At 37.3% G+C, this 60948-nt stretch overlaps 1 protein-coding gene across 2 annotated transcripts; it reads right to left on the reverse strand.

Annotated features, from left to right (window-relative positions):
- Nucleotides 1–26975: 26975 nt before the first annotated feature.
- Nucleotides 26976–57555, reverse strand: LOC127868138 (calpain-9-like). 2 transcript variants are annotated; one of them, XM_052409759.1, is made up of 21 exons: nt 57392–57555; nt 51240–51520; nt 43850–43919; nt 43087–43191; nt 39969–40122; nt 39654–39831; nt 37938–38024; nt 37552–37637; nt 37089–37166; nt 36229–36322; nt 35465–35552; nt 34559–34710; nt 33381–33598; nt 32899–32926; nt 32444–32561; nt 31521–31582; nt 30948–31016; nt 29899–29977; nt 29570–29686; nt 28567–28634; nt 26976–27358 (listed from the first exon to the last, which is right to left on the reverse strand). In XM_052409759.1, exons 2-21 carry the CDS (start codon nt 51414–51416, stop codon nt 27335–27337), a joined length of 2052 nt encoding a protein of 683 aa, XP_052265719.1. In that variant the 5' UTR covers nt 51417–51520; nt 57392–57555; the 3' UTR covers nt 26976–27334. The 2 variants fall into 2 exon arrangements, with proteins under 2 accessions (XP_052265719.1, XP_052265718.1); XM_052409758.1 differs by lacking the exon at nt 57392–57555 and adding an exon at nt 54126–54699.
- Between the last annotated feature and the right edge of the window lie 3393 nt (nt 57556–60948).

Raw genomic sequence — 60948 nt, forward strand, 5'->3', positions numbered from 1 at the left:
TCCAAAACCAGAAGTATAGTGTCAGATGAGAACCAGTTGTGTCCATCATCTCGGAGCAATTGTATTTAAAATTAACCGGTGCATTTCCGTGACTGTTTTTGTATTCTGTATTGATAAAAATCAAAATCATAAGCAAAGCACACAATGAGCAATATAATGGCAAAATATCCGGGTACATTAAAATTAGACAAATACGTCTGCAAGAGTCTTTATAGCGTCCAATCGTCACGGATAAATGCTTTTATCGTCCCATTTCGTAGAATGTAGAATAAAAAATAGTACTCATAACTGCGATTTTCTAGATTGAAAAGTTTTGTTTCAGAAAAGTCGACATGTTACTGTTGCTTTAGAAAATTCTCCAAGTGTAAATTGAAAACGCTTACATGGCGATAACGTAACGTATAATTCAAAAAACGGAAAGCAAACAATAATGGGAATACTATTTTGTCTAGAATGCATAAATCTCCGATGTAGCTTGCAGAACTTGCTTTTAAGCTCTGATAATTTCAAATGGGTTGTCTTTAACCGCCCAATTTAATGTTATCAAAGCGTGAAGGCAGTTTCTTAAATCTAAATCAAAGCTAAATTCATTCTGGACAAAATAGCATTTCCATTATTGTTTGTTGCCCAGTGGGATCATTATTTTTACGACGAAGCCGTGTAAGCGTTTTGAATGAAGAAATGCGTTAGTGTATATCAAGATTCTCAAGCAAAGCCTATACTATATTGTGTAATTGTATATCATACATTTAAATGCAAATCTACCATGCATAATGAGGCTGACTTAATCTGGTTATTTGTCCCTGCCAGTGTGCGTCAAATGCTTGCAAGTGGATCTGTAGTCCATTATCGCTTGAAAATATATTTTTGTTATAATCAGTGAATTGTTTTTCGTATGGACAGGGCAGTGTGAACATAGTTAATACTGTCTTGAGTAGTTATTCAATAATTGGTTATTTAACAAACATTAAAATTATATTTGAGGGTTTTTATCGGTAAATATTTTAATATGTCACATCGATATTTCTTAAATTGAAGACATTAAATTTCTCGTTTAATTTTAATGACCAATATTTAAAAGACATGTTGATTCACTTCAGATTGAAAATAATCCTGCAACCTCGGGATATACCAACGGAGGGGTAATTTTGAATTGCGTAATGCCTTCCATGTCGTTTAGACATTAAAATATTGTAAAATGCAATATGTTGTGTGTGTCTTTCCATTAATGCAGGTTTCACCGATTTCGTCATAATAAAAATATGTTGAAATGTGATGAAAAATGGAAAACATAATATAATGAGCAATATGATGTCTTTTAGCAAAACTGTTCTTGATTTATGCACAAGTTCCTTATTTTGCATCTAATTATCATATTCATTGTGTGCTTTAACATAAAATAACGTATGAAAAACAAACAAACACACGCATACGTTAACATGATTTTTTTGTTACCCAAACTACAAGTCAACATTAAAATAGACATGCAGTTATGAAGGCTGGACTGTTTATTCAGTGCTTGTCGCGCATCATCCGACGATTTCTACGTCCCCGTGTCCCCTGAGAAATGAGAGTGAAAAAAATAGTTACGATGCACCTAAATCTATTCTGAAATAATATCATGTATATCATAAAACTTCTTCTAGGATCATCAGCAAAGATAGCAGATAAACGTAGACTTTCTTTTGTGTCTTTATCTATTAAATACGAACAATAAAGCCTTTTAAGCTAAACAAAACACATTTGTGACATTTTTTGTACACGATACAAAAGCGATGCACTGCTTAGGTGTAGTACCGGCTTTCATACGCCACAAAGTGGGGGGAAGAGCATTGGAGATCGACCCAACGATACTGAACACCATAACCAAACACAGCGCAGTCCTCAGCGTAGTGATTACCGGCATCTCCCGGCACGAAGTCTGTAAGAAGTTAACGAAATATTCTAAAAAGAATTTTATATTACAAAAGTAAAAACTCTCAAGTTCTCCACTCAATAAACGTGAAATTTATATAAAAACGTAAACTAACTTAAATACAATATGATTTAAATCCTCGATATCGGTCGTACACGCGACATGCCGTCTTAACGATGATGACTGATAAGGTGTAATTCAAACCAGCTTTAATTCGCCAATGACCTTTTTGCTATGGAGAATAATTATACCGACGATGCACAGACTGCTAACGATGAGCATTTGTTGTTAATTATTTCGAAATGACCAAGAAAACCTTACTATTTAAAACAGAAAGGACAGCCTTAAAATACAGATGATATAAAAAAATGTATTCCCCATGCTTCCACAACTTGATTACGTATGCATATAGGTATATAACCTGTGTACGTTGCTACATCGTCCGTGTCGAACCATTTCCAAACTCCTTCTACTTCTTCATCTGTAATTCCGACCCACCAAATAGAATCTGTGGTGAAAAAGTATAACCTTGTATATGATATTTTGAAAATAATTACCAAAATAATGATAAGTGGAACAGCAGATATATACTTAAGTAAATTTACATAAGGTAAATACAATTGCCCATAATTATGGAATTTCAACGATTGTTTAAAAACAAATTGATTTGAAACAATCTTAGAAAGGTATTATTAAAGCTATATAACAACTTCTGGTACATAAGTATACTTTGCCGAAAGTTAATATAATTGCATATCGAGTGCACAAAAAATGAATATTTAAACAGAAGAAAGTGTTACTCTTTGCCTTATTCGTTGACATTACACAGAGAACATAAACGCTGCTGGCAATCTTAATGAAATTTAATATCATTATTATTTTATGCTCATATCATCTGAATAAAAGACCTAAAACGTTATTTTATCAGGAATGCCTGTATTTGTTTTCAAAAGTTGTGTTACTTGGGTAAATCTTGTTAATTACATGAGACAGATTAAAAAAGGTAGGTTAACGTAATAGAGCCATCCAAGAAGGACCTGGTGGTCATTAGGTAGGGTTGAGTCGATCTTCATGATGCCTTTGAATTAAGTAAATCGAGATCAGATTGCATACCAAACACCTTTGCAGTATTCGTAATCTATTAAATTTTATTTTTAGAAACATTAAATATAGAACATGTAAAAATATCATGCTATGTTTTGCCAGATTCACCAAACATTAATAAAACTAACCAGCAGCAATTGATACGATCGCTTTATCTTTGTGACTAATGTTGACCAAGGTGCTCTACCGTACGTCTGTGGTGATCGCCTTATCAATAATGTGTAAGCTAAATGTATACTTTGCTCTTTGGAGTTTCCGCTCAATGCTTCCCACGATGCTCCGCAATGTGACAGGCTCGTATTCATCACCATCACTCTTGCGAATGGAGAGCAGATATATGGCAAGATATTCATCAAGATGGTCGACTGATAAATTGTGGATTGCCTTCGTTTCGCCTTTCTTCGCAAGATATTGTTGAAATCGTCTGACATCTGCCAGTGTTTTCCGGATAGTGTTTTTGTTATCTTCGGCTTCAATGAATTTTTTACATCTTCGGTTGTTATTTCTGTGGCGTCTGATATGTTTTCACTGTTCTCAGTTTTTGATATTGTTTTAGTAAGGGATTCTGAATGACTTTTAGTAAAATTTACATTTGCATTCGTGCTTTCATCGAATTGTTCATTAAACACACTCGGATTTATTCCAAACTGATTGGCAAAGTCTTCCTCTGACATAACAACTTCCTCCATTAAACCGTCCCAAACGATGTCAAACTTACCCCCATTCACAAAGTCTGACATGGTAATGTTTATTTATTGTATTAATATATGTTTTTATGTTTAAGTCCTTATTTTGAAAAGAAATTAGCTTTTAACTAGCCTAGATTTATCAAACACAATTCCTGTGGCAAACTGTAGCAGACGACAAATCATATTTGTAACCTTAATAATAATATATTATTTCAAAATTAATTCATTTTTAATGCATATTACAATTGGTTTTATTGTGAAGTGTGTTACTATTTTATTTTGAATATTTTTACTACTTTTTTATTGTTTGTTTTATTTTTTTGGTCTGTTTATATTAAGTGCTGAATTTTTGACATAACCTTTGACCTTTGATGTTTTCATATGAAGGCGTGTCAAAAAAAGTAGTCCGTTGGTTACATGACGTCATCAGCATGTACGTATTCATTCTTAATATTTTGAAAATACGTTTTTTTCTGTTTTTGTTGCTGTTTGTGGATTAAATGTAATACATCTTGGTATCAAATTGTTTGTTTTGATAGATCTGATTCAGTTTTACAATAAAACAAAACATTGTAATTAAGTCTTAGTAGCCTCCACACATGACTGATATATAAACTTCCTGTTGAAAGAGAGCTGAGGCATGAAAAGTACACCATAAAGGAGTCTAGGACGGAATGCCAGAAAGCAAACAGGGAGGTGAGGAAGAAGATGAAATAGGCCTCTAGGAGGAGTGGACTGATGAGCAATATATCACCATTGACAAAATATGACAACACGCAACAGTAAGAATGCCTACGGCATCCTCAACACCCTCACTACGACCAGCCAGCAAGTGTTATAACAGACGCTGACGGGAACCTTTTCAGCGAGAGTTTTGCATTTCCAAACAGTTGGAATGAAGACTGCAGAAACCTCTTCAACTAACCGCTTCAACCAGACCCTGCCTCTTTACAATGATCACAGACCTGAAGCCGACGACGAAAGTCCGCTAATACCAAAAGCAGAGGTGACGGAAGCAGTGCGCAGTCTGAGGGCAGGAAAATCGCCGGTAATGGACAAGGTCCCTTCTGAACTGATGATCAAACGTGGATGAAAGGCAACGACTGCAGCAATAACGGCATATGCCAGAAGATCTTGGAAGTGAAGAAGTTGCTTAAGGAATGAACCCAGTCTCTGGTCAACCCCTATCTAAAAAGGGCAACCTCAAGCTGTACGATAATTACTGCACAATTTGCTTACAGAAGAGAAGGCTGGATTCAGAGTTGTGAACACAGTGGAAAACAAGCTCTACGAAAGATCAAGAGCATACAAGATGGAGGTCAGCACGGTTAAGTCGAAGATCATGGTAAATATAACGAACAAAACCGGCGCAGAAATAACAATGATCGTCGAGATACTGGAAGAAGTGTCCACCTTCAGGTACTTAGGAGCAACCTTATCCAAGGATGGACACAGCACTGCTGAGGTCAAAATAAAAAATATCATGGCAACTGCAGAGATGGCTTGCTTTTAACAGTAACCATAGAGCATACGTTTTAGTACACAATTTTTAATGATTTCAGTTTAGTAGGGAACCAACATTTCAATAATTTATAAAATAATCTAATAAAAACACTTGAAGCAAATCATAAGTTAGGAAAATATTTTAATAATTTGGAAATTCTGGAATTGATCATTTGCTTTAAAGCTAACTTCTTGCGATTTTCATACCAGAAGGCTCGGTTACAAGTCCAGAAAAAACTGTAATAAATGACAGTTTATATCCTCCTCCTCCTCCTCCTCCTCCTCCTCCTCCTCCTCCTCCTCCTCCTCCTCCTCCTCATCATCAGCATCATCATCATCATCATCATCATCATCATCATCACTGCTATCACAACCATCCTCCTCCTCCTCCTCCTTCTCCTCCTCCTCATAATAATAATAATAACCATCATTATCATCATCATCATCATCATCATCATCATCATCATCATCATCATCATCATCATCATCACTGCTATCACAACCATCCTCCTCCTCCTCCTCCTTCTCCTCCTCCTCCTCCTTATCATCATTATCATAATAATAATAATGATGATGATGATGATGATAGTGTTTTATCCAGGCCGTTTTAGCGTGGCGCGGCGCCACGCCGCATTTTTGAAGCGCCTCGCTGCCCCTTTCAAAGGCCGCCGCCCTGTTTTCCGCCGTGCGCGACCTTATTGATAACATCTTAATTGCCTCTTAACCAAGCTTCTAAGCCAACTATTATCAGCGAAGATTCGCGCGGTTGTGAATACGTCATGCGTGAATAACCATGTGTCAATATCAATCGATAATTTCAGTGGCTTTGTAACACTAATCGGTCCGGATACAATCGTGCACAGTTACTTAGAACACTTGATGAAAACCTCGATGTTATTCACGTGGAAATTGTGCATTTCATGCATAATTCAGTTATATCAAAACATTTATTTTTACGCGTAATTAAATTTAAATTAAATTAAAAAAAAAACACCAGTTGTATCTGTAAAATATTGATTTGATTTCAATTTAATGCAAATAAAATAATATTAATTTACAGGGCTTGCACTAAGCGGCGTACGGCCGTATATTACGCCCGATAATTGTTTCCATACGCCGATTACAAAACCCCATGACATCCACTGTACTTCCTGAAAATTGGCCATACGCCGAAAATAGCAACCCGTGACATATTAAAGCTGTCGATTAAAATAACGCTCCGCCTCCTATCCAATACATTTGGCGCAGGCTCATATTAAAGCTGGTGATTAAAATAACGCTCCGCCTCCTATCCAATACAATTGGCGCAGGCTCACAGTAGATGTGTGTTGATGAATTATAGCAGACGACAATCTTAACACGTTTGCTGTTCACGGTTAGGCAGACCGCGCTTAATTGGAGCACGTGCTTGTTTATTGTCACGATGTTTTGATTACAATAACGTGTGAATGTCGGCAAAGAAGTTGATACCCCGTCTTGGACCCTGTTTGGCCAAAAGTTGTTAATTGTTGTAACAGTAGTAGGCCTGCACCATTGGTTCAATTAAGAACATTATGACCCGTTTGTAACTTGTCAAAATATGTTAATTGGCAAACACAGATATGAATTTTACAAAAATATTTAACTGGTACCACTTATCATTCGTGTTTAGAATGTCGCAACGTACGCTGTCCGATTTTGGCATTCCACTTTCGACGAAACGTAAATTGGAAATTGATGCAAATTGCTTTGTAAGCAAAACAAGTTTATATCGGAGACCAATTAACGTGTATTGAATTAATTGACAATGAACAAAAGACAGTACGGCGCCGTTCCTAGTTACACTTTGTGCGAAATAAAATGTACACAATACAACACGTGGTCATGAAAACAATGTCATTACGCAGAACTTTCTGACTATTCAACAAAGTGTTAGTGTTTGTGAATCTCCAGTTAAGATGCATATAAAGGACTTGTTTGTGCAATGTATGTAACGTTTTAAATATAAATAATTGTTTAAGAGGGTAACTCATTTAACAGTATTCTAAGACTTCTTTGAAAAGCTATAGTTTGTATAAGATATATATCCTATGGTGTTTAATCTTGTTTTTTGTTACTACATGAAAATATAAAAACACATAATAAAATATACATTCTGGATTTTGTTGGTTTAATTATTCAACAATAAATCTCAAAACTATACATACAATGTTTGTGTGTAACAAAGCTTGTTATTAAGTCACTATACAGATATATTTGTGCCCTTTTTATGGATGTCGCGCGCTAAAGTGCCCTTTTTTGAAATTTTGCACCACGCCCTTTTTCCTTCCTGTATAAAACACTAGATGATGATGATCATCATCATCATCATCATCATCATCATCATCATCATCACCATCATCATCATCATCATCATCATCACTGCTATCACAACCATCCTCTTCCTCCTCCTCCTCCTCCTCCTCCTCATCATCATCATCCACGGGAAGGAACGTGCACTCTTTCCCGTTTTGTACCCAGCGGCCACCTCTCTCAAGGGTTCCCTGGAGCACAGTTTTGCACAGTGAGTCGTGCCTGGTCCAAACCCAGCAAACTTTCGTCTGTTGACGGTCTCTAGAAGTTTTCTTGTAGGCCAACACGTGCTGCTGTCATGTTTCGGGCGTATTTGTGTTTATTGTGTTCAAGGTAGGAGATGTGGAACAATCTCCAGAGACTTTTGTGTTCAAAGGTGTACTGTGCTCTGTGTCCGCTTGAAGCCTCCAGGTCTCGCAGCCGAACCGTAGGATGGAGACTACGAGGGACTATAGAGCCAGAACCAGATGAATGGGAAGCTGATGGAGCTGCTTGTCCATAATCTGCTCCGTCAAGCCATCTCTGCACTTGCCATGACATTTTTTATTTTGACCTCAGCAGTGCTTTGTCCATCCTTGGATAAGGTTGCTCCTAAGTACCTGAAGGTGGACACTTCTTCCAGTATCTCGGCGATCATTGTTATGTCTGCGCCGGTTTTGTTCGTTATATTTACCATGATCTTCGACTTTGCCGTGCTGACCTCCATCCTGTATGCTCTTGATCTTTCGTAGAGCTTGTTTTCCACTGTGTTCACTGTGTTCACAACCCTAAATCCAGCTTTCTCTCCTGTAAGCAAATTGTGCAGTAGTTATCGTACAGCTTGAGGTTGCCCTTTTTAGATAGGGGTTGACCAGAGACTGGGTTCATTCCTTAAGCAACTTCTTCACTTCCAAGATCTTCTGGCATCGTTGCCTTTCATCCACGTTTAATCATCAGTTCAGAAGGGACCTTGTCCATTCCCGGCGATTTTCCTGCCCTCAGACTGCGCACTGCTTCCGTCACCTCTGCTTTTGGTATTAGCGGACTTTCGTCGTCGGCTTCAGGTCTGTGATCATTCTAAAGAAGACTGGGTCTGGTTGAAGCGGTTAGTTGAAGAGGTTTCTGCAGTCTTCATTCCACCTGTTTGGAAATGCAAAACTCTCGCTGAAAAGGTTCCCGTCAGCGTCTGTTATAACACTTGCTGGCTGGTCGTAGTGAGGGTGTTGAGGATGCTGTAGGCATTCTTACTGCTGCGTGTTGTCATATTTTGTCAATGGTGATATATTGCTCATCAGTCCATTCCTCCTAGAGGCCTATTTCATCTTCTTCCTCATCTCCCAGTTTGCTTTCGGGCATTCCGTCCGAGATTCCTTTATAGTGTACTTTTCATGCCTCAGCTCTCTTTTCTTGTCGCTGTGTTTTATGATCTCGGCGGTCACCCATGGCTTGTTCTTCCCCCTCTCTTTCTCAAGATTTTTTTTCGACCGATGACAGCAGGACTTCCTTGATGTTTTTGGTTATGGTGTCGATGTCATTATTTACGATGTTCAGGGCTGCAAACTTACCCACTATCTGTGCTTGTAATGTCAAGTCAAATTTAATGAGTGGGTTCTTGGTGATGCGCTTGTTCTTTTGCTACAGCTTGATGGCGGTGAAAACTAAATAATGATCATTCCCGATGTCTGCGCAAGGAAACGTTGTTGTGTTCGTCTTGTTTATGCTGGACTTGAATCGTTGTGGAGCCAGTATGAAATCGATCTGTTTTTGTTCATGCCCAGATGGAGCATGCAATGTCGCTGTTTTGGATGGTTTGTGTAGGTGCAGGGTGTTTGCCAGTTTGAGTTAGTGGCATCTGACCAACTGAACAAGTCTCAGCCCTCTGTATTGGTAGGCGTCTGGTCCAACCTTGGCGTTCCAGTTGCCTTGGACGTTGATGATGTCTTTCTTCACTGGCCATAATGCGCTCTAAACTCTTTTTCAAATGGTTCAGTCTCCTTGTCTGCATAGTTTGATGTAGGTTTAAAGACCTGAATACTGGTGATGTTGTGTGGTCTCGGTGAGATGCTTATAGAGATGAGCCTGCTTGAGACTGGAGTGCAACTGATGACGCCCTTGACTACCTCCTTCCTAACGATGAAAGCAACGCCGATGTTTCGAATTCTTCCCGCTGAACCATATCTTGTTTCCTTTGTCCGTTGATGTTTCTCCAAAGCCTAGAAACCTGACCTCGGCTAGTGCGATGATGTTCCAGCGGTTGCGTTGCTCGTGAGTAAGTTCGAGGATCTTGCCGCACGCATGGAGTGTTACGAGTATTACGTTCCATGTTCCTATTGATGTTCCCTTTGTCGCCAGCTGATCGATGGACTAGCTCTATTTTTATTTTGCATCCATCCTAGAGACTTGCAGTAAAGTGCGCGGTCATTTTATTTCGGGCCCCGACCGATCCAGCTCTGTATTCTGTTGTCATTTCCTCATTATTTTCTGTCAGTCGACTTCAGTAACTCTTGGCGGCGCCCGTCTCCTCTCCAAGAGCATGAAGTTAGTCGTTCGAAACGTGCCAGTCCCATCACTTCGTTTTGCCCGCCAGAAGAAGCGGTTACCAGCCAGGGTGTGGTTGGTTCAAGATTCCAAAACCAGAAGTATAGTGTCAGATGAGAACTAGTTGTGTCCATCATCTCGGAGAAATTGTATTTAAAATTAACCGGTGCATTTCCGTGACTGTTTTTGTATTCTGTATTGATAAAAATCAAAATCATAAGCAAAGCACACAATGAGCAATATAATGGCAAAATATCCGGGTACATTAAAATTAGACAAATACGTCTGCATGAGTCTTTATAGCGTCCAATCGTCACGGATAAATGCTTTTATCGTGACATTTCGTAGAATGTAGAATAAAAAATAGTACTCATAACTGAGATATTCTAGATTGAAAAGTTTTGTTTAAGAAAAGTCGACATGTTACTGTTGCTTTAGAAAATTCTCCAAGTGTAAATTGAAAACGCTTACATGGCGATAACGTAACGTATAATTCAAAAAACGGAAAGCAAACAATAATGGGAATACTATTTTGTCAAGAATGCATGAAACTTCGATGTAGCTTGCAGAACTTGCTTTTAAGCTCTGATAATTTCAAATGGGTTGTCTTTAACCGCCCAATTTAATGTTATCAAAGTGTGAAGGCAGTTTCTTTAATCTAAATCAAAGCTAAATTCATTCTGGACAAAATAGCATTTCCATTATTGTTTGTTGCCCAGTGGGATCATTATTTTTACGACGAAGCCGTGTAAGCGTTTTGAATGAAGAAATGCGTTAGTGTATATCAAGATTCTCAAGCAAAGCCTATACTATATTGTGTAATTGTATATCATACATTTAAATGCAAATCTACCATGCATAATGAGGCTGGCTTAATCTGGTTATTTGACCCTGCCAGTGTGCGTCAAATGCTTGCAAGTGGATCTGTAGTCCATTATCGCTTGAAAATATATTTTTGTTATAATCAGTGAATTGTTTTTCGTATGGACAGGGCAGTGTGAACATAGTTAATACTGTCTTGAGTAGTAATTCAATAATTGGTTATTTAACAAACATTAAAAGTATATTTGAGGGTTTTTATTGGTAAATATTTTAATATGTCACATCGATATCTTAAATTGAAGACATTAAATTTCTCGTTTAATTTTAATGATCAATATTTAAAAGACATGTTGATTCACTTCAGATTGAAAATAATCCTGCAACCTCGGGATATACCAACGGAGGGGTAATTTTGAATTGCGTAATGCCTTCCATGTCGTTTAGACATTAAAATATTGTAAAATGCAATATGCTGTGTGTGTCTTTCCATGAAGGCAGGTTTCACCGATTTCGTCATAATAAAAATATGTTGAAATGTGATGAAAAATGGAAAACATAATATAATGAGCAATATGATGTATTTTAGCAAAACTGTTCTTGATTTATGCACAAGTTCCTTATTTTGCATCTAATTATCATATTCATTGTGTGATTTAACATAAAATAATGTATGAAAAACAAACAAACACACGCATACGTTAACATGATTTTTTTGTTACCCAAACTACAAGTCAACATTAAAATAGCCATGCAGTTATGAAGGCTGGACTGTTTATTCAGTGCTTGTCGCGCATCATCCGACGATTTCTACGTCCCCGTGTCCCCTGAGAAATGAGAGTGAAAAAAATAGTTACGATGCACCTAAATCTATTCTGAAATAATATCATGTATATCATAAAACTTCTTCTAGGATCATCAGCAAAGATAGCAGATAAACGTGGACTTTCTTTTGTGTCTTTATCTATTAAATACGAACAATAAAGCCTATTAAGCTAAACAAAACACATTTGTGACATTTTTTGTACACGATACAAAAGCGATGCACTGCTTAGGTGTAGTACCTGCTTGCATACACCACAAAGTGGGGGGAAGAGCATTGGAGATCGACCCAACGATACTGAACACCATAACCAAACACAGCGCAGTCCTCAGCGTAGTGATTACCGGCATCTCCCGGCACGAAGTCTGTAAGAAGTTAAAGAAATATTCTAAAAAGAATTTTATATTACAAAAGTAAAAACTCTCAAGTTCTCCACTCAATAAACGTGAAATTTATATAAAAACGTGAACTAACTTAAATACAATATGATTTAAATCCTCGATATCGGTCGTACACGCGACATGCCGTCTTAACGATGATGACTGATAAGGTGTAATTCAAACCAGCTTTAATTCGCCAATGACCTTTTTGCTATGGAGAATAATTTTACCGACGATGCACAGACTGCTAACGATGAGCATTTGTTGTTAATTATTTTGAAATGACCAAGAAAACCTTACTATTTAAAACAGAAAGGACAGCCTTAATATACAGATGATATAAAAAATGTATTCCCCATGCTTCCACAACTTGATTACGTATGCATATATGTATATAACCTGTGTACGTTGCTACATCGTCCGTGTCGAACCATTTCCAAACTCCTTCTACTTCTTCATCTGTAATTCCGACCCACCAAATAGAATCTGTGGTGAAAAAGTATAACCTTGTATATGATATTTTGAAAATAATTACCAAAATAATGATAAGTGGAACAGCAGATATGTACTTAAGTAAATTTACATAAGGTAAATACAATTGCCCATAATTATGGAATTTCAACGATTGTTTAAAAACAAATTGATTTGAAACAATCTTAGAAAGGTATTATTAAAGCTATATAACAACTTCTGGTACATAAGTATACTTTGCCGAAAGTAAATATAATTGCATATCGAGTGCACAAAAAATGAATATTTAAACAGAAGAAAGTGTTACTCTTTGCCTTATTCGTTGACATTACACAGAGAACATAAACGCTGCTGGCAATCTTAATGAAATTTAATATCATTATTATTTTATGCTCATATCATCTGAATAAAAGACCTAAAACGTTATTTTATCAGGAATGCCTGTATTTGTTTTCAAAAGTTGTGTTACTTGGGTAAATCTTGTTAATTACATGAGACAGATTAAAAAAGGTAGGTTAACGTAATAGAGCCATCCAAGAAGGACCTGGTGGTCATTAGGTAGGGTTGAGTCGATCTTCATGATGCCTTTGAATTAAGTAAATCGAGATCAGATTGCATACCAAACACCTTTGCAGTATTCGTAATCTATTAAATTTTATTTTTAGAAACATTAAATATAGAACATGTAAAAATATCATGCTATGTTTTGCCAGATTCACCAAACATTAATAAAACTAACCAGCAGCAATTGATACGATCGCTTTATCTTTGTGACTAATGTTGACCAAGGTGCTCTACCGTACGTCTGTGGTGATCGCCTTATCAATAATGTGTAAGCTAAATGTATACTTTGCTCTTTGGAGTTTCCGCTCAATGCTTCCCACGATGCTCCGCAATGTGACAGGCTCGTATTCATCACCATCACTCTTGCGAATGGAGAGCAGATATATGGCAAGATATTCATCAAGATGGTCGACTGATAAATTGTGGATTGCCTTCGTTTCGCCTTTCTTCGCAAGATATTGTTGAAATCGTCTGACATCTGCCAGTGTTTTCCGGATAGTGTTTTTGTTATCTTCGGCTTCAATGAATTTTTTTACATCTTCGGTTGTTATTTCTGTGGCGTCTGATATGTTTTCACTGTTCTCAGTTTTTGATATTGTTTTAGTAAGGGATTCTGAATGACTTTTAGTAAAATTTACATTTGCATTCGTGCTTTCATCGAATTGTTCATTAAACACACTCGGATTTATTCCAAACTGATTGGCAAAGTCTTCCTCTGACATAACAACTTCCTCCATTAAACCGTCCCAAACGATGTCAAACTTACCCCCATTCACAAAGTCTGACATGGTAATGTTTATTTATTGTATTAATATATGTTTTTATGTTTAAGTCCTTATTTTGACAAGAAATTAGCTTTTAACTAGCCTAGATTTATCAAACACAATTCCTGTGGCAAACTGTAGCAGACGACAAATCATATTTGTAACCTTAATAATAATATATTATTTCAAAATTAATTCATTTTTAATGCATATTACAATTGGTTTTATAGTGAAGTGTGTTACTATTTTATTTTGAATATTTTTACTACTTTTTTATTGTTTGTTTTATTTTTTTGGTCTGTTTATATTAAGTGCTGAATTTTTGACATAACCTTTGACCTTTGATGTTTTCATATGAAGGCGTGTCAAAAAAAGTAGTCCGTTGGTTACATGACGTCATCAGCATGTACGTATTCATTCTTAATATTTTGAAAATACGTTTTTTCTGTTTTTGTTGCTGTTTGTGGATTAAATGTAATACATCTTGGTATCAAATTGTTTGTTTTGATAGATCTGATTCAGTTTTACAATAAAACAAAACATTGTAATTAAGTCTTAGTAGCCTCCACACATGACTGATATATAAACTTCCTGTTGAAAGAGAGCTGAGGCATGAAAAGTACACCATAAAGGAGTCTAGGACGGAATGCCAGAAAGCAAACAGGGAGGTGAGGAAGAAGATGAAATAGGCCTCTAGGAGGAGTGGACTGATGAGCAATATATCACCATTGACAAAATATGACAACACGCAACAGTAAGAATGCCTACGGCATCCTCAACACCCTCACTACGACCAGCCAGCAAGTGTTATAACAGACGCTGACGGGAACCTTTTCAGCGAGAGTTTTGCATTTCCAAACAGTTGGAATGAAGACTGCAGAAACCTCTTCAACTAACCGCTTCAACCAGACCCTGCCTCTTTACAATGATCACAGACCTGAAGCCGACGACGAAAGTCCGCTAATACCAAAAGCAGAGGTGACGGAAGCAGTGCGCAGTCTGAGGGCAGGAAAATCGCCGGTAATGGACAAGGTCCCTTCTGAACTGATGATCAAACGTGGATGAAAGGCAACGACTGCAGCAATAACGGCATATGCCAGAAGATCTTGGAAGTGAAGAAGTTGCTTAAGGAATGAACCCAGTCTCTGGTCAACCCCTATCTAAAAAGGGCAACCTCAAGCTGTACGATAATTACTGCACAATTTGCTTACAGAAGAGAAGGCTGGATTCAGAGTTGTGAACACAGTGGAAAACAAGCTCTACGAAAGATCAAGAGCATACAAGATGGAGGTCAGCACGGCAAAGTCGAAGATCATGGTAAATATAACGAACAAAACCGGCGCAGACATAACAATGATCGTCGAGATACTGGAAGAAGTGTCCACCTTCAGGTACTTAGGAGCAACCTTATCCAAGGATGGACACAGCACTGCTGAGGTCAAAATAAAAAATGTCATGGCAACTGCAGAGATGGCTTGCTTTTAACAGTAACCATAGAGCATACGTTTTAGTACACAATTTTTAATGATTTCAGTTTAGTAGGGAACCAACATTTCAATAATTTATAAAATAATCTAATAAAAACACTTGAAGCAAATCATAAGTTAGGAAAATATTTTAATAATTTGGAAATTCTGGAATTGATCATTTGCTTTAAAGCTAACTTCTTGCGATTTTCATACCAGAAGGCTCGGTTACAAGTCCAGAAAAAACTGTAATAAATGACAGTTTATATCCTCCTCCTCCTCCTCCTCCTCCTCCTCCTCCTCCTCCTCCTCCTCCTCCTCCTCCTCCTCCTCATCATCATCATCATCATCATCATCATCATCATCATCATCACTGCTATCACAACCATCCTCCTCCTCCTCCTCCTTCTCCTCCTCCTCATAATAATAATAATAATCATCATTATCATCATCATCATCATCATCATCATCATCATCATCATCATCATCATCATCATCATCACTGCTATCACAACCATCCTCCTTCTCCTCCTCCTCCTCCTTATCATCATTATCATAATAATAATAATAATGATGATGATGATGATGATGATGATCATCATCATCATCATCATCATCATCATCATCATCATCATCATCATCATCATCATCATCATCATCATCATCATCATCATCATCATCATCATCATCATCATCACTGCTATCACAACCATCCTCTTCCTCCTCCTCCTCCTCCTCCTCCTCCTCATCATCATCATCCACGGGAAGGAACGTGCACTCTTTCCCGTTTTGTACCCTGCGGCCACCTCTCTCAAGGGTTCCCTGGAGCACAGTTTTGCACAGTGAGTCGTGCCTGGTCCAAACCCAGCAAACTTTCGTCTGTTGACGGTCTCTAGAAGTTTTCTTGTAGGCCAACACGTGCTGCTGTCATGTTTCGGGCGTATTTGTGTTTATTGTGTTCAAGGTAGGAGATGTGGAGCAATCTCCAGAGACTTTTGTGTTCAAAGGTGTACTGTGCTCTGTGTCCGCTTGAAGCCTCCAGGTCTCGCAGCCGAACCGTAGGATGGAGACTACGAGGGACTATAGAGCCAGAACCAGATGAATGGGAAGCTGATGGAGCTACTTGTCCATAATCTGCTCCGTCAAGCCATCTCTGCAGTTGCCATGACATTTTTTATTTTGACCTCAGCAGTGCTTTGTCCATCCTTGGATAAGGTTGCTCCTAAGTACCTGAAGGTGGACACTTCTTCCAGTATCTCGGCGATCATTGTTATGTCTGCGCCGGTTTTGTTCGTTATATTTACCATGATCTTCGACTTTGCCGTGCTGACCTCCATCCTGCATGCTCTTGATCTTTCGTAGAGCTTGTTTTCCACTGTGTTCACTGTGTTCACAACCCTAAATCCAGCTTTCTCTCCTGTAAGCAAATTGTGCAGTAATTATCGTACAGCTTGAGGTTGCCCTTTTTAGATAGGGGTTGACCAGAGACTGGGTTCATTCCTTAAGCAACTTCTTCACTTCCAAGATCTTCTGGCATCGTTGCCTTTCATCCACGTTTAATCATCAGTTCAGAAGGGACCTTGTCCATTCCCGGCGATTTTCCTGCCCTCAGACTGCGCACTGCTTCCGTCACCTCTGCTTTTGGTATTAGCGGACTTTCGTCGTCGGCTTCAGGTCTGTGATCATTCTAAAGAAGACTGGGTCTGGTTGAAGCGGTTAGTTGAAGAGGTTTCTGCAGTCTTCATTCCACCTGTTTGGAAATGCAAAACTCTCGCTGAAAAGGTTCCCGTCAGCGTCTGTTATAACACTTGCTGGCTGGTCGTAGTGAGGGTGTTGAGGATGCTGTAGGCATTCTTACTGCTGCGTGTTGTCATATTTTGTCAATGGTGATATATTGCTCATCAGTCCATTCCTCCTAGAGGCCTATTTCATCTTCTTCCTCACCTCCCAGTTTGCTTTCGGGCATTCCGTCCGAGATTCCTTTATAGTGTACTTTTCATGCCTCAGCTCTCTTTTCTTGTCGCTGTGTTTTATGATCTCGGCGGTCACCCATGGCTTGTTCTTCCCCCTCTCTTTCTCAAGATTATTTTTCGACCGATGACAGCAGGACTTCCTTGATGTTTTTGGTTATGGTGTCGATGTCATTATTTACGATGTTCAGGGCTGCAAACTTACCCACTATCTGTGCTTGTAATGTCAAGTCAAATTTAATGAGTGGGTTCTTGGTGATGCGCTTGTTCTTTTGCTACAGCTTGATGGCGGTGAAAACTAAATAATGATCATTCCCGTTGTCTGCGCAAGGAAACGTTGTTGTGTTCGTCTTGTTTATGCTGGACTTGAATCGTTGTGGAGCCAGTATGAAATCGATCTGTTTTTGTTCATGCCCAGATGGAGCATGCAATGTCGCTGTTTTGGATGGTTTGTGTAGGTGCAGGGTGTTTGCCAGTTTGAGTTAGTGGCATCTGACCAACTGAACAAGTCTCAGCCCTCTGTATTGGTAGGCGTCTGGTCCAACCTTGGCGTTCCAGTTGCCTTGGACGTTGATGATGTCTTTCTTCACTGGCCATAATGCGCTCTAAACTCTTTTTCAAATGGTTCAGTCTCCTTGTCTGCATAGTTTGATGTAGGTTTAAAGACCTGAATACTGGTGATGTTGTGTGGTCTCGGTGAGATGCTTATAGAGATGAGCCTGCTTGAGACTGGAGTGCAACTGATGACGCCCTTGACTACCTCCTTCCTAACGATGAAAGCAACGCCGATGTTTCGAATTCTTTCCGCTGAACCATATCTTGTTTCCTTTGTCCGTTGATGTTTCTCCAAAGCCTAGAAACCTGACCTCGGCTAGTGCGATGATGTTCCAGCGGTTGCGTTGCTCGTGAGTAAGTTCGAGGATCTTGCCGCACGCATGGAGTGTTACGAGTATTACGTTCCATGTTCCTATTGATGTTCCCTTTGTCGCCAGCTGATCGATGGACTAGCTCTATTTTTATTTTGCATCCATCCTAGAGACTTGCAGTAAAGTGCGCGGTCATTTTATTTCGGGCCCCGACCGATCCAGCTCTGTATTCTGTTGTCATTTCCTCATTATTTTCTGTCAGTCGACTTCAGTAACTCTTGGCGGCGCCCGTCTCCTCTCCAAGAGCATGAAGTTAGTCGTTCGAAACGTGCCAGTCCCATCACTTCGTTTTGCCCGCCAGAAGAAGCGGTTACCAGCCAGGGTGTGGTTGGTTCAAGATTCCAAAACCAGAAGTATAGTGTCAGATGAGAACTAGTTGTGTCCATCATCTCGGAGAAATTGTATTTAAATTTAACCGGTGCATTTCCGTGACTGTTTTTGTATTCTGTATTGATAAAAATCAAAATCATAAGCAAAGCACACAATGAGCAATATAATGGCAAAATATCCGTGTACATTAAAATTAGACAAATACGTCTGCATGAGTCTTTATAGCGTCCAATCGTCACGGATAAATGCTTTTATCGTGACATTTCGTAGAATGTAGAATAAAAAATAGTACTCATAACTGAGATATTCTAGATTGAAAAGTTTTGTTTAAGAAAAGTCGACATGTTACTGTTGCTTTAGAAAATTCTCCAAGTGTAAATTGAAAACGCTTACATGGCGATAACGTAACGTATAATTCAAAAAACGGAAAGCAAACAATAATGGGAATACTATTTTGTCAAGAATGCATGAAACTTCGATGTAGCTTGCAGAACTTGCTTTTAAGCTCTGATAATTTCAAATGGGTTGTCTTTAACCGCCCAATTTAATGTTATCAAAGTGTGAAGGCAGTTTCTTTAATCTAAATCAAAGCTAAATTCATTCTGGACAAAATAGCATTTCCATTATTGTTTGTTGCCCAGTGGGATCATTATTTTTACGACGAAGCCGTGTAAGCGTTTTGAATGAAGAAATGCGTTAGTGTATATCAAGATTCTCAAGCAAAGCCTATACTATATTGTGTAATTGTATATCATACATTTAAATGCAAATCTACCATGCATAATGAGGCTGACTTAATCTGGTTATTTGACCCTGCCAGTGTGCGTCAAATGCTTGCAAGTGGATCTGTAGTCCATTATCGCTTGAAAATATATTTTTGTTATAATCAGTGAATTGTTTTTCGTATGGACAGGGCAGTGTGAACATAGTTAATACTGTCTTGAGTAGTAATTCAATAATTGGTTATTTAACAAACCTTAAAAGTATATTTGAGGGTTTTTATTGGTAAATATTTTAATATGTCACATCGATATCTTAAATTGAAGACATTAAATTTCTCGTTTAATTTTAATGATCAATATTTAAAAGACATGTTGATTCACTTCAGATTGAAAATAATCCTGCAACCTCGGGATATACCAACGGAGGGGTAATTTTGAATTGCGTAATGCCTTCCATGTCGTTTATACATTAAAATATTGTAAAATGCAATATGCTGTGTGTGTCTTTCCATGAAGGCAGGTTTCACCGATTTCGTCATAATAAAAATATGTTGAAATGTGATGAAAAATGGAAAACATAATATAATGAGCAATATGATGTCTTTTAGCAAAACTGTTCTTGATTTATGCACAAGTTCCTTATTTTGCATCTAATTATCATATTCATTGTGTGATTTAACATAAAATAATGTATGAAAAACAAACAAACACACGCATACGTTAACATGATTTTTTTGTTACCCAAACTACAAGTCAACATTAAAATAGCCATGCAGTTATGAAGGCTGGACTGTTTATTCAGTGCTTGTCGCGCATCATCCGACGATTTCTACGTCCCCGTGTCCCCTGAGAAATGAGAGTGAAAAAAATAGTTACGATGCACCTAAATCTATTCTGAAATAATATCATGTATATCATAAAACTTCTTCTAGGATCATCAGCAAAGATAGCAGATAAACGTGGACTTTCTTTTGTGTCTTTATCTATTAAATACGAACAATAAAGCCTATTAAGCTAAACAAAACACATTTGTGACATTTTTTGTACACGATACAAAAGCGATGCACTGCTTAGGTGTAGTACCTGCTTGCATACACCACAAAGTGGGGGGAAGAGCATTGGAGATCGACCCAACGATACTGAACACCATAACCAAACACAGCGCAGTCCTCAGCGTAGTGATTACCGGCATCTCCCGGCACGAAGTCTGTAAGAAGTTAACGAAATATTCTAAAAAGAATTTTATATTACAAAAGTAAAAACTCTCAAGTTCTCCACTCAATAAACGTGAAATTTATATAAAAACGTGAACTAACTTAAATACAATATGATTTAAATCCTCGATATCGGTCGTACACGCGACATGCCGTCTTAACGATGATGACTGATAAGGTGTAATTCAAACCAGCTTTAATTCGCCAATGACCTTTTTGCTATGGAGAATAATTTTACCGACGATGCACAGACTGCTAACGATGAGCATTTGTTGTTAATTATTTTGAAATGACCAAGAAAACCTTACTATTTAAAACAGAAAGGACAGCCTTAATATACAGATGATATAAAAAATGTATTCCCCATGCTTCCACAACTTGATTACGTATGCATATATGTATATAACCTGTGTACGTTGCTACATCGTCCGTGTCGAACCATTTCCAAACTCCTTCTACTTCTTCATCTGTAATTCCGACCCACCAAATAGAATCTGTGGTGAAAAAGTATAACCTTGTATATGATATTTTGAAAATAATTACCAAAATAATGATAAGTGGAACAGCAGATATGTACTTAAGTAAATTTACATAAGGTAAATACAATTGCCCATAATTATGGAATTTCAACGATTGTTTCAAAACAAATTGATTTGAAACAATCTTAGAAAGGTATTATTAAAGCTATATAACAACTTCTGGTACATAAGTATACTTTGCCGAAAGTAAATATAATTGCATATCGAGTGCACAAAAAATGAATATTTAAACAGAAGAAAGTGTTACTCTTTGCCTTATTCGTTGACATTACACAGAGAACATAAACGCTGCTGGCAATCTTAATGAAATTTAATATCATTATTATTTTATGCTCATATCATCTGAATAAAAGACCTAAAACGTTATTTTATCAGGAATGCCTGTATTTGTTTTCAAAAGTTGTGTTACTTGGGTAAATCTTGTTAATTACATGAGACAGATTGAAAAAAGGTAGGTTAACGTAATAGAGCCATCCAAGAAGGACCTGGTGGTCATTAGGTAGGGTTGAGTCGATCTTCATGATGCCTTTGAATTAAGTAAATCGAGATCAGATTGCATACCAAACACCTTTGCAGTATTCGTAATCTATTAAATTTTATTTTTAGAAACATTAAATATAGAACATGTAAAAATATCATGCTATGTTTTGCCAGATTCACCAAACATTAATAAAACTAACCAGCAGCAATTGATACGATCGCTTTATCTTTGTGACTAATGTTGACCAAGGTGCTCTACCGTACGTCTGTGGTGATCGCCTTATCAATAATGTGTAAGCTAAATGTATACTTTGCTCTTTGGAGTTTCCGCTCAATGCTTCCCACGATGCTCCGCAATGTGACAGGCTCGTATTCATCACCATCACTCTTGCGAATGGAGAGCAGATATGTGGCAAGATATTCATCAAGATGGTCGACTGATAAATTGTGGATTGCCTTCGTTTCGCCTTTCTTCGCAAGATATTGTTGAAATCGTCTGACATCTGCCAGTGTTTTCCGGATAGTGTTTTTGTTATCTTCGGCTTCAATGAATTTTTTTACATCTTCGGTTGTTATTTCTGTGGCGTCTGATATGTTTTCACTGTTCTCAGTTTTTGATATTGTTTTAGTAAGGGATTCTAAATGACTTTTAGTAAAATTTACATTTGCATTCGTGCTTTCATCGAATTGTTCATTAAACACACTCGGATTTATTCCAAACTGATTGGCAAAGTCTTCCTCTGACATAACAACTTCCTCCATTAAACCGTCCCAAACGATGTCAAACTTACCCCCATTCACAAAGTCTGACATGGTAATGTTTATTTATTGTATTAATATATGTTTTTATGTTTAAGTCCTTATTTTGACAAGAAATTAGCTTTTAACTAGCCTAGATTTATCAAACACAATTCCTGTGGCAGACTGTAGCAGACGACAAATCATATTTGTAACCTTAATAATAATATATTATTTCAAAATTAATTCATTTTTAATGCATATTACAATTGGTTTTATTGTGAAGTGTGTTACTATTTTATTTTGAATATTTTTACTACTTTTTTATTGTTTGTTTTATTTTTTTGGTCTGTTTATATTAAGTGCTGAATTTTTGACATAACCTTTGACCTTTGATGTTTGCAAATGAAGGCGTGTCAAAAAAAGTAGTCCGTTGGTTACGTGACGTCATCAGCATGTACGTATTCATTCTTAATATTTTGAAAAAACGTTTTTTCTGTTTTTGTTGCTGTTTGTGGATTAAATGTAATACCTCTTGGTATCAAATTGTTTGTTTTGATAGATCTGATTCAGTTTTACAATAAAACAAAACATTGTAATTAAGTCTTAGTAGCCTCCACACATGACTGATATATGAACTTCCTGTTGACCGTGATATAAAAAAAAGATATCAGGCAACAGGATATCAAGCAGATATCAATGTGGTGGTATGATAAAAACCAATATCAGGTTAATTGCAAATGTAAATGCAATTTTCAAAATTTGACCTTGAAATGGCAATACCATTGACTTTACTTACGTGGATAATGTTTAAAAGATCTTTAACTTAATTTTCAATTTCATAATTTCTCATTTCTTTTACAAGTATTTGCTTTTTTAAGTTAGTCATTTTTAAACAGTTAAAGTAATGTAAAAAAAAATCTTTGTTGACAACCTTAACCGGAACAAGTAAATAATGTCTTAAGAAAATATTGAAAAACACTCGATTTGCGTTCAAACACTTGACCTCCCGATAGCTGGGCCGCGCGACCGCGTCTATTAGTATGGTCATTATGTCAAATCTTGACAGGTGCCAAGTCCGTGTAATACATTATCAGATATCAAGTACGACATATATACGTTTTAAAGTAATTTGGTTAAGTGGAAGTGTAACTGACGTTCATTTAGTAGTAGTAGTAGTAGTAGTAGCAGTAGTAGTAGTTAATAGAAGTTTTAGTAATAACAGTATTTGTAGAGGTAGTGGTCATAGAAGAAGTAGTAGCTGTTGGTGTAGCAATCGTCGTTGCTAATGTCAGTTTAAACCTATTTATTCTTGCTTGATTGGATCAAAAGCCTAAGGCTTATTTAAACGCTTGGTTTATTTAGATGGGATGTAAAGAATCCTCTCCCAGTTGGATAGAAGCCGTGACACCATAGCAACTACGCCACGTCCACCTTTTATATTCATATAAAATTGTTAGTTTTGTTGTTGGTATTGTTGTTGGTATTGTTGTTATTGTACTAAAAGTGGTGGTTCGGAAATTTACAAACAAGATAAATATTCGGACAAAATAAAATTCAACAGTTACAGTTGACCGCGACGCTAAGTAAAGTTGTATTCCCTCAAGGGAAGCAAGGATGACCGTTACAAACCGAATGGGTATTGGTCAATAACCGTATCTATTTAAACATTGGTGTCAGATTCAACACCATAAGGACTATGAACATGACGCAGTTTCGACAAAGTTTCTTATCAGGATTTTTCACAGTGGTATCGCTTTAAGTGTTATCTTTGCTGGCTTTAAATTATTTTCATAAATTGAAGTTTGAAACGGGGTTGTTGTGATTTTTTTCAGCATAGCTGTCAACCCCAGCTTTTCACCTTAGCCTTACCTTTGTAAGCGACCAACCAATTTGAATATACAATTTCCCGCCGGTAGGCCTGAAACTTTTCGCAGCAAAAAACGTGCAATCAACAAACATATTTCACATCAACATGTTAATATGTTATTCCATCGACATTCTATTTTTGGGAAGTATAGGGTATGAAAAGGGATACTACAGTTCGTTTAGCAACGATGTTAACTGTGTATTCAGCATGAAACAATTTTATCTCCAATGATAAGGTTTGAGAGATAGAGCAGTTTCACACTCAATTCTCGACATCAATACAGAGAGTGTACCCCTTTATATTTAGAAGAATGTCAGCGCCAAAGCGTTTGTACTTAAAGGCTGTGTTCTCATATTTGGTCATTACTACGATATTGCATTCTGTGCACTCATAAATTTTAGATCATATAAGTATTGTTGTTCAGTGACATGATATACGCTTTGACGAAAATATTTAAAATTGTTTTCGAACTTGACCGTTAAACACGTAAAGCTTTAAACAAGACGTCATTCCATCAGTGGACTTGTTACCTCACTTTAATGCATTGCATTCCAACCCGCAAGGTATCAAGGTCAGTTTGCGGTCATTTACAGAAATCGTTATATAAACGCTATCGCGAAAACTATGTGCTCTTGAAGTTTATTTTGATAAAAAAGATACTTAATACAAATATTCGGCGATATTACTATGGTACGTCAATCATAGATTTTAATTTGTCTTCAACAATTGCATGAAAAGGACCAATTTTGATCAATTTAATAAGAAATATTTATCCATTTAGACCAATATATTAAGCATGAGCACGATGATTCACGATACAATTAATAATGGAATCAAATAAGATTCGAGTGTTGCCGACTGACCTATATGCTTTCATTTATTTTCATGCTTCTTGTGTTTTTCTATTCTGTAAATATAAATATCTGAGTAATAATATCTAATAAAGCGAAATAAGTAAATATATTTCTTGTTTTCATTACATTTAAAAAGCGCCTTTCATGTGAACATAATCAGTTTCAGATTTTATAATAATGTATTGATTGTAAGTCTTTTTTGCATAGTATATAATTATATCTTCGTACAAGATAGAGTGAATGTAAATAAAAACACGTTTAATCTGCGTGCGTTGGGACCAAGCGTTTAACGAACTGATTTAAAACAAACTGCAGCTTTTTTTTATTTTAGGTAGACTAACCTGTTTCGTTTTTATCTTACCATTTAACTTTTGCATGGCACCTTACGCTGTCTTGAAAGATATCAAAATGTCAAGCAATGTACACTTGAAGCACAGGTTCCACAATTTATGACGAATTTTATGTCTGAGAGAAACGTCGGCATCAGTCTAGGTTAAACACATGTGCCTCATTATTTTGTATTATTCAGCACATCATTGTGGACATACAGGTCACACGATCATACCTTTAATATTGTTATAATCGATAGTAAACGTGGGAATTAAAGTCTATGCCCGATCAATATACAATATCGTTTACATAACAACTTTAATATTATGCTAATATAACGTCCATGACTGATAATGCATAAACGCTCAGTCCACGAAGAAACGAGTATAAGAGTGTAGGCCGCTATAAACAGTTTACATTCTTTGTAGGTGAAATAACAACCGTGGATGATCGGTTTACATGCGCTTGACGCTTGTTAGTGCTTGTGTTCTGTGTATGTCGGGGGGGGGGGGGGGGGGGGGGGGAATGATCTACCTATCAAGAAAGGTTAAAATTGGTAAAGAACACTCAATAATTCCCACCGCATAACAAACACTTCGCCTGAATTCAAGCACCCAGTGGAATACGATTTGGAAACTATCGTTTCCTATTACGAACAAATAAAAGCAAACTTTGACGAGTTTCGAGACATAAACGACATCAACGACAGTCATCAAATAATTATATGAGTCGCGTTCTGAGAAAACTGGGCATAATGCATATGCGTAAAGTGTCGTCCCAGTTCGCACAGGCTTATCAGGGACGACACTTTCTACCTTAAGTGGATTTTCGTGCAGAAGAGACTTCCTTTAAACGAAAAATACCATAAAAGCGGAAAGTTTCGTCCCTGATTAGCCTGTGCGGACTGCACAGGCTAATCTGGGATGACACTTTACGCACATGAATTAAGCTCAGTATTCTCAGAACGCGACACAATTATAATCATCATCAAATACAAGAATGAGTCGAGCTTTGACCAAAGGTATTTATATATCTTAAATGTAAATAACACTAATTATAATAGCATTATCTTATACTAGCAGTGATAAACAGAATAACACGTTAGCAAGGAAGATAAGAAGCATGTGAACACGTACAATGCGTGTATATTGATAACTTAAACTCCTATTTCTAAACAATTTAAAGTACATTAATACTCAAAATCTACGAATATTTCGCAAAATAAAGTTTCCCCATAAAAAATCAGTGTTCCTTATAGCAATAGCCCAAATTTCCCCGCTAGATGTGGTAGGGTAACATAGTTTTAACGAGATACATAATGCTCGTTTTTTATTTTCTGTGGCACAATATATTCAATTTTTATTTCCTGCAACGATATCCATCCGAACAACACACGAACACTAACATGGTACATGAACATGTGTTTAACATATAGTCCCACAGAAAAGAGCATTTTGTATCTTGTTAAATCTATGTTATCAGACCACATCTAGAGTTAAAATGTTTGCTATTGCTATAAGGAACATTGATTTTTTCATGTGTTAACTTTATTTTTCGAAATATTGTACGAAATATTCGTTGATTTTGAGTGTTAATGGGCTTTTAAATATCCACTCAAAGTGAGCTTAAATTAACTTTAGGCTAGTATACAAACTAATTCAAATATATTTATTTAATTGCCATCTTTCTTCAGAGCATGAACACAATTTGAGATGCTTAATAATCTAAATATAACTTTTTTTTAAATACAATAATAGCTATAACAATAATAATAATAATATAACTAGATGGATGAGATTTATTCTTATTTTGAATCTGGCGTCGAAGGGTAAATAACGTAACGCCATGTAGTACAGCCTGTTATGTCCTTAATTTTTAAATCACTTTATATTATATGTCGTCATAAAGCTTAGCACTCGATGTCATATTTTATAAATGTGTCGTCCTAAAGTACTATCAGTGACGTGAGTATTATGGCTGGATTCGTATTTATCACTGTTCCTTCGTCGAAGAGGCTAGCAGAATGTGTACTGCAGGAACTGAAACAATCCAAGGCTGAGGGATTAACGTAATCATTCAAATAATATATTATATTTTCAATAATTTTGTTATTAATGCAATAAGGTAACATATTTTTTTAATTGTTCTCGTTATAATTTTTAGAGATTGACTTAGTAACAAATTCAGACAAAGAATCCAATAGTAGGTATTGGAAAAGTAAAATAAGTAAAAGTAAAAAAATACATATCGTTCGCGGTCGACAGGGTGAAATGATGCTGTTAGAAAACAAGAGGGCCAAAAGCCCTTAGGCGCTCACTTAAATCTCAAAAGATCTTTGCTGTTCTGAACTGGTCATGCTTCCCTATAAAGGCAAACCGCCGCTCCACCCAAAGCACCTCTTTTCCATTTTAAACTCACTCTAGTTATCATGAGAACAAAGAGTCTGAGCACGTAGAATTATGATCTGACAAAATTGTGACTTCAAAGGCTTCACATGGTTCCAATAGAGCCATTAAAGGAAACTGCCTCGCCATCGGAGTCCGTATTTTTCACCGGACTTGAACGCTTTTCAAATTTGACCAAGGTATCACTCGAACAAATTGCTTAAAGGTCCCATTGTGAATGCGCGAAGCATGTGACTTCTAGAATGCTCAGAAGGTTTCAATCAAGCCATTTAAAGAACTGACAAGCCTCACGGCAGCCCTGTTTTTTTAACGGACCGGAATCATTTTCGAACACATCATGGATACTATTAGACCAAATACTCTGAGCAAGTTTCATGAATATAATAGAGTTTCATGTGCCTAATAGAGTTATCACAAGGTTTTAAATTTCGACATAATGTAAACTACCCCGCCGTCTGGCTGGCATGTTTGTCAACGGACTCAACCCATTTTTGAACTCGGCTGAAAAATAATTTAAACAAATCATCGGTCAAACTTTCGTAATGAGTGAAAACAAATGTGACTTCTTGAGTGCTCAGAAGCTTTTTATTTAGTTTGACCATTTTAATTAGTTTTTCATCACACCTACCTAGAGTTTTCAACTCGGCTGAGATATTTCGGGACAAACGTTCTGACCGAGTTTAATGAAGATTGAACAATATATTTCGCCTCCAACGTGTTCACAAAGTAAATGTGGACGACGCATGACTCACAAATAACAAGGACAAACGGTGAGCACCACAACTTGTCATAAGAACATAGTGCTCTCGTGAGCTAAAAATAAATAAGCACGGCAAGCGTACCTCATTTCTGGAGAAATGTGCTACATCTGTTTGACCTCCAGTTTTCAAGTGTTTTTCCTTGAAAATATCTGAAGAAAACATAAGTGATAACAAGTACTCTCTAATTTAATCTGTATGTCGAGCTGTCGAGCACATCACTCAAAATAAATTGATTAAATAAAAAATAATTTTACTTTGATACAATAAACCAACATGTTCGAACTGTATAAAAACATAAACAAACGGGACATGTTCACGCATTGTGCTGTTAATGCATACAATCTTAAAACATGTCGAATGTATCAATTTATGCGTTTCACACAGAATTCATCAGGAAAACGAACACGAATTATACTCTTATTGAATAAAACATTAATTATGTCCTGAATGGATACAGCGTATTCAAAAGGTCCAAGTACGAGAATCATGCCCCTAATGCAGTCTGTTCAGGATTTATGCTGTTTTTGCTCATCGGTATCTAAGGTTTGGAGATGAAGCCTTAAAACTTCAATTTAGTAATAAAGGTATCTTATTAAATTTAACTTTCTAAGGGACAACAAATGTGTAAAAATACCTATCTAAGTGGTACAGGGTTAAAGAATAAATCATAATCATACGCAAAAGAAAACGAATTATGCATAAAATTAACACAAACATATCAAAGAATGTTACCAAATTTTTTCATACATCAAACGTAATAAAGAATGAGATTTGTTTTAATAATGTAAATTTAATCAACAACAAAATTAAAGAAGATCATTTGTTATCGAAAGTTATTGAATTCTTATCCTTAACAGCTAATATCGATAAGTTTTAATCAATGTGTGTAAAAACATTGTGTTCATACTTTTGATTTTAAATCATATTGTCTTAAAAGCTATTAAGGCCACAAAGGTACAATCCACGTTAAATAAGATACAAAAATCTGATATCTATTTGTATCGAAGCTGTCGTTGCGTTTTGTGTGTTTTAAATATTATTTTTTTTATTTTCAGCAACAGCAGAAGGTTCATGGATGGCTCACCGTACATGACGACGAGTTTACACATGACCACAATAAAGTCCTCCAACTCGATCTTTGCGTCCCTGCCCCCATAACGCCGTACTATGGAAGCCAAAACGGTTCGACTCACCGGAAAGCCTGAAGGAGAATGCATATGTTGCGCAGATGGGGTGGATGGGGGTAAATGTGTTACAAATTCAATGTTTCTGATGCCATACATCTTTGATGGTGAATTTAAATATAGGCTGAAGTTTTATTGATAGTTGAGTATTTAAAATGAAATAGCTCGATTTGATTTTATCGCAAAAGTGTCTCTTTTAAAGTAAGGCAGCAAAATGACGATAACTTACCGAGCCTTCGAAACATCGTTTCTAATTCGATGGCGTCTGCATTATTAGACCGGTTTACGTCAAATTGTCGAAACACAGTCTGGAAAATAAGAAAACATTTTGTGCAATACAATGTTCCATACTAATTATTAAATCGTTTGCTCCTGTGGTTTCAACTAAAATGGTTTGCTCTATAGGTATATACAAACCATTATATTATTGCTCAGGGCCAGTTTTGACCCCGATGCGTGATCTGAACAAACTTATAATTATATAATAATATAATGAGAACAATCAATTTTAGACATTTGCAGTTGAAAAATGAGTGTTACAATTGTATCTTTTACGTGTGGTGATAAAAGTCGTAAATTCACAACTTCATATCATAAGGTAACATCGGTACACCTTTAAAGGGGCCTTTTCACGTTTCGGTAAATTGACAAATTAAAAAAAATGTTTCAGATTAGCAAATTTTCGTTTTAGTAATGATATTTGTGAGGGAACAGTTATACTGAATATTTACCATGCTATAACATATCCATTATATACATCTTTTGACGATTTAAAAACCTGAAAATTATATAGCGTTGCAACGCAAAACGATTGAATAATTTGGGGAGTTTTGTTTTTGTCTTTATATTTTGTTATACTACGAAAATTGGTTATTTACAGTATAAAATTCATCACTCATTGAATGAACGCGGAAGGGCGAGTGGTCAAAGCGATAGACTTTTACTCCAGCGCTTCAGTGGTCAATGGATCGAGCCGAGTTGAAGGTTACTGTTAGAGCTTTTAAGATCCAATGTTTACATTAAACTATATAATGCATTTAATGACAAACTTCAATGCATGCCAAAATCTGTGAAAAGGCCCCTTTAAATTATATACGTTGAATTGTATAGGGGTACTTTTCCGAAAAAGAAGTTGTCTTCTTCAAGACAGAGGAGCATACAGCCAGTCAGACTTGCAGAGGTAAATAGTGGTTCCAGCACAACGACTCCACATCGTAGCCGTTTAGACCCACATAATCAAATTTCGGTATACAAATAGGAATGTTCCGATGTGCCTACCGTGTATGCTTTGATCTGCCTCACAATGTCCTTGGCCTCGCTGAAGGTTACGTAGCCGGAATGGTTCCTCTGTCGACGAGTTAAGAACAATAGAGAGGAAGAAAGAAGTGCGCATGGCTTCATTACATGAACGCATGCATCAACTGTTGTATTGTAGGTAAAAAAAAAGATAAAAAGTATTGTGTTTTAATGTAATGTAATGCACAGTGATGTGATGTGGCGTTGCGTGGTGTGGCGTGGCGTGGCCTGGCCTGGCCTTGCATGGCGAGGCGTTGCGTGGCGGGACGTTACGTGGCTTAACATAAGATAATATATTGCAATTTGGACACTACTTTTAAACTTTATCCCACATATATATGTGTACGGTTGTAGTTGTGTTTTTTTTTTTGCCTACATTAAAACTATGGGCTTTTTTCTTATCAATAACATATATTATATGTGTCGTTTCACTTAATTCAAAACCTATGCATTTATATTGATGAATCCGCCATAACATTAATCAAATGACACGACTTAAATATGTAACATTTTTTGCCCGTAGCGCTGAATACATTTGTCACACTGAAAGGATACGTCCATTAGTGAAAGAAGACTGCGACACGCTTCCTTACCGAAGCTGATCTTATCTTCTAGAACTGCAATTAAATGTGAAAATTAGAAGAGACATGTTACTTATATCGAAACATTTCAATTAAGTCATCAATTTCTACATTTTGTGAGTTGTAAAAGCCGTAGTGTTTGAAAAGTTGCGCTACGTTGGTCAATAGCAGTAGTAGAAGCAGCACCAGCAGCAGTAAAGTATCAGTATCAGTCGTAGTAGTAGAAGAAGTAGTGAGTAGTAGAACAGTAGAAGTAGGTAGTAGTAGTAGTAGTAGTAGTAGTAGTAGTAGTAGTAGTAGTAGTAGTAGTAGTAGTAGTAGTAGTAGGAGTAGTAGTAGTAGTGGTGTAGTGTAGTAGTTAGTAGTAGAAGTAGTAGTAGTAGTAGTAGTAGTAGTAGTAGTAGTAGTATAGTCGTGTAGTAGTAGTAGGTAGTAGTATAGTAGTAGCTAGTAGTAGTAGTAGTGTAGTAGTAGTAGTAGTATAGTAGTAGTAGTAGTAGTAGTAGTAGTAGTAGTAGTAGTAGGTAGTAGTAGTAAGTAGTAGTAGTAGTAATAGTAGTAGTAGTAGAAGTAGCAGTAGTAGTGTAGCAGTTAAGAAGCAGTAGTAGTAGTAGTAGTAGTAGTAGTAGTAGTAGTAGTAGTAGTAGTAGTAGTAGTAGTAGTAGTAGTAGTAGTAGTAGTAGTAGTAGTACCAGCAACAGTAACAGTAGCAGTAAGAAACATTAAGAAAGTAACGGATACCGCAAATCAAAGTTGATAGCAGAAGCAGATGATATTTCAAAAGGGTGCTGCCCTAGAAATACAGTAAAACATCCACCAAACTATGAAGAACTCGCATTCAAAAATACTTACAATTAACAACGTTTTTGGCAGTTATCACGATGTTTGCAAGCTTACCTGTAAGTGAAGCATCCATAAGAAATGTCTCCAACTCCCGAAAGTCCATTCTACCGTCTTCCCCTGCATGTTTTCGGTATAGTGCCTCTAGCGGATCGCCGATGGGACGTGACGGGGGCTGGTATTAACAACGATCAGAGCGTTGTGAATTTTATTGTGCATGTAATGCAAAGAGAAGAGCACGTACAGAGTAATACAATCGTATTATAATAAATACTTTGACATATGACAGAAACGGCTATACATTATTATACGGGACTCTCTCATACAATAAAAATCCTCCACAACAAAAGATCCAGAATATGGAACGACTGCATCCTGGCGAAATGTTTAAAAAGTGTTAAAACGATGATCAAAAGCGTTAGTATTTTGCCATTCTGAAACAAATGCCAAATACAAACAAAATGGCGTTTACCACAAAAATGGTACTTCAATTAAGAAATGGAAATGCATACCGTAGGACTACCGTGTTCGTCCATGACTCTGAAATAAAAAGTTTACAGAGAATTGTTCTTTCGAAAATAACTATTCAAAGTATGTTTACAACTACAATGACATGCTCATTTGCTGTTTCTTTACTTGGTCATGGTGTTAGCAGCTTGAGTGATACGTGAACCATAGCGTGTTTGGAACAAGTACATTGAAACAGTAGAATTAGAAGTAAATACGATTTATATTTCCTTTCGATCTTAGGATCTGGGGCCGTTTCTGATACAATAAGAAACTTACGTGCAAAAAAACCTGAAAACATAAGATTTACGTCACTTTTCGAATTTTGTAGAAACGCTACTGAATTAACGTTTTGCACTAACATGATTTTTGAACGTACGTAGTTCTAAGAAACGGTCCTCTGGTGCGGTGTGATTTTGATATTAAAGAAAAGTTTTATGCTGATAAAATTTGAGATCATATGCTAACGAACGCTTCATTCTCTTACTCGGATTCGACTTCCTTCTCCGTATAAACTCTTAACAGGAAGTCCGCTTCCTGATGAGGATTGAATGTGCTAGGAATGATGACGTAATATCCGGGAGCCAGCTGAAACCTGCGCGCGACTTCCCGATAGTGCTGGTAGGTGCCGGTTCCCTCTCGGTGTATCAGAGCCGACCGGGGTAAGGACTTGCCGTCTAGCGGGCGCCTTTGTCGACTGTCAACCTTAAGTCATAACAAAAGATTCAGTATAATGCAATTAAGTGTCGGAAAATGTTAAAGGGTTTCATATTTGTATAAGTTTAAGAAACTTTGTATATGCGTATTACTAGCGAAAGTAAGTCATAACAGTAATCACAATGTACGGCGGAGTTTTTTTATGAACAACAACCGAATGTCGCATTGGATAAACTAAACAGATATGACAAACAGTACATTATTTTTGTTTGCTATACCTTATCGAATATAACTACTCGTATATTCTCAGTCGTTTTTTTTTTGTAAATTTAAACCTGTTGTAAATGAAGATTGTGAATCGATATTCAGTGAAAACCGTTAACAATATTTTTAATAACAGTGACTTTGATATTGACCCGACTTACCCAAAATACAATCAAAAACTAGCTCTGCGAGTAAGCGAACTACACACGTGCAGAGTAATTTCCAAACTTAAATCAAGTTATTAACCCATTTATGCCTAGCGTCTAGAAAAAAGGCCTTGGCAAACAGCGTAGACCCATATGAGACGCCTCATGATGCGGCTGTTTGCTTAAAGGAATTTCTGTAAGAAATATTCTAAATATAGAAATAAATATTCTAGACATCTTATTTTGGAAATAAATTGATCCAATTAAGAAGGATGGGAGAGTCCACTATGCATAAATGGGTTAAACTAAAACCGGTTTTCATTTTAGTAACAGTGACATTAACCTGGATCCGATTGGCCCCGAGTACAAGCCAAAAATAGGTCTTTATGTCAACGTGCAATACCTAACGTTTCAACAAGATTGGTACAGGCAAAATTAAGTTATTGACAGAAAACCACATTTTCGCCCGTAGTATATCCCAAATTAATGACCTTGATTTTTAACGTCGTTGAAAACCTTGTGTAAATGCTTATCTTTTCACTAATAACCAGGTACCCTGTGTAACAAATAAAAAACACATTGTAAGGTTGGCCTTTACCTGGTACACATCGAAGCCGACGGCGACCTTGCTCTCCACATCCGGTCGCTCCTTCTCCATCAGCGAAACCATCATGGTGCACAGCTTGTGGCCGTCCGTCGCATCCGTTTCCGCTAGGTGAACTTGGAACTGGGGGTTCCGCCAGTACAGGTCTGTCCATTAGAAATAACCAAAATTATGTTTAGTCAAAAGCACATTTAGGTGTGAACAAACGAGTGAACAAGTGAACGCACGAAAGAACAAACGAACGAACCAAATAATTGAATGCGTAGACATATACGTAAACTGCGTCACAAACGGTGTGTTCCCCCTGCACAAACTAATAATTCAAGATGGTGAAAACAATTTTGGAAAAATCAACTACGTTTTAAAGTTATAGTTCAAAGGTTATAAAGTCTAGCCGCATAATAACACGTTTTAACGTAGAACGTTTGCGATGTTGTGTACAATTGCAAGATGGCGCTATGTCGATGCCTTACCATTAACGTTGCGTATATTGTTGTTTTTACATTCGCAAACGCACACAAACACACTTTAATCAAATAAAGAGTACTACATTTATTGACCTCTTCTTATCCTCCATGGCTATAACTATAGACGATTTAAATTACCTTATTTTTAATTTTACTTTATTTTTTATGAAACACATCACAACAAATCTGTTTAAGGCTATCAGAGACCTATAGAATACACAGATTGGAAACTTCTTCTCCGCTATAGCTATATTCAATCAAATATCGCGGCGGGCGTGACTCCGCGAGAGTCAAGTGACATTGATTTTGGGCATGCCGGAGACAGCTATTGTCGGCCATTTTGTCACGAACTACGATCAATCTGTGTATTTTATAGGTTTGTGAGGCTATGGATCAATACTTGTTTCTGTATATTTAGTGTTCGACAGTGTACCCTGATTGGGCGGGTTCCCGCACCCCCCTGCAGTGACCCCCTTGAGCCAGGCGTCGTGGTACATCGTCACACTCCAGTTCTTCTTGTTCTGAAAAGAGCATTGTATGAGTTAAACTTAGAATGCGTTAGTTCCGATAGATCACCACTAAATATAAGCGTTCGCTTATAAATAATTACATGTACTCGATTTTCCAAGAAAGAGCATACAGTGTTTTTACACAGGAATTCGTTTACATCTAAAACTGATATTTCGCTTCATTTATCATTTTCTTAGTTTATCAGAAAATTTCACTATCACATTCGCATGGAGGTCTTTCGGCTGTGATAGTTTCAGCTTAATCTTCCCATTAACGGGTAGATGAACGGACGATTTCGATTCTAAAATGTGACCATATTGTTGGGTCTAATATTTCGCAAAGGTGGCCTGATACAAGCATATGTGCTTTCAAAAATAACGAAAACGGACAAGGCAAACAATCAAATTTACATATAAAATATACGAGGGGTGATAATCTGGTATTCCCCACTAAAGCAAATTTGTTTTATTACAATTAAAGGAACATATCCATCAAAAGTGAAACCTTTTTTGCTACAAACAGTTTAAATTTGAATCTTATGAAAGTGCAAAAATATATATGATGTTTAAAATGAGAATAACACAATGGCATTAATACCAAGTGAATTATCTAGTTCTTGTTTTTCAGTTTTTTCTGGATCATGAAAAGTAAAAGGTATGAAGGTGAAATATGAAGATGTCTCCTTACCGTGAGATTCGAAAGCTCTTGGTTGACCCCGTCTGGCTGCAGATGGCACATCTGACACTCGTCGAAGTTGGCGATGAAGTCCTCGTATGACATCCTGTAGCAGACGAGCGAGAGAGGATCATGGATTAATATGATTCAAAGTATGAAGATGGGGACCGTTCATAAAATATCGTAAGATTGTCTTAATAATTATGCAATTGTTATGCACGAACGTTCTTTCGAAAAAATATCGTATCTAAAGCAGAAAATATTGGATTTCTTATAGGAGACTTGATCTACGATGTCCGCTTACCTTCGTGCGTAAAACATAATTTTAAAAAAATCCCCTCAGATGCTTTTTGAATATCAGTCCTGGAATAGTATTAACACACTAAGTAGCGTTTAACAAAAATACCAGATTCTACGCTTATACCATCGAAATGGGGGGAGCCTAAGTTTACTTTTCTATACGTGCTAATGATAATTGTATTTCTCTCCCTTTACTATGAAAAAACCACGCGTTATTACGACCAATACAATGACGTGTCCGCTAAATGCCCGGAACATATCAGTTTATATAAAACCACTTACAACACAAAACAAGAAACATATACTTTCCACCGCAGTGTGTTTTTTTTACCTTAAAGGGGTGACCTTGACCTTCAGGCAGCAGGATAGAGTCATGCATGCATCGCATCGTCTCAATTATAAGCATTTTAAGTTTCTTAAAAACCGTCAAACGGTTGAGGAGATATGGACCGGACATAAAAGTGTTACGGACAGACTGACGCCAGGGCTGATGGACCGACGATGACAATTCGTATAATCCCCTCCCGCTTCTCGGCAGTTGATTAATAAAAATAAAAGTAATAAATTTATACCAGAATTCCCCGTCGTCATCCACTGTTATATTCAGCTTTACTTTCAATTCCCTGGGGAGCTTTCTTATTTCTGGAGATCTGAAATCAAAGTTAATAATTATTCGAAGACTACGTACTGTATGAATGGAATTATTACGACCGGAAATGTTTAACTAAACAGACGCATTGAATGGTAACAGCTTAATCATGGAGCATTTAAACTCTTACAGAATCGATATATGATGAAAGATAAGTGTGAAAGAACTAATAAAAAGCATTTCAAAAGTAAAGGAAAGTTTCAAATGTTATAGAATACATGTGTTACTACTGCCCACCCTTGCAAAATAGGAATTTGCAATAAAACACGCATGATGCATGAACATACTTACAACGGTAATTAACTGAAGTACCGAATTAAATTTAAAATATTTGACGATATACAAAATGTACCAGCATCCCATTCCGCCCCTTCCACGTGACTTACGTGTCCGACCAAGCTCCGTTCCACTCCTTACGGCCCCACGGGTTCCTTATTCGCAGCAGACGGTACTTCCGACCGTTCAGTGGAACCTTATGGAAGAAAATTAACGGTAATTAACAAAACGGTAATGTTGAGGACAGTGTCCATGATCGAGTCAACGCCAGAAATAATGGATAAGATAACGCAATACTTTTATAATTATAACGAAGAAATTATTCAAGGTATCCGGAGATAAATAACATAAATACGTAGATTATACACACACAAAATAACAAATATACACTTATTAATATTATGATTTTTATTTACTTAAGAATTCGCTTATTATTTGTAACCATTGGAGAAATTTTGACAAGAGTTGTCGCTTATAAACATACACATGTACTCGCCTCTGATAGCGCGGTGATACTATATGCGTGGCCCATGTAAAGTCCGTTACTTCTGCGCTCCTCCGGATGCGAGGAACCTTCCGGTAACTAAACAGAAATATGAATAACAGGAAAAATGTCCATAAATAACCAAACACTTTTGACCATACGTCCAAAAAACATTCAGTAAACCCTACTTAGTCTTCACTTTTAAAAAACTGACCTTTTGAATCGTGCGTTATACTTATATTGTTGTACAGGCTTTGCATTTGCTAAGAATTTGGCAATGATGGACATCTTACGTTGCTTAAATTTATGACCCAATCCTTTGGCTTTTTCCGCAAAAATCATTAGCTTCTATTACTATTTCAAGATATCACTGTAATTTACATGTGTTTAATGGTGTATACGTGTGTATATATGCAGAGGCGTATTTAGGTGGGGGGCTAGGGGGCTAAAGCCCCCCCCCCCCAGCTGGCTGGCTAGATACGATTTTACAAAAAAATGAGCCCCTTACAGTTTTAATCCACTTGTGTTTCTTGTCACATGCACCTAATTAAGCCATAAACAGCTGTCGATTTGTGTGATTAGCCCCCAAGCATGTGTACAGACGATCTAACCTTCACCAGCTAAACTGCACGCTTCATTGACTGTAAGTGATAAACTGCTCTATTTGAAATCAGTGAAATTCAACAGCACATTTAATAAATTGCATTTTTTTTTTACAAACTGCTTTGATGTTGATCCATAGTTTTTGAAATTAAAAAGGACTCAAAAATGAAGAATTACTTTCCTAGTATGAAACTAAATCATTTTCATAATGGAACGCCAACAGGCAAAATTTGAATCCATTTGGAACAATAAACAAAAAACTAATGAACCAACTGAAAATGAGTCTGTTGCTGCTATCAGGTACTTTCCAAAAAAATTGATTGTGTTCAAATTGTACTTTTTAATTTCATGAAAAGAAAATTTATTGAATACTTTGAAGTCATTAATTATCTTCGAATACTTTATATATTTTCAGCTTATCAATGACTTTGCCTTATTTGACAGTTTTTGAACCACAAGACTCAACAAGGTATACATAATATGATTACAACCAAGTTTGATAAATATCCACCCATCCAACAGGGTGACCTAGTAGGATATCCAACAAGGTTAAATAGGAGGTCCACCCATCTAACACTGTTAAAAAATTTCTGGATAAAGATTATGTCACCCAACACTTTAGTGGTTTGAGAGACATTTGATGTACCCCTGTGTGTCTGTCTGTCTGTGTGTCTGTCACACTTGATGTCTGAAATCAAGTTCTTGTTTGTTTTACATGCACCTTTATCATGCAAAATGCTGATTAGATAGTAGGATATTGCATCATTTTAAGGTGCCATTTCAAAAAAAAAATCGACGATAGGGAGAGGACACCCCGCACCCTCCCCAGTTGAGCCCCCCCCCCCCCTCTGATAAATTTCTGGATACGCCTCTGATATGCGGGTATATGAAAATAGCAATAAAATAGAAATTAAAAGAACAAAGCTAATATTCAAAGATAAGACCAATATCATGTTTGAGAAGTTTTCGTAGTCGCGGAGATTGGCAATATGACGCAGAAAATGGTCAGTTTAAGACAGAATCTTCATTTTAAAAACTGACCAATGAGAATGGTTGTTCCACATTGTGAGAGCCAGGATTTTCATTTGATGAAAGTAAACTGATACAGACTTAAGCTCAGCTTACGTAAATGCTGCCCCCAATGAGAGAGTGCATCTGAGAGGATTTCCAGAGAAGCTCGTAAAGGTTCTTAGGGATTTCGTAATCTTTGCCAAGGAAGATCGTCTCTGCGATTCCCCCCGTCAGGTCGACCATGGCGTCCGTGAGCTTCCCGCCCTCTAGGGCCTCGTAGCTGCCACGCAATCTGGAGTCATAACAGAATGCATGGAAATCGATGACAATTCAAGTCGCCCGTTGAACCACCAACAAAACGAAAATATTGCATTTACGTAATGGAACAATAAATACATGATGTTCAATTCAACAAAAATCGGGTTTTACTTTGCATATGCCTTCTCGAGAAGTGCTCCCCACAGCTCGTCGGGTTCCTCGACGTTGAACGTGAACAGCAGCCGGCGGCCGTCCGTCGGCAGATAGTCGTCGATAATCACCTCTTTCCAATGGCCATACCACCAGAACTTGAAGTGGAATATACCTGCATAGGATACATAGCGATAATCACCTCCTTCCAATGGCCGCACCACCAGAACTTGAAGTGGAGTATACCTGCATAGGATACATAGCGATAATCACCTTCTTCCAATGGCCGCACCACCAGAACTTGAAGTGGAGTATACCTGCATAGGATACATAGCGATAATCACCTCCTTCCAATGGCCGCACCACCAGAACTTGAAGTGGAATATACCTGCATAGGATACATAGCGATAATCACCTTCTTCCAATGGCCGCACCACCAGAACTTGAAGTGGAATATTCCTGCATAGGAAACATAGCGATAATCACCTTTTCCAATGACCGTACAACCAGAACTTGAAGTGGAATATACCTGCATAGGATACATAGATCAAACCTTCTTCCAGTTGCCGTACCACCAGAACTTGAAGTGGAATATACCTGCATAGGATACATAGTTAAAATCTTCTTCTTCCAATGGCTGCACCACCAGAACTTGAAGTGGAATATACCTGCATAGGATACATAGCGATAATCACCTTCTTTCAATGACTGTACCACCAGAACTTGAAGTGGAGTACATCTGCACAGGATACATAGCGATAATCACCTTCTTCCATTTGCTGTACCACCAGAACTTGAAGTGGAATATACCTGCATAGGATACATAGTTATAATCACCTTCTTCCAATGGCCATACCACCAGAACTTGAAGTGGAATATACCCGCATAGAATACATAGCGATAATCACCTTCTTCCAATGGCTGTACCACCAGAACTTGAAGTGGAATACACCTGCACAGGATACATAGCGATACTCACCTTTTTCCAATGGCTGTACTACTAAAACTTGAAGTGGAATACACATGCACAGGATACATAGCGATAGTCACCTTCTTCCAATGACCATGCCACCAAAACTTGAAGTGGAATAGCCCTGCATAGGATACATAGCGATAATCACCTCCTACCAATGGCCGTACCACCAGAACTTGAAGTGGAATATACCTGCATAGGATACATAGCGATAATCACCTCCTTCCAATGGCCGCACCACCAGAACTTGAAGTGGAATATACCTGCATAGGATACATAGCGATAATCACCTCCTTCCAATGGCCGCACCACCAGAACTTGAAGTGGAATATACCTGCATATGATACATAGTTATAATCACCTTCTTCCAATGGCCGCACCACCAGAACTTGAAGTGGCATATACCTGCATAGGATACATAGCGATAATCACCTCCTTCCAGTGGCCGCACCACCAGAACTTGAAGTGGAATATACCTGCATAGGATACATAGCGATAATCACCTCCTTCCAGTGGCCGTACCACCAGAACTTGAAGTGGAATATACCTGCATAGGATACATAGCGATAATCACCTCCTTCCAGTGGCCGTACCACCAGAACTTGAAGTGGAATATACCTGCATAGGATACATAGCAATAATCACCTCCTTCCAGTGGCCATGCCACCAGAACTTGAAGTGGAATATACCTGCATAGGATACATAGCGATAATCACCTCCTTCCAATGGCCATGCCACCAGAACTTGAAGTGGAGTATACCTGCATAGAATACATAGCGATAATCACATTCTTCCAATGGCCGTACCACCAGAACTTGAAGTGGAATATACCTGCATGATCAGCTACCACGAAGACATCGACTCGTGCAAGCACTCACGTACATAAGCACATGCCGCACATTAATGCTCACACTCGCATGCTTAAATATGCAAACCCTCATAGTATGTGGTATGGCATTTGTCATTTGAGTCGCGTTCTGAGAAAACTGGGCTTAATGCTTGTGCGTAAAGTGTCATCCCAGATTAGCCTGCGCAGTCCGCACAGGCTAATCAGGGACAACACTTTCCGCTTTTATGACATTTTTCGTTTAAATGAAGTCTCTTCTTAGCAAAAATCCAATTTAGGCGGAAAGGCTTATCAGGGACGACACTTTACGCACATGCATTATGCCCAGTTTTATCAGAACACGACTCATTTAAAGGGATCTTTTCACGCTTTGGTAAAATGACAAAATTGAAAAAAGTTGTTTCAGATTCGTAAGTTTTCGTTTTAGTTATGATATTTGTGAGGAAACAGTAATACTGAACATTAACCATGCTCTAATATAGCCATTATATGCATCTTTTGACGATTTTAAAACCTAAAAATAAAAGCGTTGCAACGCGAAACGATTGAATAATTTGGAGAGTTCTGTTTTTGTCGTTAAATTTTGTGAAACTACGAAGATTGCTTATATAAGGTATAAAATACGTCATGATGTGTATTCGGCGGAATAGCTCAGTAGGCTAAAGCGTTTTTACTTCAGGACTCTGGCAGGACTCCAGGGGTCACTGGTTCGAAACCTGCTCCGGGCAAAGTTCTTTTCCTTTTTTTAATATTTTTCTTGATTTTTTACTGGAGCTTTTATGATCCAATGTTTACATTTATCAATATAAAGCATTTAATGAATAAGTTAAAAAATGCCAAAATCTGTGAAAAGGCCCCTTTAATGCAAGCAAACATTTACATACAGGACACAAATAATTAAACAGAAGGCATACCTCAAAACAGGGCACGAATTATTCAATATTATACGATGTATTCAACGACAAAGCCTCGGTGGACAGGGTGATGGTCGGCACTATTTAAGTTGCCACTTATCTACCAATCACGCGGTTTCCTTTATTTGCACATAGCCGCACGCACGCAAACACACGCGCATACGCACACATATAATTGAACAGTAGTCAAAGGTCAAAGGTCTGGTCCCGATAACTTAAACATACAACCCGCCAAGCCATTCACACAAAAGTGAATTTCCATAACCCCACAAGCACATAACCACTCGGGCATTAGACGACGCATGATTCAACGAGCTCAACGTCATAACCCAACAGTCTAGTCATTTATACGCACGCATATAACCACGCGGGAGCACACACACGCATGATTGAAATATGACATACCGGCATAGTCTTTGTCGAAGCCTTGGTCGGGCGGCACGACGCGCTCGAAGTGCTGTTTGGGACCGTTGACCAGGAGTGAGGCTGCGGCTACGAACCAGCAATTCCCTGAAACAAGACAGTTTAGTGCAGTAAAACCAAAATTTGGCAACATTTATACAGTGAAAATATTTAAATCAGCGAACTGGTTTGATTGGAACGTTCATTTAAAATTATTATGTAGCGATTTTTGTTATTTCGAACTGAATAATAAAAAGTTATCTTTTTTTGCACTGAAAGTATGGGTCATTAAACTCGAAAGATCCTATAAGCGTAATGTATGTACAAGTGTGCTTTCATGATGAGTTCAGCTTTGCTTTGATCATCTTTAGTTTAAACCAATTTATCTTAGCTCGATTGCATATAAAACCTAAAGCTTATTTGAAACGTTCTCGAGTCCGTTTCCTGGGACTAGAACCAGTACTTGGTGTCTATGGCGGAAATCTAAAGAAGAAATCTAAATCGAACCCGTGACCTCCCGATCGTTAGGCGAATACCATATCCACTACACCACTGCGACCGTTTGATCATCATTAATAACATAATTCTTCATGTTGATCTCTTGGATCAACGCCTATTCTTTGTTCTTATATCTACGCAACCAGTGAAAAGCACATAAACAAAATCCCAGATTTGTAACTTGGTATAAAAGCAGAGAACAAATGGTACCGATTTGTACACACTATGTCATACATAATTCTCTCTCAAATAGAAGAACAATACATACCAAGTGACCCCTGGTCAAGGTCAGATCGCGAAGCCGTGGCCGAGATGAACTTTGGGAACTGTGTAATTTGCTGAAACCAAACCATGAGCATACGAAAATAAACAACATCATTATTATAATGTTAATTATATCAATAATGCAATATTTTAAGAAAAACCTATTGCAATAAAAATATTATCATGTCAAAAGGGATGTTCATCTTCTTAAATGTAATATATATATATGCAAAATTTCCACGCACAACTCCGGGATTTAGTATAACGTTCAGACAAACTTTGAAGAGATGAATTCGACCTGGGGCGTGTAATGAATGTTAAACAATAATTATGTGTCACGTGGGAACATGAGGCTAAAAGAACGTCAGACAAGTATAAACACCGGAAAAACGTTCATGTGAACACTTTTTTTCACTTTAAGTTTGAGCTGTATCCACACAAAAATAAAGTATCAACCACTATAAGAAGTGGTAATTTTATTAACAGCCCAGTGATCCGGTATCCGTCGACTGTATTGCCTGCACGGTCCGTTGGTTTTCGATGACTAAGGATCTTTTAGTATCCGTTCTCTGCGCTGTCCTTTTTGTATTAAATGCACGGTTTTGCGGTACCCGCTGACTACGGATATTATGATATAAGTTGATGCTGTGGTCCTCGTCTTTTTTACTGCAAGAGCCAATGGTATCCAATGACTAAGGATGTTATGGTAGTTCTTAATTGCGCGGTACTTAGATATCCATTTATCAAGCGGTCCGCGTCTATTTATTGCATGCACGGTGTGATGGTATCCGTTGAATATGGATCTCATGGTGTCCGTTAACCCTGTGGCATTCGTTCAATTACTACACGGTCATCTGCAATCCTTTGATTAACGGTATCCGTTTACTATGTGGTCTTCGACTCCGTCTTGCCTGCGTGGCACTTTGGTTTTATGTTGAAAAAGGATCTTATGATATCCTTTAACAACGCGGTACTTTGTGCACTTCATTCACGGCACGGTTTTCTCCGCCCTCCGTTGACGCCATGCTTTTCCGTCTCCGTTTACTGTATGCTCTTACGCAAACTACTTTGACGGCGAGGTTTTCTGCTCTTCGTTCGTCACTTCACAATATTGCGAAATGCAAATGCGCATGCGCGTTGCGTATGCAAAACAAACCGACAACATTTGATTAACACCAAACAAAGTTGTGATCGCAGTTCATATTTACTTGAAATATTCCCGTTCCTGAGTTCGAGAAACAAAGACTTGAAGCTTATTAAGGAGGATATTATATATAACTCAACGAAAAGATAGGAGACGCTTGATAAGGTAAGAGTTTTTAGTAAATTCCTTGCCAGTCCTAAATATGTTTAATTCGCAAAAAAAGCTTAATATTTATTATACGAACGTTCATTCTAACAATTTCAAATTGTTATATAAGCAGTCAATTGTAAATGAATGAAGATTATGAAACATTTTAAGATTATAGAATCAACAAATCACAATCCTTTCCACCACCGGTTTTGATTTTAACAGAAATCAGAGGGGGTAATCATGTGATAATCAAGATGGCGACGTCTATGCCGAGGCAGTCATTTTTCGCCGTTTTATAGTTTTATTACTTGTATTAATTTGTTAAATGCCGCTCACTTTCCAGCCATATCAGCAAGAACGTTACTAGCGTTTATTTCGTATAAATATTCGCTCTGTATCTTGACTTAACTCGCTGCGAAACTTTTTAGCGGGATGACCTAATTACTACTCCCCTAAGAAAATTCGCGGGAAGTAAAGTCGAGATATAAAGCGAATTTTAATACGAAATAAACGTTGATCGCATTTTTATTGATATGGCTGGAAAGTTCAAGCGTCACTTAAAATTTAAACAAAAGTTATAAAGGGTATAAAACGGCGACACATAACAATAACTGACTCGGCATGGACGTCGCCATCTTGACGTGATTACCCCCTCTGATAAATACAAGAATATTATTTCGATTTGAAAGCTTTTTTCACGTACTTTCTCGATTGATTGTATCGATTGGTCTATGTAAAGTATTATTAGATAGGTTGATTTGTTAACGTTATTTGATAAATTAAATACGTTTGAAATTAATAGGTTTTATTAATTTGTTTATTCGATTCGACCGTTTCTAGAGCAATGTCGGTGGCGTGCGAGTATAAAAATGACCGACAGGCGATCATGTGTCATTTTGGCTGCTGCGCAAACGGCTGCTGCATGGAGGAGCATAAACCGTACACATTGTAAGTAGGGCAGACGACGATGGAGACACCACCCCTCCCCTCCCACCCCACCCCCACCCCCGCAAAAAACTGTTTTATTACATTTGAATGTTAACAAAACATTAATTTTGCCTGTTGTTTTGGTTTCATTTAGAAACATAAAAAATTGGTTAATTGTAACGACCTTTCCAATAACTACTGCCCATGCATGTTTTGTTTCAGTGTATTGTCCATGTTTTAATGCGTTTAATGTGAGTTGGATATTGTTACGTGGAATCTGGGATGGTAAGCATTATGCTCAAGGCAAATTGTAGTTCCCATGTGCATTAGAAGTTACTTTGCGGAAATATAAGTAACTGTAATTTTATCTTGAATTTATACCGTGAGTTATCGCTGAGGAGCGATACAAATTGTATGCGGTCGTCTGTGAATTATACTGTGAAGTAAAATAACCACCCACTGACGCAATAACCCTTTCCCACGTATTTTGACGCATGTGTTCTCTCTTTAAAAGTTTAATTTAATTTAATACCTTTCTAACTAGTTTCAAGTTTTAAAGGCTTCATTTCCAACCCTTAGATACTGATGAGCAGCAAACAGCATAAAACCGAGATGCTCGCAGGCGGTTCTGGTTTTATGATGTTTGCATATAGCCATTTTCACTTTGCTTATGAGTGGGTAAGGGTTAAACAGTTACATGCTAGAAACAATAATTTATCAATGTTTAACATAAATTAGTATATTGAAATCAAAAGCGACATTTTAAATAATAATCTGAAGTTATAGTAAAGTTCTCCCAAGAATGTGAACTTATAGAGCGGAGCAGCATGGGAGTTATAAGCGTCACATCCTCTGTTAACGGGATGTTATAGCCCGAATGTTATTCAAATCCACAATGCTAGTTTCATTCACAGAATGGAAACGAAAGTCATGGCAATCGCACTTGAATTCCGACCTTGACCTTTCACTTAGTAGTTGTACACTACGTATCGTCTGATTACGGGTAATGATAATTCGAAATTATATTTAAAAAACCTCCGAAGCATGTAAAAGTTACACGGTGGATTTGAAATCCGGACGGACGGACACATTAAACCGCCTACCCAAACGCGTTCGGTGCGATTATTTTATTCGCTCCACCGTGGTCAAAAATGAGCATGAGACTCGCACCAAACAATTCCTAAATTGCCGACGAATTCAAGATGAACGCCTTATACATACTAATCATTTTGCTATAAAAACTGTTCGTAAATCCATTTGAATTTAATGTTTGAATTAACCCTTTCAGTGCTGGAACCGAATTTTGAAGGCCTTTGCAAACAGTTTGGATCCAGATGAGACGCCACAGAACGTGGCGTCTCATCAGGATCCAAACTGTTTGATATTCTGATGAATTATTGGAAAAAAAATCGCAGAAAAAGCTAATTTTAGAAATTCAGCAGACGACAGTTTAGCAGACGACAAATTTCCCAGCATGCAAAGGGTTAAATTTATAACCATCTAATACACTACAGGTCCACCGCAAAGATCTGCTTTTTACTCGTTTTCGCAACGACGTTATCCGTTCTGACCTACCTCATCATAAATTACTGTAGCAGGCGACAGTCACAGAAGCAGACGGACTTGTCCCAACAATGTAAGTGTACTCCATGCTTATTTTATGTTGTAAATGGAGAAAGGCATTTTTTGCCGATCGCCAACAAACGTTTGCCTTTGTATTTTGAACTTCAACAAGTTTCATTAGCTATTCACCTATTTGAAAAATGTATCAGTCTTGAGAATAAGAAATAAGTGTTTGATTAAGTGTGATTGGATTATCCTGCATACTGTTGTTATCTAATTCAAATAGCATTTCGTTAAAAATTTGATTCCCGTTAATGCAGATTAGAGCGCGATTTTAATGTTTGTTGTGTTGTTGACGCAGCGATTGATGAAAGTCGACCCAGTTCAACAATCAGCATTCTTCTGGAAGAGGAAGTTGACCTGTCACTGCCGGCATGGGGCAAACATGAACTTCTCGTGACCAAGGGCCCGCCCGCCTACGAGGAGGGAACCAAGGCCCCACCTTCGTTCGAGGAGGCGACACGCCTCGCTCCCGGATCAGACATACTGGAGCGAGGACACAGCGGCAACCAACGGCTTGAAAACGCGAAGGAAACTGCCCGCACGGATGAATGTGGGACTTGGTAACACCGAATAAACCCATTTATGCCTAGTGGACTCTCCCATCCTTCTAAATTGGATCAATTTATTTCCGAAATTAGGGATGTCTAGTATATTTATTTATACAATATTTAGAATATTTTTACAGAAATTCCTTTTGGCAAACAGCGCAGACCCTGATGAGACGCCGCATCATGCGGCGTCTCATCTGGGTCTACGCTGTTTGCCAAGGCCTTTTTTCTAGGCTTTAGGCATAAATGGGTTAGCGCGTATGCAGAGTCCTGATAAATAGACTAGTGTAAGATTTAAAAAGGGGAAGTGCGACTTTGTACTGTATAATAACTTGACTGTAACACTTTCATATATTATATGTATTCTTACAATTCATAACCTAAAACAAATTTCGTTCGTAAAACAATTCTGTTCTTGTTGATAGTGACCTCACACCTAATTTATATGGGATCCCAATTTCTATTTCCTTCGTTTACTGTTCTGTGAGAGGTCAAATGTTTACATAACTGAATTAATAAGGCCCTGGTTAAAGTATATGTAACATTTCATCGGTTAATTATAAATAGAAATTAAAACATATTCTCAGCAGGAAGTGGGGCATAAAGCACTTTTATTCTTTGAAAATGTGTAAAAAAAATGGCGGAGTACGATGAATGTTTTCTGATTTATGACATGGATTCTGACGTGCCTTTCTATGGATTTGATGAAGTAGAGTTTAAAAGTAAGAGATGTGTTAATTGAAGTTAAAATGATTTACTTTGAGCCAGAAATTTACGTTACGAGTAGAGTTAACGGTTTAAATGTGGCATCGGATTTAATGGATTCGCGTGAATTCTGGACGAGTGCTGTGTCTGTAAAATATTAAATGGAAAGCTGTAAATGTATCAAGTCGGAAAAGAAAACGGATGGTTGCATAATGGTATGCGTGAAATAATGTAATTCTACGTATTTATTTTCATAGTTATGTCATTTTGTAACCATTCACATTCGTCACTATTTGGAATTCCCGTTTCTAAAAATAGAGCATTTTGTTAACAAGGGGGGCGACTCGTGATGTCAGCAATCGTTAAGGCTACAATATACTAAATAATCGAGTCATGAAGGGCTGTACTTTCTAAACAAATCATCATATTTTCCTCGAAGGCATGTTGTACACTTTGTTCTGGTTTTATCGTTTGGAGATATTGATAGGGGAAGCATAGGTGTTCACTACTTAATCCCTGAAATAGGATAAAGTTGGAGATTAAAGTAAAAAATGGCACTGCAAAAGGTTACAATCCACTAGAAAACGGCCGAAAAAGGCGCAAAAACAGTCGATTTTTATTTGAGTCGAATTTGTTTTTGGTTTGAACATGACAAATCTTTTTTATTGCTTAAATCGATTCAGCTAAGAATGCCCGTCAAGAAAAGGTATGGTTATGGGGGTCTCTATGTGCAAAATGTTGTATTTATTTTCGCTCAAAGTTGTCGCTTTTACATCGAAACATATAAGGAAACTATTTAGTATATTTTGACCTAAACATTTACTTCAGCAGCATCTTCCCTGTATCTTGCAACTATGCTTTCAGCGCCATCGGCGCTCTCGTTATATAATGTTATGGGTATGCCGTGCGTGATCCGATGCATCAATGGCGCCCATGTTAAAATCATTTCCCCGAGAACAGGGAACGACAAAAGTACAAACAAAAATCAAAACACGTAAGAACTAGTATCTTACCTTTAATTATCCTTTAAAATCCATCTAATAATCCATTTAACTGAATAATTGACGATTTTGCATCTAGGGTCTTTAATAATTATTTTAGCATAGTTAAATAAAGACCCTTATGCCATTCTATCACTTTATTCAAATGAGTTTATGAACGCGATAAACTTTCTTCTTCGTCACACGCTACGTCATGTACTCTACATTACTGCTGTTCAAATGAACCGGAGCAGTTTATCTAATAATAGCGGTTGGTAAACTCGGTTGCATTTGCAGATTTCTGCATACAAACATAATTATGTTTAAACTTGCACAATGCTTTATTTATCTATGGTAAATGCCCTTATTGAACGAGAAAATAATTTAATATATAAATACACAAAGAATGGAAAACATTCCAGTACACAACAGATTAATAAGTTGAAAATACCCGTGTACAAAATGGGACGTTCCCAATTCCAGTGTGGTGCTATTTTTACCATCTTATACTTTACACAGCTCTATGCCTCTGTGTGGACTGCACAGGCTAATCTGGGACGACACTTTACGCACATGCATTATGCCCAGTTTTCTCAAAACGCGACTCAATAAATCATACTGTACATGTCTAAAGGGTTTTCCACGAACTCGGGAAAATCTCGGAAACGTAAGTGTTATTGAATGCTGAGTTTAAAACTCGAAGTATTCGCCTCGTTTAAATTACATATTGCATATGAAATTATTTGTGTCGCGTTCTGAGAAAACTGGTCATAACTCTGTGCGTATAGTGTCGTCCCAGATTAGCCTTTGCGGACTGCAGGGACGACACTTTCCTCCTAAACAAGATTTTCGGTAAGAAGGGACTTCCTTTAAACGAAAAATTCCATAAAAGCGGAAAGTGTCGTCCCTGATTAGCCTGTGCGGACTGCACAGGCTAATCTGGGACGACACTTCACGCACATGCATTATGCACAGTTTTCTCAGAACGCGACACATTTATAAGCATGGCGATGCGCCATAAGAAAGACCTAGGAACACACAAGGTACATGGTACCGGTAAAGGGACAGGACGAAAAAAAACACGTTGAAATTGTCTTATCATTTGCTTCGTCCATGAAAGTCTAATACATATTAATAAGGTTTCGAGGAATGCCCAATCGTAAGCAAAATAATATTTGCAAAAATATGTTTAATGTCAACATTTGCTCGTATTTGTGCTAACCGGTACAGGGAAGCAAACATGGCCAAGTAGCAGCCGACTGCTAGTGCGCTTTAGATCTTTCATTTTCTTAAGTTATCGAGATTCAAACTCACCGTAGCCCGCTTCCACTCCACTCGGCCGATCTGACTCAACTGACGGGAGAGTTTTCCGGTCGGATTCAGGGACTTCACATCCGGTGGGAACTCGGGATCCACGAAAAGTGAACGGGAAGCCAGAAGCTTTTTCCGGAGGGCCTGATAGTCGCGGCCGTTGTCCGACGGCGTTTCCATTGCACGGCCGGTAGAGGATTACAGCGTGAGAAATGTCAGAAATGTACAGCCAGGCGGTGAAGAAGTCTATCCGGTGAAAACGATAATCTTATCTTCTTAAAAGTCTACAAAATAAACAAAATGGATTTGTTGTGCATTTTATAATGGAATGTGAATTAAGGAAATAATTATTTTTGCTAATGGGCTATTTAATATTGATAAACACTGACCCCAACCCCCCAACCCCCGTTCATTAACACTCTACACGACAATTTCGAACAAACGAACAAAAGCTTAGTTCGCGAGTGTTAATTTTCGTTAACACATATCATGAAACCGCATGTACGAATCGATTGGGGCGAATAGAAATGGAAGCTGGCTAATGCTCACAAGTTTTGCGAGTAAACGTATCGCGGGCGAAAAAAATACTGAAGTTGGACAGCTTTACCAGATGTTTTAGCCTGGTTGTAAGGTATTTAAACATCCATATGAATGCTTTACACATAACATCCAAGATGTATAGGACAAATCAATACCTAAGCATGCTGCAATATATAATGACTTAATTCATAGTAGTTATGCAAACGTGTTGCACTGTACAATGTGTAAAATTAGTTTCCTTGTAACTCAATACATGGACCTGCAGTTGAACATGCAAATACCACGTCAATGCGTACAATCTAGCCTTCTCACACAGAAATAACACTTTGAACCAACTTAACTTCCCACTTCGTTATTTAATTTATAGGCTGAAGATGTCACCATTTAGGACCCTATAGGGCGTTAAATGCGATGCGAGTTTATATTTTTGTTAATGCAGATTGAGAAACCAAACCAATGAGTCGAAATATACAAAAAAAATCCAGAAAAGGCGCACTAAACCTGACTTGCGGTGGGGGTGGAGGCCGATCAGTTCACTCCATTTTAAAATTTTGTTTAAATGCGTTCCAAATAATGCGGATTTAGGCACTGCACTAGTAATTATTAAGGAGGGCCTTCCTTTGACTTCTGTTTACCTTTTGACTCGTGTAATTTTAGATTACTAATATATGGACCGTGCAAGGGTTTTTTTGCATGTGCGTAAAGTGTCGTTCCAGATTAGCCTGTGCAGTCCAAACAAGCTAATCTGGGAAGACACTTTTCGCCTTATGGTATTTTTCGTTTTCTAAAAGTCTCTTCCTAGCAAAAATCGAGTTGAGCAGGAAAGTGTCGTCCCTGATTAGCCTGTGCGGACTGCACAGAGGCACTGTGGATGGCACTGTATGCACGTGCATTAAACCCCTGTCCACAGAGCGCGGCTCAAATATATTGTCAGTATAACTCAGCACAACAGAATTGTGAGAGAGGTTGTTTTGGATTCAGGTTGTATAATTGGCCAGCCGGATGCGAAACTGTTTGTTCTGGACACAGCTAGTATACTATTAAAGGTATAATCCTGAAAGTGCATAGAAGATAGGTAGATCTCATTGAGGGTGTGTGTAGAAAACATGAGCCATAACTCTTGCTTTAATAGTTTACTGTTATACCCTTGCAAACAATATTTAAATTATGCCAAGGGCATATATTTCAAACAATAATATCAACTTAAAACGTAATAGGTAGATAGCAAACAGTGTGTGGACGTGCAGTTTATTCAAGCCAAATCAGGATGAGTATTAGCAGGATGCATGATCACGTGACTTTGGGAGTTTCACTATTAAACGTTGATGGATGTAAACACACCGGTAAATGTTGCTTTTTCAAATCACACTTTAAAACATTTTTTTTTAAGAATTTCAACTGGTGCATAAAAGACAGATTTTATGCTGCTCATGGCAATGTGAAATACACGAGAATAACATTTTTAATAACCCTGTGTTCTTGTTAACAAATTCCGTTTGCACTGCATTCATTGTACGTGGTTATGCTTCACTCAACGTGACATTTTGTCATCGATTTCAGACGTATTCAAGGATTTATTCTTTAACCTTAAGATATCGGCACAAATTGCAAAAAAAAAAACTGTCTTTAACGCACTAAATATTTTTTCAATTGTATTTCAATAACTTGAGGTATTTGCAAAAATCAAGTTCTTAACGGTGCGTTTACATTCTGTGCAGCCCGTGTGTAAACACCTGAAAACCCCGTTGATCATGCACCCTGTTAGAGGTATTAACTTGAAACTTGCATAGGTAGATAGGAATGGTATACGGAAGCGCGGTATAAGACACATACCTATTATGTCAATATTGTGCAATATATTGATTGTTAAAATTAATATTTGGGCATACGTCTTCATAAGTTTTTTAATATCAACAAAAATCTCCATTTGCGTGAAAAGTTGTGCTTGAGAGCGAAAACTCGTGCTTTTATAGTTTTTAGTTCATCCTGCAGTAGTATATACCTCTGTATTTTGTAAGTATTATATCACACAAACTGTTCGAAGTAAAGAAATGTCAAACAAACACAATAGTCGCGACTGTTTCCTCTTCATATAGTACGAATTTCTCATACGAAGCGTGTATCGTTACGGTGCATTAAACAAAACAACGGTGCGTAGTGAATAAGGAGGGATATGGTGGTTATAAGTAACTTTTATAAGTCTTGTTAATAGTCTTATAACAGCAATGCTATCAGCGTTTTGATATATATGTATTTCGTCTCGCTCTAATGCATTACGCTCGTCCCAAATTTTAACCCCTACGTCTAGTTTCTCATTTTGGACTCACTCCGAACCCGTTAAGATCTTACCTCTATTCGAAATCGATATCACATGTTTTATCAGAGAACATGCGCCTAAACGTCTGTTATCAGATCCGTACTTTCGGTCCGCGTCACTCGATATCCACAGTTTCTTTCTCTTTATAGATCTACTAAAAGAAAGCTGATCTTTTTCCACTGTTCGTTGATTTCTTGAATAATCTAGAACACCGTGCATTAATGCTTATAATAGAACGTGCAAAACAGATGATTTTACAACATAAATATAATTTCGCATTCACATCACATCTATTTCACTGATTTCCGCTATCGAGAATCATCAAATACCCCTTGCTGGCAGAGTTCTTTGGTGCATCCAATTGATTCAAGTTCACAGCTGGAATGTGCACAACAAACAAATTCTCATTTTATCCCATTATATAGGTAATACATTACACCTAAAAACTATCTTTACTAACCAGCGACATATAACTTATAAACCCGCAGTGACACGCATGGCTTATCCCAGCGTTTTGAAAACTAAAAACTAGTGATGTAAAGTTGTTTTTCAAGCCAGCTATTTACTAGCTACCACGCTTGTCATATTTACATGATTTAACTCTCAAACGAGTAGTATAAAGGATCGATAGCATACAAAAGCTTTAAAAGCAAGCTTATGTGTCGAGGTAGTGCAAATTTGTGCAATAAAATGGGTTAAATACTTTTCACTTTATGAGCGAAATTTCGGTGCAATTAACATAAAGCGTTACGCTCAAATCGTAAATAGCGAAGAAGTATTAAAATAAATTGTTTTCCGATCACAGAGAATTATGCAAAGCGTTTCGTAATTCTTAATAGCAGACTTTTCACAAACTTAAACCTCGATATTTACGGCAAATGTGTCAAATATGCGTACACATGTTTGTTTCTGTTTCTGTTGTTTTTTATCAATGTATTTATTTAGCGCTGGTAAAACATACGAACAATGCACCAATCCGGAATTTGCAGCGGAGAGTAAACTTCCCGGCTCAGAGGACGAATTTCCGTTCATCTTAAATCATGCAGCGTATCCCGTTCGATTTAAATTCACAAATAGGAGAGCGCCCTGATATTTTCCATAAAATAGTACAGGTGATGATTGGATAATATTGCAGAATTATTCAAATATTATTGAAATTTGTGGAAACACTCTTGTGTGCGCTATTTACATTCCTATAAAATACATGATATTGGCGGTAATTTGCATAATAATCTAAGTTTAATGACAAGAATGTATTAATTTATGTATTAACGCAGAAAATGACGTGCAAAAAAATGTTTGCAAACGTCAACAACACACGGTGACACACAGTGACACACAGTTGAAAATTAGGGGTCCCTTTATCAAAATTCGTACACAAACATTTTATTTTATAACACACATACCGCACAAAATATGACCAAACGCATCGTTACACTGCATGACAACCACTATTGTTGTATGATGTCTTTTGTGTAAAGCTTACCAGAAAATCTCTACGAAGTAACTTTTCTTGTCAAAAACAAGATGCTGCGTTCAGTTAACGCAGATGCCTCCGGCGGACCCATGTCAGTATTGATTTGCATCTGTCAATATAATTGGGGCGTCGCAGTGTAAACGATTGCTGACTGTGTTTAACCCATTTATGCCTAGTTGACAGAGAACTCCCATCCTTCTAAATTGGATCAATTTATTTCCAAAATTAGGGCTGTTTAGTATATTTATTTCTATATTTAAAATATTGTTTACAGAAATTCCTTTAAGCAAATAGCACAGAACCTGATGAGACGCCGCATCATGCGGCGTCTCATCTGGGTCTACGCTGTTTGCCAATGCTTTTTTTCTAGACGCTCTAGGCATAAATTGGTTAATTTGCATCTGTCACTATCATTGGGCGTCGCAGTGCAAACGATGGCTGACTGTGTTTATGAAAGGTTAGTGCATGTCCGGTGAGCGTAGTGTTTGGTAGACGATCTTCTTACCTAAGCTTCCCGGGTTCAATACCAGCTCTCGGGGTATGTGAGCTTGTATAAAGGTAGTAACGAGTCTAACGACTGACTTACAGAATGGCGTAGGTAAAAGAATGCAAGATTAAAGCAGTCCTTATAGAAAATGCACATGTAGAGTGACAGAAAACTATAACGATTATTATATATTATAATTTTCATTATTGTTTTCCTACAGTATTATAAAGCAAATTAAAATTAAACAAACCAAATTCACGACTGGATTATTAGTTGCTTTATTCTGATTTAGTTGTATCGTGCCATGTAACATTTCGCCTTAACCATTCACACAAAAACAATCAGTAACTTAATCATAAAATGGGTACAGTACACGATACCTGTATTTTGTATTTTCTTGATAGCCTTTATAATTTTTAGTATGGTATACTATAATAGATATAATTAGTTTTTTGTTTGTGTGTTTCTTTTGTATGCTTTGAGATTTATCAAAAAATAAAAAAAATAATTACACAACGTTGTGTCAGTAACACAGATTACACATCACTTTTAATATTTCCAAAAATATTAGATTTTATGGTTAGATAGTTCTATTTATTGATAGTTAAGTATTCTGCTTTCATGTTTGTAACAGTCTCCGTTGAATGCTCGTCCTTGAATTATTTTGTTAATTCACGTATCCAAAATTATTAAAATTAATGCTTTATAAGAATATATTAGAAATAATAAATCAAATAGAACATGTATAATAAATGGACAATTATTTTTCATAAAAATAATAAGTTAGTTATATATTTATTTCGTGTTTCATTTTAATTATTCATATCGGACAGTTTTATTCATTCTACTATATAAATGAAGTTCGTCTTATAACCGACCAATTTGATTTATAATTAAATACTTTACATTATATAATTCAACTTTATGTAGGCATTTATCCAAAATAGAGCTGCTTTTTAGTTTGTATTAAATAAAATTTGAATAAAATATTTTTAATGCAGTTAAAAACCAATTTGTTACAGCGCTAAATAGTCGGCAATGGATACAATAAAATTATTTCTTAATTATTTTTAATTTGAAAATTACCATGAACGAGACTTATTATATGTTATGTTATATGCAGTATTGATTAAGTTTAAATACATTATGTGGACACTTTTCCATGTTACGTAACACAAACAAGTCTCGCGTTTCTGAGGTTTTAAGTATGATATAAATTCTCGTATTACAAGTAACTACTGCCTTATACGACATCCTCTCAAATAAGATTTGCGTTTGTATTGCACTGTGACACCGGATACATCATTAAAAAATGTAATATGCCAACAACCTACCTGTTAATGTCACTATTTGTATGCACCGATTGTCGGGACTGTTTAGTTTATCTCTTGTGGTACGTGTGCGTGTCTTATCAGACTATCCCCAAGAGCAAATACACAGAATTTTATTTTAATTAAAGCATGATAAAATGCTATTCATGCAAATGTGTTAATTCAAAACTTCCGCTTTCGATTTGAATTTAATCAAGTTTGTGTTTTGAGCATTTCTCCACAAAAGACATGCAAATTGATGCCGATAGTAACAAGTATGGTGTTTCTTCGTCTTCTTTTTCTTAATCTTTTTTCTTCTTCTTTTCTTCTTCCTCTTCTTCTCCTTCTTCCTCTTCCCTTACAGAGCAGGGCTCCTCTGGAGCGTCGACACACTGTGACTCGATTGGTCATTGTCGGCACGGGTACTACTTACATGTACCCCGGATAGTCTTAAGTATACTTACATGAACCACGGGTACGGTAAATATACTTACACGTACCCGGTCGATATTAGACTGTACCCGAGTTGTATTCCCGCCCAAAATCCAATGTCGTAAAAAGCGCTACTGATTACCGTAAAACGATATTGTTTATAGTTAACAAACTTCCCTTTTTAAAACAATGCATCAACATGCTTTTTGAGTATGAGTTTCGAAATATAGAGCCTTTTAACAGAAAATTGACATAAATGTGAACATAATTAATTTCAAAACAAAGAGAAGACAACGACCGATTTAGCGTGAAATATTCCCGGGTACGTTTTAGTATATTTACCGTACCCGAGGTACATGTAAGTACATGTAAGTAGTCCTCGAGCCGACAATGACCAATCGAGCCACACTGTGACTGTACAAGGTATTTGTGTGGTAAGGAAAACAAACGTGTAGGATAAAATCAAATTATAAACAAAAATGTGCTTGTGGTCTAATGCAGAGTGACCAAGCCTGTCATGAAGCTGTCCAAGGACAGGGGGGGGGCATATATTTCTCCCTTTCTGAAGGGGCAATGTAGCTGGATGGAGGTACAGGCTGGCTAAAGTATTTCAATCAGGTAGTAGCTAATCCTGTAAATCAATACAAGTTTGGCGTCAGAACGACGGATTAACAGGGATTGCCATCCTAGATAGATCATTTGGCTTATGCTGCTTCTTGTCCTGGTGTAACATAGCTTTCGCGAATCTGACAGCTCTGCGTTGCACTGCCTCTAGCTTAGATAAGTTTGCAGCAGTATAATGATCCCATATAGATATTCCTTTTCAGGAAGGCAATAGAGTAGTTGTCTTTTTTGGAGACCTCATCAACATGGCTGTTCAAGAGCAGCTATTCGTGCAGTGTGACTCCTGGGTACTTCTCACTTGTTACATGTGCGAGTTGTTGGCCGTGAAGCTCGTAGGTCCTCTTGATCGGATGTTGATTTCGTTGAAGCGGATGTTTTAACATTTGGATGGTTGAATTGCATCTTCCAGTCGTGTTTTTATGGCCCCATAAAAGGGGGCATATAGTGATCGGACTGTCCGTCTGTCTGTCTGTGCGTCTGTCTGTCCGTCTTTCCGTCACACTTTGCGTTTAGGTTTCGAAAAATGTTCATAACTTCTATGTCCCTTGAGATATAACCTTCATATTTGTTATGCATGTGTATATGGACAAGGCCTTTCCATACGCACAAAATGTTTACCCCTGTGACCTTGACCTTGAATTTAGGGTCCGCGTTTAGGTTTCGAAATCTGCGTTTAGGTTTCGAAAAAAGCTCATAATTTCTATTAAGCGTTTATAGGGGGCATAAGTCATCATATGGTGACAGCTCTTATTTTTTATTTTATTTTATTTATAATTTTAAATGATCTTTAATTTAATTTCATAGTAAATATTATAGCTTTTCAATTTTAATATCTTCCTTTATCTTATTTTATAATTATATTTTAATTTGAACACTGAAGTTTTTACTGTAAAATGAATAGATGAGTTTAAGGGGACCTTTTCACGGTTTGGTAAATTGACAAAATTAAACAAGAGGGCTTGAAAGGCCCAAAGTCGCTCACCTGAGATTCAAATGAACTGACCTGTTCTGTGCAGCCCAAGATGTCATTAACACAATATATTCTTACCAACTTTCATGACTAGTGAACAGGGTACCCTGGCAGCCACGTTTTTCAACAGACCAGAACAATTTTCATACACGTCCAAGATATCATTTAAACAAATATACTGACAAAGTTTCATTAAGATTCATTAGTCCATATAAGGAAAAGTGGCCGCCCACTGGTGGCCATGTTTTTCAAGCAACTGGAACCACTTTCGAACTTGTCCAAAATAACATTGGGACAAATCTTCTGACAAAGTTTCATGATGATCGTACAATAAATATGGCTTCTAGAGTGTTAACAAGGTTTAACTATAGCTATATAAGGAAAAATGCCACTCCCCCTTGGCGGCAATGTTTTTCCACCAACCGGAACCATTTTTGAACTCATCCAAGATATCATTGGGACAAATCATCTGACCAAGTTTCATGATGATCGGACAATAAATGTGGCCTCTAGAGTGTTAACAAGGTTTTACTAAATCATGATATATAGCCATATTAGGAAAAATGCCCTGCCCCCTGGTGGCCATGTTTCTTAAGCAACCGAAACCATTTTCGAACTCATCCAAGATATCATTAGGACAAATCTTCTGACCAAGTTTCATGAAGATCAGAAGATAAATGTGGCCTCTAGAGTGTTAACAAGGTTTTACTAAAACCATATAAGGAAAAATGTCCCGCCCCCTGGCAGCCATGTTTTTCAACCAACCAGCATCATTTTTGAACTCGTCCAAGATATTATTAGGATGAATCTTCTGACCAAGTTTCATGAAGATCGGACAATAAATGTGGCCTCTAGAGAGTTAACAAGATTTTACTATAGCCATATATAGCCATATAAGGAAAAATGTCCCGCCCCTTGGCAGCCATGTTTTTCAAGCAAACGTAACCATTTTCGAACTCATTCAAGATATCATTTAGACCAATCTTCTGACCATATTTCATGAAGATTGGACAATAAATGTTGCCTCTAGAGTGTTCACAAGGTTTTACTATAGCCATATATAGCCATATAAGGAAAAATGCCCCGCCCCTTGGCAGCCATGTTTAGCAAGCAAATGTAACCATTTTCAAACTCATCCAAGATATAAATGAGACCAATCTTCCGACCAAATTTCATGAAGATTGGACAATAAATGTGGCCTCTAGATTGTTAACAAGGTTTTACTATAGCCATATTAGGAAAACTGCCCCGCCCCCTGGCGGCCATGTTTTTTCACCGATCAGGACCATTTTCGAACTCGTCCGAGATATCAATGAAACCAATGTTTTGACCAAGTTTCATGATGATTGGGCAAAAATTGTGACTTCTAGAGTGTTCACAAGGTTTCTCTATAGCCATATTCGGAATACTGCCCCGCCCCCTGGCGGCCATGTTTTTCAACGGACCGGAACCATTTTTTAACTCATCCAACATATCATTTAGACAAACATTTTGACAAAGTTACATGAAGATTGGGAAACAAATGTGACTTCTACAGTGTTCACAAGGTTTTTCT

The sequence above is a fragment of the Dreissena polymorpha genome, chromosome 2 (genome assembly GCF_020536995.1).
Source record: "Dreissena polymorpha isolate Duluth1 chromosome 2, UMN_Dpol_1.0, whole genome shotgun sequence".
In the NCBI taxonomy this organism is placed as follows: domain Eukaryota; kingdom Metazoa; phylum Mollusca; class Bivalvia; order Myida; family Dreissenidae; genus Dreissena; species Dreissena polymorpha.

What these genes read in the sequence shown, in the direction of transcription:
- LOC127868138 (XM_052409759.1), bottom strand. Translation starts at nt 51,416, where the DNA reads ATGGAAACGCCGTCGGACAACGGCCGCGACTATCAGGCCCTCCGGAAA. An exon ending in AACGGAGCTTGGTCGGACAC is followed by an intron (nt 37,167 to 37,551) that starts GTAAGTCACGTG and finishes CTTTGATTTCAG; the next exon opens with ATCTCCAGAAATAAGAAAGC. An exon ending in GTCTTCTTTCACTAATGGAC is followed by an intron (nt 31,017 to 31,520) that starts GTATCCTTTCAG and finishes ACTCGTCGACAG; the next exon opens with AGGAACCATTCCGGCTACGT.